At 42.4% G+C, this 72,089-nt stretch overlaps 1 protein-coding gene across 1 annotated transcript; it reads left to right on the forward strand.

Moving 5' to 3' along the window:
* The first annotated feature begins 1,510 nt into the window (after positions 1-1,510).
* On the forward strand, positions 1,511-7,375 carry LOC112223150 (terminal nucleotidyltransferase 5A). The gene is made up of 2 exons (XM_024386157.2): positions 1,511-2,702; positions 3,320-7,375. The coding sequence occupies exons 1-2, from the start codon at positions 2,277-2,279 to the stop codon at positions 4,097-4,099; spliced, it is 1,206 nt and encodes a 401-aa protein (XP_024241925.1). The 5' UTR covers positions 1,511-2,276; the 3' UTR covers positions 4,100-7,375.
* The last annotated feature ends 64,714 nt before the right edge of the window (positions 7,376-72,089 follow it).

Consider the following 72,089-nt stretch of genomic DNA (forward strand, 5'->3'; position numbering starts at 1 on the left):
AATAAAACACTATAGTAAATACTGCAGTGACATCTGCAAAAACACTACAGTAAATCCTACAGTATACTACAGTCCACAAAAACACTTCATTAAATACTATAGTATATACTACAGCTTTATTTTACTACAGTATTGATACTATACTTAACTGTAAATACTCAGTAAATACTACAGTATTCACAGTAGTGTTTTTGCGGACGCAAAACACTACAGCGAATAAATACTAAAGTAAAATCCACAAAACACTACAGTGAATACTATAGTATTTATACCATAGTATACTATAGTATTTTGTCATGTGGGCTGGGATCAGATACAGCTTAACCAGGCACTAAATCAGGTCACGACTTGTACTGTTTGATAGAAACAACCCTAGGGTTGGAGGTTAGGAAAGAGAGTGTTCTTTGGAGGTGAGAGTTTGGGGGCCTGGTTTAGGAAATGGCATTAGGGAAACCATAATTAGGTATGTGCTGGTCCTGTGTGGTTCTAGGAACGCCAAGGTCATGGGTTCAAATCATGCAGGGATCACATACTAAAAATGTATGCACTCACTGTATTAAAAGTTGCCTTGGAGAAAACATTTGCTGTAAGTGGCATATTTACATGACATTTCCTCAACACAGCAAGTAAATGTCAATATAGGAAAACTGGAACTCTCTAAAATAGACAAACTGTAGGAAGTGTCATATTCTATGTTATGACTCACAAAAAAGTACTCAATTGTCATACTTGGGGAAAAGTAAAGATACCTTAATAGAAAATGACTCAAGAGTGAGTCACCCCGTAAAATACTACTACTTAAGTATCAAAAGTAGAAATGATTTAAATTGTTTAAAAAAAAATGTTTTTAAGGATAGCCAGGCACACACTCCAACACTCAGATATAATTTAAAAACAAAGCATTTGTGTTTAGTGAGTCCGCCTGATCAGAGGCAGTAGGGATGACAAGGGATGTTCGCTTGATAATTGTGTGAACTGGACCATTGTCCTGTCAAAATGTAACTAGTACTTTTGGGTGTCAGGGAAAAAGTACATTATTTTCTTTTGGAATGTAGTGAAGTAAAAGTTGGCAAAAATATAAATTGTAAAGTACAGATACCCCAAAAAACTACTTAAGTAGTACTTTAAATAATTTCTACTTTAGTACTTTACACCACTGCTGACAATATGTTGTTGCTGGATATTTTTCAAATTACTCATAGATTTGGTTAGGATTGTAATCTAACTTTTTCCCCTTTCCCATAGAGGGCGGTATGGCAATGTCAACTCAAAGGTAGGCTTTTGCTCCACAATTGTTGTATGGTCAATAAAATCCTGCAAGTCAAAATAACATTTCTTTATAATGAAAGCCTTACATCTCCTATAAATTACGACTTAATCTCAAAGGAGGGCACATTAGGTTATTATACTTTCAATGAACTGTGCCTGCATTTCATTAGAGAATATACAAAACGGTCATGTCCCTCTTTCCGTTTTTTAAGGGAAACGGAAGTTAGGTTAAATTCTGTATACCTGATAACTGGGGTTGTACATAGCATGTGACATTCCTAAAACTGTACCTGCCTTTCAGGGAGAAGCGACGCCCACAAGCCAAGCACAATGGATAGGTAACGGTTAACTTTGGAAACCAAAGTAGCCAAACTAAACCACCATACTTTTCACGTGACAAGTTACTTGGAAGGCTTTCAGAATTTATTGGAGGCGAAAAGGGAATCAAATATTTAGAAGTTGCGCGTCACAATCGACAGGATTCCACAGAGGGCTGATCACTGCAGAACTTGCCAAGTGCGTATTCATGCAAATAAAAAAAAATCATAGGCGTGCCTTTGGCGATGGAGTCACAGCCCGAACTCAGAACTCCTAGTATACCAACAAGCTCCAAAGACGGTGATGCGCACAGCTCGGATGCACTGAGTGACAACCGACGAGGAAACGTTTCACGGTCTATAAAGAAAGGAAAAGGCAGAAGTGACGACTATCTTTGAGAGAAGATCTTATTTACTGTCCTCCCTCATCTTACGACAAAAGACACGCGAGTCAACGGGAGTTAGCAGCTGGTCATTTCTTTACTGCGCACTGAGTAGCCTATTTCGCCCTGATTTTATTTATGTTACAGTATAATATAGAGGTACTGCACTCTGACTGAAGATACCGATGTGGTTGAAGTTGACATTGCTCCTCTATAGCCTACTGTCACTGCGCGTAAAATCCACATTTGGATACGGACCTGTCTCTAAAGAAACTTCATAGTCAATTGCCGTTTAATTTTCTCCACAATGTCTGAAGAACATAGTTGCACTGGTGCTAGTCCTATAACTGAGGTTGAAAACAGCAATATCAGCGTTCTCGGCTGGGAACAAGTGCAGCGCCTTGATGCTATCCTGACAGAGACCATTCCCATCCACGGCCGTGGAAACTTCCCCACTTTGGAGATGAAACCCCGACAAATAGTGAAGGTGGTGCGTAGTCGAATGGAGGAGAGGAATATCCACGTCCGGGACGTGCGGTTAAACGGGTCTGCTGCAAGCCACGTTCTTCATGAGGATAGCGGACTGGGCTACAAGGACCTTGACCTAATCTTTTGCGCTGATATGAAAGGGGAAAGTGATTTTCAGATTGTGAAGGATATCGTTTTGGACTGTCTCCTGGACTTCTTACCTGACGGGGTGAATAAGCAGAAAATATCACCATTGACTTTAAAGGTAGGCTACATTTTCCAGTCAACAGTTATTGAAATAAATCAAATGGCTATTTAGAAATACATTTCATTTATAAATATAGCTAATTGGGCTTTTACTCACCTTTGCCCTATTGCACATCATTGTGCATGTTATTTAAAAGTGCAATAAGACAAGTTTACTGATAGTATAATGTTGATTTTATCCAGTTAAGAGGATTGCAGTAAGCCCATTTAAAGCACATCCTGTTTCCTCGGCCACATACGTTCCATAGATAGGGCAGCCAATGTTTGCCCCTAGGCTACAGAAACATGCAAAGAAAATATGTGCCAATGTAATTACATTTATACATCTTTATGTGGCGCTATAGAAGATGAACTGTTCCTGATTTAGTGCTTGTATCGGTTGAATTGGATTTAGATCAGGAGTAGGCTACAGTATTTATATCCATGACAGTTATTTGTTTAAGATCATAGTGGCGCAAAAGCATTTATACAGTATGTATACAGTATTTTAAAAATCCACTCACAGTTATTCATTTTAACTGACAAAGGGCCTTTTATAAAGTATACATACAGTATTTCTATCCACTGGCAACTGGAGCTAAATATGAATTTCCCCTGTGTGTTTCTGTCGGACAGGAAGCCTATGTGCAGAAGATGGTGAAGGTGTGCAATGATTCAGACCGCTGGAGCCTCATCTCCCTCTCCAACAACAGAGGAAAGAACGTGGAGCTCAAGTTTGTCGACTCTCTGAGGCGGCAGTTTGAATTCAGCGTGGACTCCTTCCAGATCAAGCTGGACTCCTTGCTGCTGTTCTATGACTGCTCTGAGAACCCCATGGCCGAGACCTTCCATCCCACCATCGTGGGCGAGAGTGTGTTTGGGGACTTTGATGCTGCCCTCGACCACCTACGCCAGAAGGTGATCTGCACGCGCAACCCAGAGGAGATTCGGGGCGGCGGTCTGCTCAAATACTGTCACCTGCTGGTAAGGGGCTTCCAAGCCGACTCCGAGACGGAGATGAAGTCCCTGCAGCGTTACATGTGCTCGCGCTTCTTCATCGACTTCTCAGATATCAGCGAGCAGCAGCGCAAGCTGGAGTCCTACCTGCAAAACCACTTTGTGGGCCTGGAGGACCGCAAGTACGACTACTTGATGACCCTGCATGGGGTGGTCAACGAGAGTACGGTGTGCCTGATGGGACATGAGAGGCGGCAGACCCTGGGGCTGATCGCCATGCTGGCGGTGCGCGTGCTGGCCGAGCAGAACGTCATCCCAAATGTGGCTAACGTCACCTGCTACTACCAGCCTGCCGCCTACGTGGCAGACGGTAACTTCAGTAACTACTACATAGCCCAGGTACAGCCCATGTTCCACTGCCAGCAGCATGCCTACTCCTCCTGGCTACCCTGCAACTGAGACAGCACAGGGAAAGGAAGGAAGGAAGGAGTGAGAGAGGGGGAGGGAGACTCACTGTAAAGTGTTTTTCAGATAAATGAATGAGAGAAAAAAGGCATCCCCATGACTCGCCAAACTGTATTGAATTTAATTGAGTCAATTTCTGTTAGAGAGTGACGGTGGGGGGGGGGGAGAAAATAACAGTTCAGGTCTCAGCTCCTGTGAGGTCCATCTTAAACCAATGGCAGGACAGTTTACTGTGAAAATGCCACCCTGTCCGACACCTAACCCAAGCTTGGGAAGTATGGGATGGGGTTTTGCCCAATACAACGCAAACAATGATGGGCAAGAATGAAAGCAGCAGCAATACTTTCATTGACACTCACCTGGATTGACTGACTCTGTTGCAAACTGAAAAGGCCGTTAAATTGAGCGATAGACGGACAATAATGTGTGGCTGCATCTGTGACCTGTGGTGTCCAGCTGCCTCCATGGCTGTGAGGAGGATGCAGGTCCCTTTGCTCTCTGGGGGGTGTGGCTTGCACCCTGACGCGTGCTGGGCAATGCCCCAGCAACACAGGGGTTACTAGAGCACCATAAAACTCCATTTCTGGTGTGACATCGTCACAAGCTTTGAGTGACAAAAACTACACCTTAACTAGTAATGATTGATATGAACATGATGTGTTTACAAACCAAAGATTTTTTCATTTATTGTTTTCAATACCTACCCAAGTTTGGTGGGGAAGAAAAACAACATATAATGCTATCTATATTTGTATATGTGAACACGTGTTTTAAGTGCCTAATGCCTATCAGTAGTATAGGTAGAGGAATAATGAGCAGCAGGCCATATCATTTTGTGAATAAATCCAGTTTGATTTTCGTCAGGCACACAAGACAATAGCACCCCAGTGGCTTGTGAATGTAACCGTGAAATCCTGGTACAGTCCGTGTTGATGTCATATCTTTTGGAAGAAAACAACATATCCCCTTGCAGTCATAGAGTATTAGTCGATGGGGGAGAGAGGGGGCTTTTGCTGTACTTTGTACAAAAGTAGTTTGACAGATTGATGCATGACCTCGCGTTAACGTTTGCGGATATTTGAAATATTCCAGCTCCAATTAACAATAGCAGAACCTCCTCATAGGTGTGTTGAAGCCACAGAGGCTAGAGCACTATTTTCCGTTGCTCCCCCGTAGTCATTTTCAGACAAACAAACTCCACAGGAATATTAGTTTGTGCCATAGTGCATGTACAGAGATGGTTTAATATTGTTTTGTCGTTGTTCATGTTGACTGTTTCAGTTTCATATGGATTACTGTATATTCAGTTTCACACGGTTTAAACTTTACTGTATTTTGTATAGGGGTGCTTATCTTTTAACTCGCCTTTTGTAGCACGTTCACAGCAGGCTGAGGGATTGACAAAACCTTTGTCGGAAAGAAATAGGTTGAAAAAATAAACACAGGAGGTAAAAGATGCAGAACGGATCGAAAAGGCAGAGAGCGAGTCGGTGTGTGTGTGTTCCTGTGCTGCCTTCTAGGATGATACTTGCTGAGACACCCTAGCAGGGAATTACACAGCTGCCGAAGAGGTTGAACTAAGCTGGGCTGTGTATGTCGTGTGTGCACTCGCTTTGGGTCGGCTGCATACCTACCAGACAATGTTGTGCCAAATGTTTATCTGCCGCTTGCCCAATGTTGAATGAGTGTTCTGCCTTTTGTCGATGGAGCGCGAGGTTGAGGATGTGTTGTTTTTATATTGAAGGACAGATATTGAGCTGTAAGGGGGGACTTGTGAAGGAGTGCAAGTGAAGGACAGAGGAAAGCGTGAGAGGCAGGGAGCTGGGCTGGGGAGATAGGTGCAGATGGTGAAGGGGTTTGTCTTGCTTTCACCCAAGACAGACATGCACAGTGGTAATACCTCTCTCTCTCTCTCTCTCTCTCTCTCTCTCTCTCTCTCTCCCATCTTTAAGAGGACCTAAGCAGAGTGAATAGGCAGGAGAGAGAGGGGGGTCCTGGTACACACAACACAACTTTAGGGAGGTAGCCTGTTATTATCATTACCTCTGTGTGTCAGGGCCTCTTCTCTGTGGGACTAAACAGATATCCACGCATGCCTTATGAGCTTTGATTACATTCCCTGGGTTGGTGCACTGCCAATGTATTACTGTAAATGACCTGTTAATTGAGGCTAGGTTAGGCGGTGGCTACATGATCTAGCTGCTATGCCGTAAGTTCCAAGCCCATGGGGAAATACTGTCTCATGCTAATTCAGTTTCTCTAATGCCATTTCTAAACATAACATCTGAAACATGTTGATAGGAACTGATAGGAATTGATTTTTTGACATAAAGATGAAAATGATTGATGATTCATCACCAGTATTGTGGGTCTTGGGGTGAGAGACAGTGTTATTAAAAATAGCAACGTCGGTGTGCACTATACAAATCTAAAGTGTGTATCTTTAGAGAAGAACGAACAGTGTTTTCACTGTGGGTGGGATTCCTGGCTTCCCACTAGTGTACAAATGGGTCATGTCACAACTCTTTAGGACATCTTAAGGAAACTACTGTCTTTGTCACCACTGATGAGATCCTGCTCTTGTCTGCTCTCCTCTCCCCTCACTCCCATAATGTGTAAGCTGTAATGCAGCTCCCAGAGGGAGAAAGTGAATGGACTAATGGAGTTCTACAGGGCGGATGCACTCCATAGGGGATGTGAATCGGCTTAGGTGACCACTGTGTGACTGTAACCTGGGTGGTCAAGAGAACAGAGAGAAATGTACTCTACTCAAATCATTCTGTAGACTCCTTTATCTCTATTTGGCTATTTCACACGTTCTGGTCAAGCATTTTTTTTTCTTTTTGACTACATTTGGATGATATTGTCTGGATCGTGCAGGTGGTGTGTGTGCTCATCTCTTCTCACTCTGTGAAATTGGCTCAGAACAGCTCAGCCAACACCAGTCTACCATGTAGTTAGCAAGCAACACACAGGCTACTATGAGTTACTGCATTGTCTTGTATGCATTGTTTCAACTTTTCACCTCCTATTCATGCAGTCTTTTTCAATCAAACCTACAAAAAAAGAAAAAGCCTGCCTTATGTATTTTTTTATGATTGTTATTTTTATAACTGTATCAGACACTACCATGTTGCAGCGCTTTGGAATCTGTAATCAGGTTGCAAAATATCATTTCTCAGCTTACATTTTTTTTGCAGATCTTGTAAATGTGTCTGTTTCGAAGGTAAAGAATGTTTTCATCATTAAAAAAAAAACCTGAAACCCATATTTTCATCTCAGTTTCTTGTTTGTAACGATGTTTGTAGAAGAATCTATGACTGAATTGTGTTGACGATGACACTCAACTGTCTGCTCTGATTGTTCCTGTCTAGCGTTAGGCTATATCCCCAAACCACCATCAACGCTCAATGTCCAGACTTGGCCTCAATGGTCAAGGCAACTGACTTCAGGCTTCTTTTTCATGAGAGGGCATCTCTTTTAACGGATACTGGTGATTCAGCAGCGTTTAGAAGACTGGGTTCCCTGCTTACAGAGGACAATCCTGGCCAGATCCTGGCAGACCAGACCCAAAGGGCACCGGCCAGAGAACTGCTCCACCGCTGCCAGAAATAGCTGGTGGTGAGTGTGAGGGATTTGCGTCCACCCAAAAAGAGACTTTAACGCTTTTGTGTTGTGAATATCTTTGCCTGCTCATCAAATTCTCTTTCGGAATTACCCATCCACACCACTGTAAATGTTGACTGACTGATCAGGCAAGGGCAGGGTAGCAGTGAATGGACCAGTTCCATGGATTGAAATGGAGCTCTAAAGCAACGTAGCTCTAGTATGGGTCATATGAGTCACATGTCTCATTGTCTCACAAAGAAAGAACGTGGGAGAGAGAAAGATGAGTAAGGAAGTAAGCTATATTTAGGAGCCATGATAAGGATATTATCCCTTTCACTTAAACTTAAATGGATGACTGCTCTATGCTTGCAGACACACTTCACTTTTCCAAACCCATCAGAAGACGAGATACGAGAACATCTGGACAATCTGATCACATGTGCCTTCAGCTTCATCAATATCTCCTCAGTGCAGCCAGCTTCAAACACCAGAAAACATTAGAGATGCCTACACAGCAAATTCTCCAGTGTTGAATCAACACTGAGCATGTTTATTTTTTAATTAAAATGTTTTTGTAACCTTTATTTAACATGCTCAGACTTGCCTAGTTAAGTGTAACACTGTTTCAGGTCCACACTTCCACTGTTAAATTAACACTTTCCTTAGTGTAAAGCCTTATTTGCATATTTCCCAGTGTGCCTTGCCTTTCGAGAGTTTGTAGAGTTTCCACCCATGACTGTATTTTGTAGCGACAGAGACATGGTTGTTGCATTAATTCATTTTCAGCCTTGTGGCCTTCACCAAGTGAGATAAGTGAATATGTTATAATTAAAATTACTTTAAGACAATACACACTTCATAAGGCCTTCTTTTGAGGGCCTAGTTTTACCCTTATACACTGGCCTGAAACATATGTTTTACAGGTCACATTGGCCCTGCAAGTCACACTATGCTGGCTTGCAAAGTGATATGTAATTCCAATTGGAATCCAGCCTGAGTGGGGATATTCAACATTTGTCATTTGTATTTACCCGCAAGCTTTATTCAGAATGACTGCCAGGGTTGGGAAGACTGAGATCTGAGACGACCTAAAGAATCTAAACTAGAACAACATTACAGTTACGGGGGCAATACGTCCAAGTAACAGATTGGATGAGTTTAGAAAAATGTGTGATATTTATATTTAAGTAGCATAAGAATAATTCATTTATCAGTCAATGTACATGCAAAAACATAGAAACAAACAATAATAAAAAATTTAAAAAACTGCGACAGAGCATGGTGGGAAATATAACAGCACCGGCTGTGTTTTTTGTTGTTGTTCATCTCTGGTTATTACACCAACACTGGGGTTCTTTTTCACCACTGAGTGTTAATTTAACTATTTACAGAGGTCATGTCATTTCTGAATCAACACTAGAAATGTTACATTGAAAAATCAACACTACTTAATTAACACTGGCCAATTTTCTGTGTACTTAATGGCCTGTCTCTGGTTGAAAGGGATGAGAATAGACGAAACAAAATATGATATATAGCAGACCGTATGCTTGGGGGAGATCCAAGGTCCACCGCCGTGCGACTCCAAAAGACAGCAGTAGTGAAAACATTGGCAATAGTTAAGAGGTTCATATCATTTTTCAGTTAATTGATTACATGTTGTGGGAGGGAAAGGGGGAGGTTGTTGGAGGACTGAAAAACTGATCTATCTTCTATTCTTAAATTCCCTGATGCAGAGCTCCTCTGAATTCGTTAATGGCTTTTCCACCTGGGAATAGGAAAGTGGCCGGCTACTTCATGGGATTTTCTCTCTCTCTCGCCCTCTTTGCTCACCCTCTCCGGCTTGCTCTCTCATTTTTCCAGATGAAGGTTTTTATTGAATAAGCCAAGAAATGTTGGATCAATACTCGGCGTGGCCGACCCACCATGCAGAGATGGGAGCCAATGTTGTCCTTTACGACGTGGTCTAGTCATTTCAATAAGGCAACCATTTCCTCTCTTGGAAAAGTGTGAAACGGACGACACGGCCATGATTCCTCACATTGAGAGGTGCTTGTGAACAAATTCCAGGTTGGTGAGTTATAAAACATTTAGCGAGCATTAATCAGCTATGGTGAATACAGCCGTGCAGATAGAGAGATGTCAGAGTCACCGAAGGGTCACAGACTACTGTTTTTATTGTCTATGGGGACAGCTATGTGGTCAAATGTATCAAGCATTTCAGAATAGGAGTTATGTTCTAGTTATCTTAATTCGCTGTCATTTTAAAGGCAAAACTAATCCTAAATCAGCACTCCTACTCTTAGACGCTTGATATTCAGGCCATGATCTACTCCTGTTTTTAGAGTCTATGGCAATTTCTCTGATGTGGGAAATATACAACGTCATTCTCTAACATATTCATATAGTCTATCTATACTCACAAGTCATCTCATCATTTGACATTCATTTTTCAAATTACATTTTTTCTCGATTGCTAAAACACAAAAACTGGTTCCTGTAGCACAAAAACCCATACCCTTACGTCATTCCCAAAAACACACACATTTCCCATAACACTATTCACCTGTTTCCACACATTTCAATATTAAAATATCTTTCTGCAAAACATTACACAAAAGTGGCCAAATAAATAATTCATTGCACTATATATTCGTTCAGCAAACAAATGCTCTCAATATAATTAACTCAAGTCATCACAACCTAAACTCAGAGGACACATTTCTCCAGGTGCAAACAGTTATGCATTAGGGGGCGCTATTAACATTTTTGGATGAAAAACGTTCCCGTTTTAAACAAGATATTTTGTCACGAAAAGATGATCGACTATGCATATAATTGACAGCTTTGGAAAGAAAACACTGACGTTTCCAAAACTGCAAAGATATTGTCTGTGAGTGCCACAGAACTGATGTTACAGGCGAAACCCAGATAAAAATCCAACCAGGAAGTGCCGCATTTTTTAAAACCGCCTCATGACCAATGACTCCTTATATGGCTGTGAATGAGCTACGAATGAGCTTACATTTTCCACGTATTCCCCAAGTTGTCTACAGCATTGTGACGTCTTTTTATTCATTTCCATTGAAGAATAGCCGTAAGGGACCATATATAGCAAGTGGTCACATGGTGTCTCCCGCAGAAAATCTTGCGTAAAATACTGAGGTAGCCATTTTTCCAATCGCTTCTTATGAGAAACCAATTGCCTCGACGGATATATTATTGAATATATTTGTTAAAAATACCTTGAGGATGGATCCTAAACAACGTTTGCCGTGTTTCTGTCGATATTATGGAGTTAATTTTGAAAAAAAGTTTGGTGTTGTAGTGGTAGCATTTGATTTCTCAGCCAAGCATGATGAACAAACAGGAGCTATTTCGCCTACAAAAATAATATTTTTGGAAAAAAGGAACATTTGCTATCTAACTGGGAGTCTCCTGAGTGAAAGCATCCGAAGTTCTTCAAAGGTAAATTATTTAATTTGGTTGCTTTTCTTATTTTTGTGAAAATGTTGCCTGCTGCCAGCAGAGCCTAGCATAGCATTATGCCATGATAAACTTACACAAATGCTTGTCTAGCGTTGGCTGTAACGCATATTTTGAAAATCTGAGATGACAGTGTTGTTAACAAAAGGCGAAGCTAGTGTTTGAATATATTTATTTCATTTCATTAGCGATTTTCATGAATAGGAAAAGTTACTAGGGGTATTTATGTCCGCTGCGTTATGCTAATTCGTTTGAGGCTATGATTACGCTCCCGGATACGGGATTGCTCATCGCAAGAGGTTTTAAGCCTCAAAATTGTCAACACACCAATCAGAATTGCAGGATCAATAAATAGGGCCTAGAGGCATGTCCATGTGCTTTGGAACAATGGATCCTAACCAATGCTGAAGTTGCTAGACAATAGAGAGGACGAGGACAACAACAACAAAGAGAAGTAATCTCAGATTAAATCTGTGCCACCCTAGTCCATCGTGCTCATACATGGGAGGACTATGAGAGAAGCTGGACAGCTAGTGCAACCCAACCTAAGCCGTTACACGGTTGCATCCATTGTCTGTACTTTCAGAAGGAAAAACGGGTAATATGCCTTGTTGTTACTGTGATACATGTAATGTTGTGGTGCATATAGACTGAATCTCCATTTTGTTCTCAGTGTAGTTTTTACAACAGTGATGGATGACCATAGGTCAGTAGTGGTCAATTTCATTTTTGCAGAACTGAGAGGCGGACATCTATTGGAGGAAGACGGAGACTTCTCACAGCTGAGCAGGAGACTGCCCTGGTGTATATGATAATTGCCAATAATGCCATCCGTTTGAGGGAAATAGTTGAAAACCAGGTAGTCTTCCAAGGAATTGACAGCATCAGCATTTCCACCGTTGACCGGATCGTTCAGAAGAACCACATCAGGACAAAGCAGCTGTACCGTGTGCCTTTTGAAAGGAATTCAAACAGAGTTAAGGAGCAACGATTTCTTATACGTCTTATACTGTACAGACTTTTTACAGTATGTAGAGTATGGCCCATCTCTCCAGCATATCAATACAGTGCAGTATAGTAATGTGTTACAGTAACTGCAGTACACAATCTTTCATTCCAGTACAGTAGTACACTACAGTACTGTACTTGTAGTACAGTAAAATGTGTGTTTTTAAAAAACTTCTGTAGAGAATCTTTGAGCTGGATGCCATGGCTGACCCACAGAAATACATCTTCATCGACGAGGCAGGGTTCAACCTAACAAAAAGGCACAAAAGGGGGCGCAACATCATTGGTCACCATGCATTCATACAAGTTCCTGGCCAGAGAGGAAGCAACGTTACCCTATGTGCAGCCATCAGCAATTGTGGCGTTCTCCACCACCATGTCAAAGTGGGTCCATACAACACGGCACAACTACTTCAATTTCTAGATCAGCTGCACAGTAACATTCTTCAACAGGAAGGGGAGCCAGGGCAACCAGAGCAAGCCCAATATGTTGTCATTTGCGATAGCGTGAGTTTCTACCGGGCTGCTCTGGTTCATGCCTAGTTCATTGATTACCCCAGGTTCACCATTCTTTTTTTGCCAGCATATTCGCGAATTCTGAATCCGATTGAGGAATTTTTATCAGCATGGCGGTGGACAGTGTATGACCGTGATCCCTACGCACAGCAAAACCTCCTGGAGGCAATGGTGGACGTCTGTGGTGATGTGTATGTGGAGTCTATTCAGGGTTTTCTAAGGCACAAGAGGGCATTTTTCCCATGCTGCCTGGCAATAGCAAACATAATGTGTGACGTTGATATAAGATATTACGGCCTGACCCAGACCTGAGATGATGAGAACGCTGATGCTGATGCTGAGTAACCTGTACAATTGCTGCATTTTGAAATGAAGCTTTCAAATTGGGTATTTTTTTGTGCATAGACTCTTCCTTACATGTTTTGTCAGTGTGACATTTCAAAGGTCACGTTTTTGACCTAAACAGCATATACAGTAGTATTCCCTTATCCGCTAATGCAAGAGGTATTTATTACAGTAGTTTTGAATTTCTCTCACCAGGGTGTTCCTGAAATGGTTATCTGGATAGTCAGTGCTTTTAAAAAGTTCCAAATTATTTCTCTGAAAACCCATTCTAAACATTTTGCTAGCAGCGTTTTGAATGAATCCCTCGTGTGTAGCAAACAGTCATGTAGTCTGTGTTTTTGACAGCTTGAGTGCGAGTTGTCTGAGGGCAAAGTTTGAATTGGGACCCAGAAGTTAGATGTTTGTACTGTTGGGTGTGAGTTTTTAAAATTGTGTGTGAAGGTTTTGGTTTTGTGTCTAAGCAATTGAGAAAAACTGTATAACCAAGTACAGTAACAATTCCCCCCAGTCCAGACCACCACAAACTGTCTATTCTGTTCTGCTCAATTCTGTTTAACCATTCACCTTATTCTATTTAACCATTGGCCTTCTACATTTGAATCAGGTGATTTAGGAACTTAACGCGGCTCTGTATTTCAAAAGTGCCATGCCACTATAAACATCCTAATGATGGAAACATGCTGGCTATAACAGTAAACCTCCTCAACAGTGCCATTACTGTCATTGACATAACCAATATGCCATGTCGTCTCCATCATCCCATTGAGAATAGACCATGACAATGCAGTCTGAGTGACACAGAGTTTTTCCAAAATAACACACAGGATGAGGACAGAGTGAATCCTCCCAGCTGAAAGATATGAATTGATGAAAAGTATAACAGTCAGGCAGGCACCCAGGCTTTTGTTGAGGGAGGTGTGTCGACGATCAATGACAAAAGGTAACAGGAGAGCGTACAGCCTTAATTGTGTTACTGTGTGCTTTTCTGAGAACAGGCACTCCACTCAGTGCCAGTACACCTCTCATTTCATACATGCCTCTAGTCTAGTGTGTTGAGTATAGTGTGTTATCTTTTATTATAGATGATAGAAAAACAGAAAGAGAGAGACACAAAGAGAGAGGGGTCAGAGGAGCAGGAGTATCAAAGGGAAGACGAGTGGAGAGACAGAGGGGGAATAAAGAGAGTCAGAGCAACTGAGAGGAGACAGTGAAGTGAAACAGGGAGAGCAGGAGAATCTGTGAGAGGGCGGAATGGCAGGGGGAGAGAGATTCAGAGAGAATGACAGGGAAGAGGGAGAGTTGGAGACACTGAAGGAGAGGGAGTCAGAGAGACTGAGAGGGAAGAGTTGGAGACACTGAAGGAGAGGGAGTCAGAGAGACTGAGAGGGAAGAGTTGGAGACACTGAAGGAGAGGGAGTCAGAGAGACTGAGAGGGAGAGTTGGAGACACTGAAGGAGAGGGAGTCAGAGAGACTGAGAGGGAGAGCAGTGCAGAGTAGTGACATGCAGTCAGGGTAGGTAGTACTTACCCTGTGATAATCTAATACAAAAAAAAATGTTACGAAAAACCAGAATTTTTTTATGATATAAAAAATTATATAAAATTTTGTTATCTGATGTCATTTCTCAATGATTCTGGTGGTTTTTATGAAATGTTTTTTTGTTTGTTGCTAAAACTGCACTAGGGTGTTCATTCCTTCCTTTTCATCAATTCAAATCGTTGATGCAGATGGCCATTCCGGACTCCAGTCACTGTTAATGGACAAGGCCATCATAGGCGTCGCTGCTTTGCCGAGCTTCATTCATTGCATTGATGATTTCATATTTTGCTCATGCGTATTGCCTAAACATTGTGTCTGTAAACATTGTGTGTGAAAACCTGGGGTAATATAATACATTTTATTGTCACAAAGACCAGATAGGTGCAGTGAAATGTGTTGTTTTACAGGGTGAACACCCATGGAGAAAATTAGGGTTATGTGACTTGCTCAAGGGGACATTGGCAGATTTTTCAACTTGTTGGCTTGGGTATTCAAACCAATGACCTTTTGATTACTGGCCAAAAGCTCTAATCACTAGGCTACCTGCCGCCCTAAGCTGTGCACATTTGGGCGTGTCTACATTATTTGGTGTTCGCATCCCTTGAACTGAACGTAGCTGTCAAAAACAACCATTGTAGGGTTCGAAGAATGGAACGTCAACTATAATGGGTTAAGACCAGACAGAAGCAGTATATAGGAGCTCTATAAGACGTGACTTTATTCATGACATGCAATCACCATCTCCCTCACTGCTAGCTGTCGGGCAGGCAAACTGAGTATTGGACTGTCCACTTGTCTGAAACATCATTACCAATTAATAGATGTTACCTGGACCTGCTTTTTGGACATAATGGGGATGGGGCTTCTCCCACCACTCAAAGCGTGACTGGGCCTTGGTTTTTACAAGATGGATGCGACTAACTACAACAATTCTATATGGGGGCGCACCAGTGCGGGGGATTCTGCTCTGTGACCGGGTGGATGCCCTAATTGATGGACGAGCCTACCTGTGTTCTGTGTGGGGGGATAACTGTTCTTCCAGCTAATGTTTGTGTCCGTGTGACTTTTTGTGTCCGTGTGAAAATGGAACCAATGGAGGCCGTTGGCGATGCGCCTCCCACACGACTGTGGACATGGTGTTCTGCTGTGACTTCTAAAACGTTGTGACTGAGAGATTCACCTTGAAGGACAGACAAATGGATTTCATCTACAGGCCTAAATGCATTTTCTTTTGCAATTTGCAGGTTAGGCTACTGTTGTATGAACACGAGAACAAACCAAATGTGTGTGTGTGTGTGTGTGTATGCGCGTGCTGTGCGCAGTGTTATAGGAATAATTGTAAATCCATTGTGAAAGGCTATGGAGTTTGCGTTGCAAACTATTTGGATGAAATATGTCCATATTATTGATATTTTAGTGCCACATATCAGTTGTAACTGTGGATGCCACATCAGTCTATGGCTGAGCAGTGTGTCATTTTGTCAGATAATGTCAAATATGCCGCAATCAGAGTGTGTCTTGGCTACATTGGTATTTACATTTGGTGAAAATTGTTTGTCAATTTTGGTTAATAGCCTATGTCACTCTGGTTGTTGGAGCTATCTGTTGTATGGTGAACTTCATCAAGTTATATTTGTGAGTAAATCTGGTTTTGATAATAGCCCGTGCCAACCCAGCCACCGCCTGCACCGCACCTCACTGGCGCAGAGAGAGACAGAGAGAGAGAGGGGTGGTGAGATTGAGAGGGGGAGAGCAGGAGAAACTGTGAGTGGAGGGGATGGCACGGATGAGAGAGTCAGAAAGAATGAGAGGGAGGGGGGTAGAGAGTAAGGGTAGGTGATCCTCTTGTCTGGGGGATTAGACTCCTTGAGGTTAGTCAGACCCTGTAGCCTACAGCACGGATAATCATATCACACTCTCAGCACCTGAGGTAGAAATAGGGGGAGAGAGAATGTTCTGAAAAGGAAAAATAACCATGCTGACAGGGAGAAAGATGTATACAAGGATAGATGAAGAGAGAGAGAAAGGGATGAGGGAAACATGCACACACATTGGCATGACACACCGTGTGCAGTGTTGATTTGGGCGTAGCACTGTTTACTATGGGTGTGTGGCATGGAGAGACTTGTCAATACTAGTTAACCCATACATCAACAAAAAATAAATGCTACTGTTTATCCAAGTGTTACCTAGCGAACACAAACACACTGATACGTATTTAAACATATTGAAACTGGAACACAACACCCATGCATAGGTGGTAAACTTGTCAGCCAGTAGGGCTCGGCTCTGCCCTTACCTTTTAAACACACTCGTAAATGTAATGTTATGACTGTAACTACTGTTTCCTGCAGGAGTGAAAAGAGGTACAACATAGTATGGGGGAGTCTCACTCTCGCGACTTTGGTTGAAGGACCTAAAATGACACCTGACAGGGCTAATGAAATCCACGCCTCACTGGAAGCCCCTCCTTCCACAAGTGATAAGCTAGAAGCTTGGATTCATTCCTATTATTTAACACCTCTCTTTAATGAGCCCAGGAATGGGCGGTACGAGGCCAAACAGGCGGTGTACCTCATTTGTCTCCTTCAGGGAACAGTAGTTATAGACAACTTTGGTACAACATACTATGGGGAAACAGAATCCCACCTCAAGCTGCCCCCAAAAGATACTAAATGAAACGGCCCATGGCAGACCTGACCCCAAATGCCTCAGTCCTTGCATTGTGCACACGACGTGCTGCCTAGTAACTTTCCCCCGTCCCAGCCATAAACACACTGTGGGCTACACTGGGAGCAGTGACATCCAAGCAATAAAACCTCACAAAAGTGTATGGTGATGCCCAACTCGCCGCAGCACAAATATCTCATACAGTCAACCCTTTAAACAACACGCAAGATGCTGCCAGACCCCTGGTGGAATGTGTGCGTACACCACTAAGTAACCCTTGCCCTTTGCCGCTATACGCCAGGGCCTGGTTTCCAAAAAGCATCTGAAGGCTAAGTTCATCGTTATAACCATAGGAGCCTTAAGATTTAAGATGCTTTTGTGAAACCGGGCCCGGGGAGATCCAGTGGGACAAAAAGCCGGGCACATAGCTGGTTATCCCCCGTAAAGCACAGGGTATGTAACCTCTGTTACTCTTCAAAAGCAAAAGGGAGGATAATAGGGAAATAGCTCAAAAGCTAAGGACCTGTAGGTCTCAACGTAACCTTAGAGTCGCCTGGGGGTGAACTAAGTTCAGGAAGGGTGTATGGATAATTTGTGGAACTCCCCAACATGTTCAGCTGAGGCGAAAGCGATGAACAGGGAGTAGAACGGCACCGGAGGGGATAGCCGACGTTTTATGTGCTCCTAACCAACTGTGCTATTTTGTTAGTTTTTTTGCGTTGTTTGTAACTTATTTTTAAACTTATTTTATACATAATGTTGCTGCTACCATCTCAGATGACCGAAAATAACTTCTGGTCATCAGAACAGCGATTAGCCACCTTGAACTGGAAGAAGGATTTTTCTTTAACGAGTCCAACGCAAAAGATATACTGCTTTCTCCTGAATGGGCTTAAATCACCATCATTTGCATGAATAAAAGATGGCGATAAAGGGTGCGGAGGTCAGGCTGCCTTCTGACTTTACTCACTTTAGGCGAGTGAGTAAACTCCCACCTCCATCCATCCTATTGGCCAACTTGCAATCATTGGAAAATAAAAATGGATTACCTACGGTCAAGATTATACTACCAACGGGCGTAAAAAATTGTAATATCTTATGTTTCACCGAGTCGTGGCTGAACGACGACATGGATAATATACAGCTGGTGGGATTTTCCATGCACCGACAGGACAGAGAAGCTATACTACCGTTCAAAAGTTTCGGGTCACTTAGAAATGTCCTTGTTTTTGAAAGAAAAGCAAATTTTTTTGTCCATTAAAATTACATAAAATTTATCAGAAATACAGTGTAGACATTGTTAATGTTGTGAATGACCAGAATAGGAAGAGGAGTGGGAGGCCCCGGTGCACAACTGAGCTAGAGGACAAGTACATTAGAGTGTCTAGTTTGAGAAACAGACGCCTCACAAGTCCTCAACTGGCAGCTTGATTAAATAGTACCCACAGAACACCCGTCTCAACATCAACAGTGAAGAGGCAACTCCGGAATGCTGGCCTTCTAGGCAGAGTTGCAAAGAAAAAGCCATATCTCAGACTGGACTATAAATCCAATAAAAATAAAAAATTAAGATGGGCAAAAAAACAGACACTGGACATAGGAAGATTGGGAAAAAGTGTTATGGACAGACAAATCTAAGTTTGAGGTGATCACAAAGAAGAACATCTTTGAGACGCAGAAAAAATGAAACGATGCTGGAGGAGGGTTTGACGCCATCTGTCAAGATGAAGGCAATGTGATGGTCTGGGGGTGCTTTGGTGGTGGTAAAGTGGGAGATTTGTGCAGAGTAAAAGGGATCTTGAAGAAGGAAGGCTATTGCTCCATTTTGCAACGCCATGCCATACCCTGTGGATGGCGCTTAATTGGAGCCAATTTCCTCCTACAACAGGACAATGACCCAAAGCACAGCTCCAAACTAGGCAAGAACTATTTTGGGAAGAAGCAGTCAGCTGGTATTCTGTCTATAATGGAGTGGCAAGCACAGTTACCGGATCTCAACCCTATTGAGCTGGTGTGGGAGCAGCTTGACCGTGTGGTACGTAAGAAGTGCCCATCAAGCCATTCCAACTTGCGGGAGGTGCTTCAGGAAGCATGGAGTGAAATCTCTTCAGATTACTTCAACAAATTGACATCTAGAACGCCAAAGGTCTGCAAGGCTGTAATTGCCGCGAATGGAGGATTCAAAAGCAAAGTTTGAATGACACTTATTATTATTATTATTTCAATAAAAAGTCATTATTTATAACCTTGTCAAAGTCTTGACTATATTTCCTATTCATTTTTCAACTCATTTCATGTAGGTTTTTATGGAAAACAAGAACATTTCTAAGTGACCCCAAACTTTTGAACAGTAGTGTATGTCTGGTAAAATGAGAGGCAGGGGTGTGTGTCTATTTGTCAATAACAGCTGGCGCGTGCTGCCTAATATTAAAGAAGTCTCGAGGTATTGCTCGCCTGAGGTAGGGTACCTTATGATAAGCTGTAGACTACACTATCTACCAAGAGAGTTCTCATCTACATTATTTGTAGCCATCTATTTACCACCACAAACCGATGCTGACACTAAGACACACTCAACCAGCTGTATAAGGCCATAAGCAAACAAGAAAATGCTCATCCAAAAGCGGCATTCCTAGTGGCCGGGGACTTCAATGCAGGCAAACTTAAATCTGTTTTACCTAATTTCTACCAGCATGTCACATTTTTTATTTGACCTTTAACCACTAGGCTACCTGCCATCCCTACCTGCCACCCACATGTGTAACCAGAGGAAAATAAACTCTAGACCACATTTACTCCACACACAGACATGCATACAAAGCTCTCCCCCGCCCTCCATTTGGCAAATCTGACCATAATTCTATAATCCTTATTCATGCTTACAATCAAAAACTAAAGTAGGAAGTACCAGTAACTCGCTCAATACAGAAATGGTCAGATGACGCGGATGCTACTCTACAGGACTGTTTTGCTAACACAGACTGGAATATGTTCTGGAATTCATCAAAGGGCATTGAGGAGTATGCCACCTCAGTCATCGGCAGCATCAGTAATTGCATCGACGACATCATCCCGACAGTGACCGTATGTACATATCCCAACCAGAAGCCATGGATTACAGGCAACATCTGCGTTGAGCTAAAGGCTAAAGCTGTCACTTTCAAGGAGCGGAACTCTAATCCGGAAACTTATACGAAATCCCGCTATGCCCTCAGATGAACCATCACACAAGCAAAGCATCAATACAGGATTAAGATTTAATCCTACTACACCGGCTCTGACGCTTGTCGGATGTGGCAGAGCTTGAAAACTATTACGACTACAAAGGGAAACCCAGCCATGAGCTGCCCAGTGACGCGAGCCTACCAGACGAGCTTAATGTCTTTATGCTCGCTTCAAGGCAAGCAACACTGAAGCATGCATGAGAGCACCAGTGGTTCTGGACGACTGTGTGATAATGCTCTCGGTAGCCAATGTGAGCTAGACCTTTAAACAGGTCAACATTCACAAGCCGCGGGAATAGACCAGGACGTGTACTCAAAGCATGCGCGGACCAACTGGCAAGTGTCTTCATTGACATTTTCAACCTCTCCTTGACTGAATCTGTAATAACTACATGTTTCAAGCAGACCAACATAGTCCCTGTGTCCAAGGAAGCGAAGGTAACCCACCTAAACGATTACCGCCCGTAGCACTCATGTCGGTAGCCATGAAGTGCTTTGAAAGGCTGGTCATGGCTCACATCAACAGCATCCTCCTGGATACCCTAGACCCACTCCAATTCGCATACCACCCCAACAGATCCACAGATGACACAATCTCAATCGCACTCCACACTGCCCTTTCCCACCTGGACAAAGGGAACACCTATGTGAGAATGCTGTTCATTGACTTCAGCTTAGCGTTCAACACCATAGTACCAACAAAGCTCATCACTAAGCTAAGGACCCTGGGATTAAACACCTCCCTCTGCAACTGGATCCCGGACTTCCTGACGGGCCACCCCCAGGGGGTAAGGGTAGGCAACAACACTTCTGCTACGCTGATCCTCAACACTGGGGACCCTCAGGGGTGTGTGCTTAGTCCCCTCCTGTACTCCTGGTTCACCCACGACTGCGTGGCTAAACACAACCCCAACACCATCATTAAGTTTGCTGACGACACAACAGTGGGAGGCCTGATCACCGACAATGATGAGACAGCCTCTAGGGATGTCAGAGACCTGGCAGTGTGGTGCCAGGACAACAACCTATCCCTCAATGTGAGCAAGACAAAAGAGCTGATCTTGGACTACGGGAAAAGGCGGGCCAAATAGGCCCCCATTGACATCGACAGGGCTGTAGTGGAGCGGGTCGAGAGTTTCAAGTTCCTTGGTGTCCACATCACCAACAAACTATTATGGTCCAAACACACCAAGACAGTCGTGAAAAGGGCACGACAACACCTTTTTTCCTCAAGAGACTGAAAAGATTTTGCATGGGTCCCCAGATCCTCAAAAAGTTCTATAACTGCACCATCGAGAGCATCCTGACCAGTTTCATCACCACCTGGTACGGTATTGCTCGCCATCTGACCGTAAGGTGCTACAGAGGGTAGCGCATACAGCCCAGTACATCACTGGGGCCAAGCTTCCGGCCATCCAGGACCTATATACTAGGCGGTGCCAGAGGAAATCCACAAAAATGGTCAAATACTCCATCACCCAAGTCATAGACTGTTTTCTTTGCTACCGCATGGCAAGTGGACAGCTTAACTCTTCTTGAACTGCACTGTTGGTTAAGGGCTTGTAAGTAAGCATTTCACGGTAAGGTCTACACGTTGTATTCGGCGCAGGTAACAAATACATTTGGATTTGATTTGTAGGAGAGGATCTTCAGTTCCACTGACTACAGAGGCTCAAAGGGGCTGCACACAGTGTCTCCTAATCGAGCTCCAAGAACCCATTTGGGTGCAATAGGTTTAGAGACCGGTCTGAGACAACGTACACGTTTCAGGAACCGTACAACCGGGGGGTGGCTTCCCCGGTGTGGCTTCGTCATTTCCCACATGACACACTGAGATAGCGGCCACATACACTTTTAAGGTGGAGAATGCCTGCCTCTGCTCAAAAAGCTCATGTACGTACATACAGATGTCCCTCACAGAACACTGAAAAGGAACTAGGCCTTTTTCTTGATACCAGAACTCAAACGCTTGCCACTTATATGCATACAGCCCTCTCATGGAGGGCGCACTTGTGGACTAAATGGTAGCAATAACATTCGGATGTAAACCTCTAGCCATCAGATTGGCCCTCTCAGGGGCCAGGCACATAGGAACCAAATCTCTGGCCTTGCGTGCTAAACCTGCCTGTTCACCTGGAATGGCAGGTCCCTGTGCAACTAGAGTTGCCATGGGTCCCCGCCTAAAAGGTGAATGATCTCTGTAAATCAAGGCTTCCTAGGAGCCTCCCGGCAGACCCTCTCCAACGTGGGCAGAATCACAACCACTGGTGGAAACGCAGAAAGGAGGGTCCGAGGCCACTGGTGCGCCAGATCGTCTATTCCCAATGGGGCACTCAGGTCTCTCAATGACAAAAATAGATAACACTCCATGTTTTCTCGAGCTGCGTAAAGATCTACGTTGGCGCTGCTGAAACTCTCTCATATCTGGACAACCACCTAGGGGTGTAGTCTCCACTCCTGAGGAAGAGCCCCCCCCCCCCTGGATAGTGCATCCGCACCCTTGAGGCAACCAGGAATATACCTTGCCCATAGTGATAGCAAATGTGCTCTGCTCCTCAGCAACAGGGTTCGAGCCAAGGTGAGGAGAGGGCGGGACCGTTCCCCCCGACCCGGCCTGTTAATGAACGGCACCATTGTTATGATGTCAGATCTGACTAGAACATGCCAGCCCGACAAACGTTGGAAGAGGTGCCTGAGCGCCAACAACACCATTAGAAGTTCCAGGTAATTGATATGCTGGAAAAACTGTGACACTGTTCATACTCCCTGATACTCCACTGGGCCAGTGCATGAAGGCATATTGGGAACACTGATATGGTGAGATTAATCCAAGCGAGTGGCTAGCACCCAGCTCTGGAACAGCCGCATCAATAATAGTCCCAGAGGAATGATCACTGTCATAGAAGCCATCATCCCCAGGAATTGGGCGAAGCAGAGCTGGAACAGGACACCCTTTCTGGGGAAAGAAAAGTGCAAAATATGCATGAGACTAACTCAAGATCAAGGATTGGAACGCACTAGACAGTGTTTTTTCTGGTTTACAATAAAACCTAGAGACTGAACATGGGACACTATCCTGGATGTGTGTAACACCACTTGATCCCTTTACCTTGCTACTATCAGCCAATCCATCATCTAGATAGGCCAACACCCTCAGCACCTGACCCCTCATGGGTGCCAGAGACGCCTCCACCACCTTTGAAAAGACGTTTGGTGAGAGGAACAAGACGAACGGGGAAACCTAATGGAACCTCGGGTACATGGGCACATGAAAGTACGCATTCCTTTAGGTTGTTGGTGGTGAACCAATGACTGGAATGCATGGACCATAACAGCTGCTGATTTGTTTTGCATTTTAAACATGCAAACTCTGAGATGCTTGTTCAGGGCACGCTGTTCTGGAATGGGGCATAAACCCCCTTCCCTTTTCAGAACCAGGAAATACAGACTGTGCCAGTCGTCCGGGGCTTCCCATAGACAAACCACTCGTATTGCCTGTTTCTGCCTCATACTGGTGCTGAGCCAAGGTGAACAGGGGAACAGTCGACTTGACGTTTCAAAAATGTGGGGGGCGTACAACGAATTGTAGCCTCTTGTGATAGAAAAATTACATATTTACCTGATTTATTTTATATTAATTGTTAGCCATTAATATTTAATTAATAGTAAGATATTTCTGTCCTACTAATGCTGTGTTTTTATGGTTTCCACTCTAGTTCCCTGTAGTTAATCTGGGCGTATGGTCACTAGAGATGGCTTGAGCTGACAAATGAGTTAAAGACAGCATTACACAGACAATAACGTGTTTTACTAGAGATAGCTTAGGAGTAGAACAATCTACCTCGTTGTCTCAAAATCATCCTTGCATTTGGGAAACTAAGCCAGGGAGGGGTTAAGACAACAACCCCGTGCAGATAACAACCGGTTGAACCCAGAGTGGTTTATGATGCCCCTTGGTCTGCATGGGAGGGGTGGAACCATCCATGATTAAGCATTCTTAGTGTTAGCTATATAATGAACTCTGCATTTCTGGAAAGGTTCTCCGTCAAGACTGTTGGGTTGACCAGTCTCATTATTTCAATAATTAAATCAATATTGAATAAAGATGATTGTTTGAAGAAATGACAGTCTCTATCACTTGATTAGAATATTCCACACTCTTCCTGCTCTTTTTGGCCCCGAACCAAGCCTCCATGGCCTCCAGGGCCAGTGCATGTGCCCCACCCCCTCCATCTGCTCCAGATCCATGAAAGGGGAACACCCATGCAGCATCAGTTTAACTTGACAAAATCCTGAAACAGGGGCAGGTGGTGCTTGACTGTGGCTGCCACAGGGATCAGATACTTCTTACCGAATTTGGATTACTTTTGCCACGGGGGCGGCATGGACACTTCACCTCGAAACATGTATTTCTATGAATGACCTCAAGGTACTGGCATCTGGGAAAGGAAAGTCCCCATCGGTAACTCCAAGCTTCCTCAAGAATGCTGCACATCTTTCCATGGAGTTTGCATGCAGCATGTGGCAGTGCACACATGGTTTTAACGAGGGCTGCCTGGGCGTGCTCCAAGTCGAGACAAACTACACATAAATCATGAGTATCTTTTAGAGAAATAATATTACCGCATGACTGGGGTCAGGATGACGACCCCGAACCCAGCTTAGCCATCATTGTTTGTCGCTTGCTTAGCCATCTTACTTATTGTCCTGAGAACAAATACCAATTTAAGCACACAACATCCAGGGGGTGAGCACAATCTACCACTAAGGGACAGATTAGTTTGTGCAAATATGTCCCCTGTTCCATAAAGAGCTGAATAATTGAAGGAACTAATCCGAGCCTCACGCTTATCACCTGTGGAAGGCAGGGCTTCCAGCGGGACGCAGATTTCGACCGAAGTAGCAAGAGTGCGACTCCCCGATAGTATGTTCTACCGAAGTTGACTGACTGAAAGGGAACTCTCAAAGTATAGGTTGTTCCCTAGACAGGAAACATCAGTTATCAGAAAGTGTGTGTGTGAGACACTGAGTGTGTGTGTTGACGTTGGACTTGTCTTATTCACTTATTGTGTTATTGTATTCTTATTCTTGAAATCTATATCTGGATGTTCAGTGAAGTATGGCAGCCAACGTGTTGTCAGCCTCATTCTCTAGGAAGCTACGAGAGGCTATGGTTACTGCTGTGGATATTGGCTTAGGCTCAAAAGGGAATGTTGTAGACTAATGCGGCCAGGGTCAGTGGCCCAAAGTCCACAGGTAAGTCTTCTGTTAGGAGCTTGTCTCCACGTGAGTGTGTGTACAGTACGTGTACATTTGTGTGTGTGCGTCCATAAATGTGTCCATGTTCGTATCCTCTTGACCCAACCGCACCTTTACTTTGTCCAACTACAGTACTAGCAATGATTGGCAGCGCAGGGCCTGTGCAGCGATAATTAACTTGTACCCATGATAATTGCACTCATTGAAAAGACAGGAATGAAAAGGGAATGGCTGGCTCACTCTCGCCTTCAGTCCTGATTGGGTCTTGAGCAGTGGTGTAAAGTACTTAAAGTAAAAATACTTTAAAGTTCTACTGAAGTTGTTTTTTGGGGGTATCTGTACTTTACCTTAGTATTTATGTTTTTGACAACTTTTAATGTTACTTCACTACATTCCTAAAGAAAATGATGTACTTTCCCTGCATACATTTTCCCTGACACCCAAAAGTACTCAAGAGAACATCCCTGGTTATCCCTACTGTCTCCGATCTGGTGGACTCACTAAACACACGTTTTGTATGAGTGTTGGAGTGTGCCCCTGGCTATCAGTAAATAAAAATAACATGAAAATTGTACTGTCTGGTTTGCTTAATATAAGGAATTTGAAATTAGTATATTTTAGCATTTACTTTTGATATTTAAGTATATTTAAAAACCAAATACTTTTAGACTTTTACTCAAGTAATATTTTACTAGGTGACTTTCCCTTTTACTTGAGGCATTTTCTATTAAGATATCTGTGCTTTTACTCAAATATGACAAATGGGTACATTTAAGAATATTATGTTGTTGTCAGGAAACTGATTGACATTTTGGTTTGTTTTCCAAGTAGTCTCGGGAACAATGCCTGCAGACTTCAAGAAGCTCTTATTATTTGTGTGTTCTCTAGTTTTGGCTGCATTAATACTATTGACCAAATATAATGATAATAAAATATGTGGATATCTTTTGTTCAAAATTTCAACCCAAACTGAAATGAATCTCACATGTTCAAAGTGTTCAACGTGTTCTAGCTTATCCATTCAGATTGTCATATTGATAATACCATAAGGACAGCAACTTTCAATGTTAAAATGTTCAACGTTCAATGTTAGCATGACTATTACTGTCCCTGATACGGTTATTGAATAACAGATACAAATCTTCCATTGACTTTACAGAACACTAGAATAGTCAAAGAGCCTGTGTGCGGTAGATGGAATCCATCCCACCCAGGTACTGGAGTGGGTTTCTGTGACCTCATTCTAATAAGATGTACTTTATTGACTTAGCTTTACAGTTCTTGATGCCTATCGTTTTGCCAACGCATCATGCTTATAAACTAATACCAGGCTGAATAAGATTGCTTCTCTCAAGAGGCACTGAGTATTACAGTAACCTACCCACCCAACAAGCTCTGTTTCACATCAGAATTAGAAATTCATCCATGTTTCTCAAACGTCAAATTTCAAATTGTTTAAGGTTAAGTTTAGGCATTAACTCTGAAATCTTAAGGTTAGGCATGAACTCCGAATGGTTAAGGTTTCAGATAAGTTTAAAACTAAAATATAAAAACAACTTTCTATCGCTGGATTCAAACATGCAACCAGAGGCAGAAGTTTCAAAGTGATTAAGGTTAAGATTAGGTGTTAACTCCGATGTTTAAGGTTAGGGTTAAGTTTATGCATTAAGTCTGACATCTTAAGGTTAGGCATTCAATCCAAATGGTTAAGGTAAAGGTTAAGGTTTGGGATAGGCTTAAAACAAAAATGTAATTATAATGCTGGATTCAAACATGGAACCTTTGGTCAGATGTTTACAGCTATCCACCATCAACTTTTTCCACATGTTGAGTTACAGCCTGAAGTTAAAATGTCACTGGACTACACACAATACCCCATAATGTCAAAATGTTTCTTATAAGGGCACAGGGCGAGACCCAGATGCAGACACAGGAGGCAGATGGTTCAGGTCTCTGATATTTATTATAATCCAAGGGGCAGGCAAGAGAATGGTCACGGACAGGCAAAGGGTCATAACAAGGTCCAGGAAGTACAGGGTGGCAGGCAGGCGGGTTCAGAGTCAAGGCAGCAAGGGTCAAAACTGGGAGGACTAGCAAAAACAAAGAAAAGGCTAAAACAAGCACAAGGAAATAACACAATGGTTGACTTAACAAGATGAACTGGCAACAGACAAACAGGGAACACAGGAATAAGTACCCAGGGACTGATGAGGAAAACAGGTGACACCTGGAGGTGGATGGAGAAAATCACAAAGACAGGTGAAACAGATCAGGGTGTGACAGTTTCTAATGAATTAAAAATTAAAAGCTGAAATTTCTAGAGTCAATATTCAACCCCTGGGGCCTCCCGGGTGGTTAAGGGCGCTGTACTGCAGCGCCAGCTGTGCCACCAAAGACCCTGGGTTCGCGCCCAGGCTCTGTCGTAACCGGCCGCGACCGGGAGGTCTGTGGGGCGACGCACAAACCCCTTTGTTATGGTGAGCCTAAATGAGTTCAGGAGTAAAAATGTGCTTAACAAATCACATAATAAGTTGTCTGGACTCACTCTGTGTGCAATAATAGTGTTTAACATGATTTGTTAATTACCATTTGGATGGTGTATCAATACCATCCAAAGTCACTAAAAAGATACAGGCGTCCTTCCTAACTCAGTTGCCGGAGAGAAAAGAAACTGCTCAGGGATTTCACCATTAGGCCAATGGTGACTTTAAAACAGTTACAGAGTTTAATGGCTGTCATAGGAGAAAACTTAGGATGGATCAACAACATTACTGAGTACCAGTGTCCATATAGTGGAGGTTGAATCATGTTATTGGTATATTTGTAACCGTTAAGGACTGGGGAGTTTTTCAAGATAAAAAAGAAATGGAATGGAGCTAAACACAGGGAAAACCTAGAGGAAAACCTGGTTCAGTTTGCTTTCCAACAGAAACTGGGAGACAAATTCACTTTTCATCAGGACAACAGCCAGGCCAAAACAACACTGGAGTTGCTTACCAAGAAGACAGTGACTGTTCCTGAGTGGCCGAGTTACAGTTTTGACTTAAATCTCCTTGAAAATCAATGGCAAGACCTGAAAATGGTTATTTAGCAATGATCAACAACCACTTTGATAGAGCTAGAATAATTTTGACAAAAATAATGGGCAAATGTACAAATAAATAATGTTGCACAATCCAGGTGTGAAAAGCTCTTAAGCGTCTTATCCAGAAAGACTCACAGCTATAATCGCTGCCAAATGTGCTTCTGCAAAGTACTGACTCAGGGGTGTGAATACTTATGTAAATGAGATATTTCTGTATTTCATTTTCAATACATTTTTAAACATTTCTAAAATATGTTTTCACTTTGTCATTATGGGGTATTGTGTGTAGATGGGTGAGAAAAAATGTTATACATTTTGAATTCAGGCTGTTTAATAAGTCAAGGAGTAAGAATAATTTCTGAAGACACCCGTATGTTCCATTGGACATACAATTTTAAACGCTTCTGTTGAACTAAACAAATTGCCTCAGCAAAGCATTTTTCACACTAACCACAACGTAATTCACTTGTCCTACGATAAACATGGCTCTGTTTCTTATCGTGATAATAGTGTTGGAGATTTCAAGCTGTCTAGAATGGAGACCATTATCAAATCTCTTATTAACTGATCTCGAAATACCTCTATTTATATGGCAGCAATAAACTATTTGACAGGACTGAATCCCATCCAAGCAATTGGAAGTGAGTTTTAGCCTAGCCCATATAACACACATAACCTTTCTGGATAAACAGAAATCTTCTTTTCTCTGGGACAAATTAAAACATTTTGGGCTGGCTCATCAGCTGTTGGATGAGGAAGAGTGGATGGCTGGGGTAATGGGACCCAGATGGTACTGCTGATATAAAAGGCAGGTAAGTTTAGATTACACTAGGCCATTAAAACAAGCAGCAGCAGCTACCCTTTTCAACAGGAGCAGCCAAACGTACACTCGACCAGACCCACTCATAAAATTAATGGAGAAAAGGTATCCTATCCTCCTCTCTGGAGGCCAAGCTTCAAGCAAACTCTATCATTTCCTTAAACAGAAATTTGATTACAGTGGAATTAAATGTGATGAGAGCCAAACCACACGAGAGAGGCCTGGAGTCCTCACCAGCAGAGATGGGTTTTCCATATGAAACCACAATAGAGCCATACCGGTCGAGAATTGATTTGATAACTGTTATTTCCTAAATCTGAATTTGAAATGTGTGCATGCAGGCAGGAACACACGCACACACACAAATACAACCACAAACGGTCTTTATGGTATCTCTACACCTCAGAGACCCTTATGTGCTGTGAGGCGGGTGAGTGGATGAGGAGAGGAGCCCCAGACTGCTGCTGGTAACAGTCATGTGTGAGCCACATTGAGAGGGCCTTGTGCAGTTCACACTGACTGGACTATAGTGTGGGGCAGGTTCACAGGAGTCATTCTGCGGAAGTGCTCTGTTTACTCTGCAAAGCCACCCCGGCTGCCAGGGTGATACTCACAGATCTCTCAGAGCTCTGTTTAGGAGAAAAAAATAAAATTGATTTTGGTGTCTGGAATTTTCCCAGAAGAGAATCCTGTCAGCACTAAACACCTAGCTGTGTATGCAACAATGGAGGTACAGTATATGACACAATACGCACAGGAAACGTAGGACATTGTTAGGATATAAAGTGTGTGTGTGTGTGTGTGTGTGTGTGTGTGTGTGTGTGTGTGTGTGTGTGTGTGTGTGTGTGTGTGTGTGTGTGTGTGTGTGTGTGTGTGTGTGTGTGTGTGTGTGTGTGTGTGTGTGTGTGTGTGTGTGTGTGTGTGTGTGTGTGTGTGTGTGTGTGTGTGTGTGTACACAGTACGTGTCTGTGTGAGTTCTATGCTATTTCTGGGCAGCTTCCTGGTCCACACACAGCATCCTCAGAGGAACACTTGTCTGGTTGCAGGACAGTAATTCATTGTCTCACAGCTGTTTTATTTTCTCCTGGCCTCCTGGGGTGTAATTCCACACACAGCACAAGCTCAAATAAAAAACACAAACTTTAGGGCAGGACGAGCCCAGTGCTGACACATCCGGCCGGCAGCGCAGAACACACAGCTTACCACTGGTCTAAACTCATCTCTAGTTAGAGTCCACTGAGTGCATTATGATTTTTATGATTTTTATTATTATTATAAAATAATTATTTGATTATTTATTTATTTTATTATGATTTGAGTAAGTGTTTTACACTATTTTAGATCATATGCATTAAATACTTGCTACCACACACTGTGACATACTAATTCTGCATTTTCTTGTGGACATTTAGTCATAGACATGACAAAGACCATTGTCATTCACACACATACATATGCACACACACGGTCACATGCACGCATGCACGTCCCCCCCCCACCACACACACACACAGTTTTTCACACACTCCCCGGGCCACACATACTGGCGAAGCTGTGAGCACCAGCCAGGTCTCTTGATGACTCAGCGCATTATTCATTTTATAACCGTTTTCCTTTTCATTTCCTGAGAAGATGACCCAAACCCCCAGACTGAGCCTTGTAAATGGACCAGCGTGGTTTAGGGGTTTGGACTTTGGACAGGGAGCATCTAAGGCATTTGGTGGCAGGATGTTTCGTAACCGGTCTAGCTCCCCAAAGAGGCCAGGAGGGTGATCGTCCCCAGATGGTTTAACTCATAGAAATAGAACTAGCTGCCAGTCCACCGGAGTGGCACAGCGGTCTAAGGCACTACATCTCAGTGCAAGAGGCGTCACTACAGTCCCTGGTTCGAATCCAGACTATCACATCTGGGTGTGATTGGGAGTCCCATAGGGTGGCACACAATTGGCCCAGCATAGTCCGGGTTTTGGCTGGGGTAGGCCGTCATTGTAAATAAGAATTTGTTCTTAACTGACTTGCCTAGTTAAATAAAGGTTAAATCAAAAAAAATCACAGACCCATTAACTTGAATGGGAATGACCATTCTAGTGTTTCTATTTCTGTGATGAAGCTAAGGAAGACTTGCATGGGAATTCTGAAGCATAACATGACTTTTGTCATCCTCTTGTATTCTATTGTATAGCACTGAGTTATCCAGCTATATAGCAGTGATCCTCATTTACACCTATTCACTGTCTTGGTCAGTTATTGAGCCCTGTTCTATGTCTGACTCACACACCCATCAAGGTAATGTACTGTATGTTTACAGTCTCAATGAGATCATTCTTTGTTTCTAAGAAAACATTACTGTATGTAGGTTAAGTAGGTTATGTTGCTATGTGAATGTTCAAGTGTATATAAGTCTGTAAGTATGCGTTTAGGCCAAGTAAATGGAGTTAGGCTAGCCTGTCAGCCACAGTAATGTATATTTAAAACAGCTCGGAAGAAGAAATTTGAGGAAATACAAGTGGCAGCAAGATTTCACTTTGGCAGGCGCTTCGTTTTGAAAGGTTTTTATTGGCACACAGTAGTAATTGTGGACATACCTATCTTCTCCAGTGCTCATTAAAGTTAAAATTACACCAGTTAAAAGCTTATAAACCCCTCTATCGGAGCATAACAGTGAAAGCGTGACTCTCTTCGCGTTCATTTCAGCCACCGTGTCCATGTCTCTCTGCTTTAGATTCAGAACCGCAGAGCCACAGCTATACTTAGCTGGGCTCAGATGATAGTAATTATCAGGTTATCATCATCATACCTGGTTCTGTGCAGGTGGAATCCCCACAGCACAGCCCCCCCCACCACACACACACCTGTGGACCGAGCTGTAAGTACAACTGTGCAGTTGACAGATGCCTCCATAGACATGAATGAGTAGCTCTTTCTGAAATGATAACCAACTTGAAGCAAGGATTGCAATTAAGCCAACTTTCCTCCCTGTTTTGTAATGCATTTTGCACACCTCGGCATACCATCACGTTTGGAAGGCACATGAGTCCCGCGCAACACAGTTACAATAGTACCTTTGCCATTTTTCCCTAATAAACAATTGAAATCCAGTGTTTTATACTGAATATACAATATACAGTTAACTGAGAAAAAAGAGGAAACAATTGAGTAAATGAGGGATACAAAGTATTTTGAAAGCAGGTGTTTCCACACAGGTTTGGAATTAACATCCATTTCATGCTAAGGGTCATGTATAAAAATGGTTGTTTTAGGCCCCAGTTGCCCATTATTATGGCTACCATGCCTAGAACAAGAGACTCAGTGACTTGAAAGAGGGGTGATTGTTGGGGTGTGTTTTGCAGGAGCTTCAGTGACAGAGACTGTTCAACTTGTTGATGTTTCACAATATGCTATTGTCACCACGTCAAACCCAATGAAACCATTATGGGAGATTCTGGAGTGGCGACTGAGACAGCCTTTTCCACCACCATCAACAAAACACTAAATGATGACATTTCTCGTGGAAGAATGGCGTCGCATCCCTCCAAATAGAGTTCTAGAATCTATGCCAAGGAGCATTGAAACTGTTCTGGGGGCTAGTGGTGGCCCAACGCCCTATGAAAACACTATGCTGGTGTTTCCTTTATTTTGTCAGTTACCTGTATATTTACATGAATTATTTTAGACTTACGATGACTTTGAGTTACTCTATTTCATGTGTTAGGACACAGCAGTGTTGGCCTATGCCTGTAAAAACGTCAGAGAGAGAGAGAGAGAGAGAGAGAAAGAGAGAAAGCTGAGGGAGCTGGGAGAGAGATAGAGACGGAGAGAGAGACAGAGAGAGGGGGGAAGAAGGTAGAGCGAACCAACATCGTCAAAATCACATCCAGCAGGCTGTGGTTGTCATGCCAAGAGCTAAACAGGCGTTTCATCGGCTTCTGGGCTCAGATTTACATTCTGGTGCTTTGACTATCAGGACAATAAATCAGTGTGTGTGTGTGTGTGGGGGGGGGGTTAGTTAGCCTGGCTGGCTAAGAAGGGAGACAGGAGGCAGACAGACAGGACAGCAGACCCAGGGCCCATCCATATCTCACACCAGAACTGGTAAACACTCACCACAGCTTTGGCTGCACCACTACCAGTAGATAACCATCCTGGTGTGAGAACAGGCATCGGCAGGATGACTCACACCATACTGATAACACCCCAAGCCCTCAGAAACATCCATCTAACTCAAGAGGTTTGCTGAGTTGCAACTCTTTTGGATTGTATATCTGTGAGTGTATAGACAGCTCTGGCTCCTTTATGATATGTTGCCTATAATTGTCCACACTTAGCACAGCCACAAAGGCTTTGTTCACGGTTTTCTGGCAGTGGAGCTTCCTCAGCTGAAACAATCAAGACCTCACCTCCACTCCACGCCACACAGTGTCAATATAGTGTCAATATTCTGCCATACTAACCGACAGTGTTCTGAAAGCAAACTGAAAAGTTATCTGAATCTCTCTCTCTCTCTCTCGGAGCTTGTGGAAAGCTATCCGAAACATGTGACCAAAGTTAAACATTTTAAAGGCAATGAAACCAAATTCTAATTGAGTGTATGTAAACTTCTGACCCACTGGGAATGTGAGGAAAGAAATAAAAGCTGAAATAAATCATTCTCTCTCCTATTATTCTGACATTTCACATTCTTAAAATAAAGTGGACCACCACTTAAAGTGGACCACCACCTAACTGACCTAAGACAGGGCATTTTAACTATGATTAAATGTCAGGAATTGTGAAAAACTGAGTTTAAATGTATTTGGCTAACGTGTATGTAAACGTCCGACTTCAACTGTAGATCGACAAGGAATCAGTGGTCACTTAAATAATGGAACAGTGAACATTTGAAATTGGATGAAGAACTGATGAGGAGCACAGCTTGGAATTGACACAGAGGCAGGGAAATGAAATGGAGCACCAACAAGTGACTTTTTCAAATTCTCCTACAGAGTCACAAGGATGTAAGCCGTTTCGGTGTCTTTACAGTATCAGAAAGAGCAGATTCTGCAGTTTTCAAATACGCTATCCCTGTCGAACAACTCTTAAAGATGGCCCCTCAAACCATATTTCAAAAAATTACTTTTTGGCAATGACCTTGATTACAAACACTCCCAGCATGTATGCAAAGCTGCACAGTAATATATTTAACCTCTCTGTGCTAGGTGGGACGCTAGAGTGGTTGAGAGAATGCCAAGAGTGTGCAAAGCTGTCATCAAGGCATAGGGTGGCTACTTTGAAGAATCTTAAATATGAAATATATTTATTGATTTATTGAACACTTTTTTTGGTTACTACATGATTCCATATGTGTTATTTCATAGTTTTGATATCTTCACTATTATTCTACAATGTAGAAAATAATAAGAACTAAGGAAACCCCTTGAATGAGTATGCGTGTCCAAACGTTTGACTGGTACTGTATATATACTGTATATATGGTTAATTGTTCATATCTATCTTTTGTTATTAAGCTATATACAACAACAGTTGTTGATGTGTACGGCTGCAGCTCAGATACATTTTTGTACATTTTAATGTTGCAGTTGTAGGACCTACAGTAGTAGGACATTTATTCTGTCTGACGCTTTAGCGTTTGAACGAGCAGGAGTGAAAGAAATCTGCGGGTTTTCAGTGAATGTATGTAAATCACAAGGCTTATTTGAATTTCCTGTGGCGCAGCAACATTCTCAGCGACAACAGAGTGATCAAATTAAGATACCTCACTTATGTTGTACAGAACGACCCATCTAATGATTTATAGCCTAAGCTATCCTTTGCTCTCAGAAGTAAAAAAAACATTGGAAACATAAGAGAGAACATGAGAACAGAAAAGAATCTCTACATATCCAAGATTCAAGAAATGATGAGCTGTGACAAGGATCAGTTGTCACATAAAAACAAAATATGATGACATGACAGAAAAATAGGCCTGGGAAAAGGAAAATGATAATGGGAACGCTATAAACTACAAACTATCTGATTGATCTTTAAATCCATGATTGAGATTAGCAAACCATTATTATAACTCTTTGTACATTTGCCAGAGAGACTTTGGGGTTATGGAGTGTGATCACAATCTGACAATCTGAAAGGGAACCCCCTTCCCATTTTTACTACTTTTATTACCCCCATCACACATTTATACACCTACCTGCTGGTAGCGACTAGCACAAGTATCACTTCCACATGATTATTACCCTGAATTGTGCTAATGTGTTCACGCTTTAGTCACTCACTAACAACCACACAGAGAGACAGAGAGAGAGACAGAGAGACAGAGAGACAGAGAGAGAGGTCTGAGAGAGAGAGGTCTGAGAGAGAGCAAGAGTGAGAGTGGGGAGGAAAGGAAAGAGAGGAGCAGGCTAAGGATTGTGGGATAAGACACAGCTATTGAGTGGTCATCCAATGAGGTTAGACAAATAGGTCTACTACTGCTGTAGACAGACAGGCAGACAGACAGACAGACAGACAGCTCTGATATGGACCAGAGGGAGGGATGACTCAGGAGAGGATGTCAAACATTCAAGGTCAAGGCCTTGGAACCAGACTCTGACAATCTCAATCCCCTGGAGGGACAACACAAACACATACACACACACACAGTCAATCAAATGTATTTATAAAGTCCTTTTTACATCAGCAGATGTCACAAAGTGCTTATACAGAAACCCAGTCTAAAACCCCAAACATCAAGAAATGCAGATGTAGAAGCACAGTGGCTAGGAAAAACCCTAGAAAGGCAGGAACCTAGGAAGAAACTTAGAGAGGAACCAGGCTCTGAGGGGTGACCAGTCCTCTTCTAGCTGTGCAGAGATTATAAGAGTACATGGCCATTAAGGTCAGATCGTTATTCAAGATGTTAAAATGTTTATAGATGACCAGCAGTGGTTTTAGAAGGTGTCACAGGTCAGCAACTCAGGAGTAAATGTCAGTTGGCTTTTCAAAGCTGAGCGTTCAGAGGTTGAGACAACAATTGCGGTAGATGGGAAATAAGAGAGGGATGGTGAGAGAGAGTGTCAAAAACATCAAGTTCGGGACAAGGTAGCACGTCCGGTGAACAGATCAGGGTTCCATAGCCGCAGGCAGAACAGTTGAAACTGGAGCAGCAGCACGACAAGGTGGACTGGGGACGGGGACAGCCAGTAGTCATCAGGCCAGGTAGTCCTGAGGCATGGTCCTAGGGCTCAGGTTATCCTGGAAGGGAGAGAGAGATGGGAGAATTAGAGGGATGATACTTAACTTCTTGCGATTACCAAACCCGTATCCGGGAGCGTAATCATAGCCTCAAGCGCATTACCATAACGCAATGTTTCCTATTCATGAAAATCGCTAATGAAATGAAATAAATATATTCAAACACAAGCTTAGCCTTTTGTTAACAACACTGTCATCTCAGATTTTCAAAATATGCTTTTCAACCAAAGCTACACAAGCATTTGTGTAAGAGTATTGATAACCTAGCATAGCATTAAGCCTAGCATTCAGCAGGCAACATTTTCACAAAAACAAGAAAAGCATTCAAATAAAATAATTTACCTTTGAAGAACTTCGGATGTTTTCACTGACGAGACTCTCAGTTAGATAGCAAATGTTCATTTTTTCCAAAAATATTATTTATGTAGGCGAAATAGCTCCGTTTTGTTCATCACGTTTGGCTTAGAAAAAGACCAGAAAAGTCACTACAACGCCAAACTTTTTTCCAAATTAGCTACATAATATCGACAGAAACATGGCAAACGTTGTTTAGAATCAATCCTCAAGGTGTTTTTCACATATCTATTCGATAATATATCAGTCGTGACAGTTGGTTTCTCATCAGAAGCGAACGGAAAAATACTGCAGCTGGAGATTACGCAATAATTGCAACGGAGGACACCAAGCGACCACCTGGTAGATGTAGTCTCTTATGGTCAATCTTCCAATGATATGCCTACAAATACGTCACAATGCTGTCGACACCTTGGGGAAGCGACAGAAAGCCTAAGCTCATTCGTGGCCCATTCACAGCCATATAAGGAGTCATTGGCATGAGGCGGTTTTAAAAAATGCGGCACTTCCTGATTGGATTTTTATCTGGGTTTCGCCTGTAAAATCAGTTCTGTGGCACTCACAGACAATATCTTTGCAGTTTTGGAACGTCAGAGTGTTTTCTTTCCAAAGCTGTCAATTATATGCATAGTCGAGCATCTTTTCGTGACAAAATATCTTGTTTAAAACGGGAACGTTTTTCATCCAAAAATTAAAATAGCGCCCCCTATATCGATCACACAGGACACCAGAAAAGACAGGATAATTTCACCATATAGGACAGACTGACCCTAGCACCCTGGCACAGACTATTGCAGCACAATACCCCCAGACAGGGCCAACCAGGCAGGATATAACCCCACACACTTTGCCAAAACACAGCCCCCACACCACTAGAGGGATATCAGACTACCAACTTACTACCCTGAGACAAGGCTGAGTATAGCCCATGAAGATCTCCTCCAACACACGACTCCGAGGGGGTGCAAACCTGGACAGGAAGATCATGTCAGTGACTCATCCCACTCAAGTCGGGTATAGAGAAAAAAGGCTTTCTTGTGGCAGCATCGAAGAGCTCTAGTAAGCCAGTGACTCAGCCCCCATAATAGGGTCAGAGGCAGAAAATCCCAGTGGAGAGAGGGGAGCTGTCCAGGCAGTATCACGGCTCAGACTAAGACCCAGATGCAGACACAGGAGGCACAGAAGTCTCAGAGTTTAATATAGTTCAAGGGGCAGGCAAAAGGTAAGTCAAGGCAGGCAAAGGGTCGTAACCCAAATTAGAGTCAGGCAGGTACAGGGCGGCGGGCAGGATCAAGGTCAGGACAGGCAGAAAGGTCAGAACTGGGAAGACTAAGAAAAACAAAAACTAGAGCACAGGAAACATGGGAACATGCTGGTAGGACTTGATGGGACAAGACGAACTGGCAACAGATACACAGAAAATGCAGGTATAAATACACAGGGGAAAATTAGGTGTTGTGACATTGGTACCATTAATGCGAAGACGATTATTTTATCAAGTCAATTAACTATGTTTAATTATTACGATGATTAAATTACTCATGTAACAATTAACTCATTTAGCAATCTCCGGGCACCACCGAAAAATTAACTCCAAAGATAAAAAATATATCGTCATACCAGTTATCCATTAATTATCATTATTCCCCTGTCAGTCTCATTCTGAACGTCGTGGACTTCAAATCTGCACAAACCCTAGTCTCCATGATGAAACAGCGATACACAAATTGGCTTAATTATTTATTTACTAACTTACTAAATAATCACACATAACTACATTAACACACACACAGGATAGATTATACATTGATTACTCACATGATGCAATGAAAATTCCCTAGTGGGCTAACCCGATATGATGGCTTGTTCCACAATGAAAAGGGGGGAGAAGAGACAAAGGAATTCAACTATCGTACATACAGTTGAATAATACGCTCATCGTAAATATGTATATTTAGCACCCTAACATCCGCTCATTTGGATTTAGAAATGGAACACATATTTACGCTTGTATGTCTTTGACGTCTCGCTCCGTTGAAAACACCCGATCAGTCTGTGGAGTCAGTCGACAGAAAGTCTCTGGTTGTGTAGGTCTGTGGTTGTCCACCAGAGGTCACCATGTACTTTGTAGTTGTTGTAGGTTGGTCTCGGATCTTCCAGAGGTGTACCACTCGGTGTTCAGTGGTCCTTATTCTTCTTGTTTAGAATAGATACCCTAGAGATACCTATAGTGGTGAGAGGAAATTGTTCTTCGTCTCTCGTCTTCGGTCAAGTTTCCTAGACTAACAGTGCATGAATAGCTGCAGACTGAATGGTCCTGTGTAGTCTTGTTCTTGTTCTTCTTCTAGAGAGAGATTCAGAGGGTCTCCACGTTTTCTGGTCTGGTAGAGATTTTCTTCTTCTCTGTTGAAAGTTTCAGAGTTTCTAAACATTTCGTACCTTTCAGCTCACGCTGTCGGTCAAACTGGTCTAATGTAGAGTCCAACCATTTTACTGTCCGTATACTGGTTTGTAGAGATTCCAACCATTTCAATGAGTGGATGGTCCTCACGTTCTCTTGTCTAAATTTTGTTAGTGGCCCCTTTATACCCTCGCCTTGGAGGGCGGCTCCATCACGTTGCCACAAGGTCTGTGCTCACGTGGGTGTGGTTACTGACTGGGTAAAACTTTACATGAAAAACAATTCTCTCATGTAGAGGCTAAAATCACATTTCATCTTCTCACAAATAGTTTCAAATTTAATCATATAAGTTCCACAACATTTAGATGTAAATCTGATAACTGGGATGTACAGTATACATTTGTATAGTTACTGTTATTTGGTTATACCGTCCTTAATGATATCACAAAACAACAACTGATCTGACATAATTGTTCAATTCCCACATTCCTTGTGTTGGGGATATTGTCTCAATGTCGAACCTTTTGATGTTACATTACTACAAAGTCTCACTCTGTGGTAAGAAAGGGATTTTTAACTTCCATTTCCGCAGAGTGGGAAAGAGAGTTCCTGCAAAGTATTTACAACCCGGTTGTTAAGTCATAAAACTCTGGCACAAAGACAGGTGAAACTGTTCAGTGTGTGACAGGCGGAGACAGCAAGGGCGGACGTCACTCCAGTGCCTTGCCATTCACCTTCTCACCCCTGGGCCAGACTACACTCAATTATAGGACCTACTGAAGACTTAAAGGCTTAAAGGTTGAGACTTAAAGGTTGAGATCAAATTTGCGTCTCTCACATGGATAGTCAGACCATTCCATAAAAATGTAGCTCTATAGGAGAAAGCTCTTCCTCCAGCGGTTTGCTTAGAAATTCTAGGGACAATAAGGAGGCCTGCATCATGTGACCGTATGGTATGTGTCGGTATGTATGGCAGGACAGAGAGCTAGGTAGGAGCAAGTCCATATAATGCTTTGTAGCTTAGCAGGAAACCTTGAAATCAGCCCTAGCCTTAACAGGAAGCCGGTGTAGAGATGCTAGCACTAAAGTAATATGATAAACATTTTTGGTGCTAGTCAAGACTCTAGCAGACGTACTTAGCATTAACTGAAGTTTATTTTGTGCTTTATCCAGGTAGCCGCAGAGTACAACATCGCAGTAGTCTAATCTAGAAGTGACAAAAGCATGGATTAGCTTTTTGGCATAATTTTTGGACAAAACGTTTCTGATATTTGCAATGTTACGAAGATGGAAAAAAGCTTCCTTGAAATATTATTGATATGTTTGTAAAAAGAGAGATCAGGGTCCAGAGTGACATGAGGTCCTTCACAGTTTTATATGAGATGACTGTACAACCATCAAGATTAATTATCAGATCTCATTGTTTCTTGGTACCTAGAACTAGCATCGCTGTTTTGTCCGAGTTTAAAAGTAAAACATTTTCCGCCATCCACTTCCTTATGTCTGAAACACAGGCTTCCAGGGTAGGCAATTTTGGGGCTTCTCCATGTTTCATCGAAATGTACAGCTGTGTGTCGCAGTGAAAGTTAACATTGTATTTCAGAATGACATCACCAAGAGGTAGAATATATAGTGAAAACAATAGTGGTCCTAAAACGGAACCCCGCGCCGTGGGAATCCAATTTGATTTCAGATTTCTGGGATCTTGGGCAACGGATGTTCCGTTCTCCCGTTTTATTTCAGCTTTCTGCGATCAGTGGTCATGAAGAATCAGGCAGTATATTTTTTGTGATAAAAAAAATCTGTGTGTGGTTCACCATATGCTGACGTCTGTTTACAATGTGTTACGCTTATGATATCCAGCCAATTTCGACTGATTGGACATCGTTGTCTCATTCAATTTAAGGAAATTAAATTGCCAAACAAACCTTTTCAGGTTGATCATTTGGATAAGGTCCGAATTGATTTGTTTCAACCAATGAGACATTTTTTACTTTTACACATTAACCTAGATACAGCGATGCTTTCAGGTTAATTAAAGTTTAATTCCCAGATAGCCTATACAGGGATGATTAATTATTAACATTGATTAATCAATTAAATGAGCTTTTGCAAGCTCATTGGAGCCAACTTCAATATTACTGAATCAGTATTGAAGGTTCATTAACGTCTATAAATAGATTAAAATAATTTTGCAGCTTCCAACGTTTCAAAACCCAAACTTTGAAAAAAAGGGGAACATTTTTCCAACTTGATAACATGCATGCAGTTTTGATGAACGTTACTCAAAGCAATAATGTTCTAATCCAAATGTTGCAGACCAAAGACGATCTTTGGGATAGGGGGCGGTATTTTGACGTCCGGAGTAAAAGTGTTCCAAAGTCAACTGCCTGATACTCAGGCCCAGAAGCTAGGATATGCATACAATTGGTAAGTTTGGATAGAAAACACTCTAAAGATTCTAAAACTCTTAAAATAATGTCTGTGAGTATAACAGAACTGAAATGGCAGGTGAAACCCCAAGGATAAACCATCCCCCAAAAATTGTTTTTCATCCTACCACTGATTTCAATGGCTGGCACTTTTATAATTGGGCGAAATCGTCCCCGATTGCAGTTCCTAGGGCTTCCACTAGATGTCAGTCTTTAGAAAGAGTTTCAGGCTGTTTAAAAAAAAAAATTAGCCAGAAATTGTAGTTTTTCTAGGTGGCTCCCATTTTGGCTGTAGTGTTTCCAAGCGTGTGGATGAGAAACCGTTCTTTGGTATTTTCTCCGATAAAGACAATAACGATTCTCCGTCTTAAATTTGATAATTTATTTGTGTGTTAGGGTACCTAAGGTTTGATTATAAACGTTGATTGACTTATTTGGATAAGTTTATTGGTAACTTTTGGGATTCATTTTGTATGCATTTTGAAGGAGGGAAACCGAGTGGATTATTGACTGAAGCGCGCCAGCTAAACTGAGTTATGGATATAAAGAAGGACTTGATCGAACAAAATTACCATTTGTAATGTAACTGCGACCTTTTGGAGTGCCAACAGAAGAAGATCTTCAAAGGTAAGGCATATATTATATCGCTATTTCTGACTTCCCTGGTTGAAAATGATCTGTTATGCATTTGTGCGCAGGGCGCTGTCCTCAGATAATCGCATGGTTGCTTTCGCAATTTAATTTGAATTTGGTGCTCTGTAATTTCACCGGAAGTTGTCGAAATGGGAGCGAAACGCTAGCGTCCCACTGATCCGCAAGAAGTTAATGAACCCAATGACCAAGTTGGATGACAAATCAGCAGAACTCATTGAAGTCGCAGAACAAATGAATGATGAGAGAACTCAGGTGATGAAGATGGAAATATTGATTTCTAAGCAAGTGGAGGAAATCTTATCACTGAATCTCTCACTCCGTACTCAAGACCCCTACCTGCAAACCATGACTGATAAGTATGATTAAGTTCCGGCGCCGACAGAGATGGCCGCCTCGCTTCGCGTTCCTAGGAAACTATGCAGTTTTTTGTTTTTTTACGTGTTATTTCTTACATTAGTACCCCAGGTCATCTTAGGTTTCATTACATACAGTCGAGAAGAACTACTGAATATAAGATCAGCGTCAACTCACCATCAGTACGACCAAGAATATGTTTTCGCGACGCGGATCCTGTGTTCTGCCTTACAAACAGGACAACGGAGTGGATTCCATGCAGTGACCCAAAAAAACGACTCCGAAAAAGAGGGAAACGAGGCGGTCTTCTGGTCAGACTCCGGAGACGGGCACACCGTGCACCACTCCCTAGGATTCGTCTTGCTAATGTCCAGTCTCTTGACAACAAGGTTGATGAAATCCGAGCAAGGGTAGCATTCCAGAGGGACATCAGAGACTGTAACGTTCTTTGCTTCACGGAAACATGGCTCACTGGAGAGACGCTATCCGAGGCGGTGCAGCCAACGGGTTTCTCCACGCATTGCGCCGACAGAAACAAACATCTTTCTGGTAAGAAGAGGGGCGGGGGCGTATGCCTTATGGCTAACGTGACATGGTGTGATGAAAGAAACATACAGGAACTCAAATCCTTCTGTTCACCTGATTTAGAATTCCTCACAATCAAATGTAGACCGCATTATCTACCAAGAGAATTCTCTTCGATTATAATCACAGCCATATATATCCCCCCCCAAGCAGACACATCGATGGCTCTGAACGAACTTTATTTAACTCTCTGCAAACTGGAATCCATTTATCCGGAGGCTGCATTCATTGTAGCTGGGGATTTTAACAAGGCTAATCTGAAAACAAGACTCCCTAAATTTTATTAGCATATCGATTGCGCAACCAGGGGTGGAAAGACCTTGGATCATTGTTACTCTAACTTCTGCGACGCATATAAGGCCCTGCCCCGCCCCCTTTCGGAAAAGCTGACCACGACTCCATTTTGTTGATCCCTGCCTACAGACAGAAACTAAAACAAGAGGCTCCCACGCTGAGGTCTGTCCAACGCTGGTCCGACCAAGCTGACTCCACACTCCTAGACTGCTTCCATCACGTGGACTGGAGATGTTTCGTATTGCGTCAGATAACAATATTGACGAATACGCTGATTCGGTGTGCGAGTTCATTAGAACGTGCGTTGAAGATGTCGTTCCCATAGCAACGATTAAAACATTCCCTAACCAGAAACCGTGGATTGATGGCAGCATTCGCGTGAAACTGAAAGCGCGAACCACTGCTTTTAATCAGGGCAAGGTGTCTGGTAACATGACCGAATACAAACAGTGCAGCTATTCCCTCCGCAAGGCTATCAAACAAGCTAAGCGTCAGTACAGAGACAAAGTAGAATCTCAATTCAATGGCTCAGACACAAGAGGCATGTGGCAGGGTCTACAGTCAATCACGGACTACAGGAAGAAATCCAGCCCAGTCACGGACCAGGATGTCTTGCTCCCAGGCAGACTAAATAACTTTTTTGCCCGCTTTGAGGACAATACAGTGCCACTGACACAGCCTGCAACGAAAACATGCGGTCTCTCCTTCACTGCAGCCGAGGTGAGTAAGACATTTAAACGTGTTAACCCTCGCAAGGCTGCAGGCCCAGACGGCATCCCCAGCCGCGCCCTCAGAGCATGCGCAGACCAGCTGGCCGGTGTGTTTACGGACATATTCAATCAATCCCTATACCAGTCTGCTGTTCCCACATGCTTCAAGAGGGCCACCATTGTTCCTGTTCCCAAGAAAGCTAAGGTAACTGAGCTAAACGCCTACCGCCCCGTAGCACTCACTTCCATCATCATGAAGTGCTTTGAGAGACTAGTCAAGGACCATATCACCTCCACCCTACCTGACACCCTAGACCCACTCCAATTTGCTTACCGCCCAAATAGGTCCACAGACGATGCAATCTCAACCACACTGCACACTGCCCTAACCCATCTGGACAAGAGGAATACCTATGTGAGAATGCTGTTCATCGACTACAGCTCGGCATTCAACACCATAGTACCCTCCAAGCTCGTCATCAAGCTCGAGACCCTGGGTCTCGAGCCCGCCCTGTGCAACTGGGTACTGGACTTCCTGACGGGCCACCCCCAGGTGGTGAGGGTAGGCAACAACATCTCCTCCCCGCTGATCCTCAACACTGGGGCCCCACAAGGGTGCGTTCTGAGCCCTCTCCTGTACTCCCTGTTCACCCACGACTGCGTGGCCACGCACGCCTCCAACTCAATCATCAAGTTTGCGGACGACACAACAGTGGTAGGCTTGATTACCAATAACGACGAGACGGCCTACAGGGAGGAGGTGAGGGCCCTCGGAGTGTGGTGTCAGGAAAATAACCTCACACTCAACGTCAACAAAACTAAGGAGATGATTGTGGACTTCAGGAAACAGCAGAGGGAACACCCCCTATCCTCATCGATGGAACAGTAGTGGAGAGGGTAGCAAGTTTTAAGTTCCTCGGCATACACATCACAGGCAAACTGAATTGGTCCACTCACACAGACAGCATCGTGAAGAAGGCGCAGCAGCGCCTCTTCAACCTCAGGAGGCTGAAGAAATTCGGCTTGTCACCAAAAGCACACAAACTTCTACAGATGCACAATCGAGAGCATCCTGGCGGGCTGTATCAACGCCTGGTACGGCAATTGCTCCGCCCTCAACCGTAAGGCTCTCCAGAGGGTAGTGAGGTCTGCACAACGCATCACCGGGGCAAACTACCTGCCCTCCAGGACACCTACACCACCCGATGTTACAGGAAGGCCATAAAGATCATCAAGGACATCAACCACCCGAGCCACTGCCTGTTCACCCCGCTATCATCCAGAAGGCGAGGTCAGTACAGGTGCATCAAAGCTGGGACCGAGAGACTGAAAAGCAGCTTCTATCTCAAGGCCATCAGACTGTTAAACAGCCACCACTAACATTGAGTGGCTGCTGCCAACACACTGACACTGACTCAACTCCAGCCACTTTAATAATGGGAATTGATGGGAAATTATGTAAATATATCACTAGCCACTTTAAACAATGCTACCTTATATAATGTTACTTACCCCACATTATTCATCTCATATGCATACGTATATACTGTACTCTATATCATCGACTGCATCCTTATGTAATACATGTATCACTAGCCACTTTAACTATGCCACTTTGTTTACATACTCATCTCATATGTATATACTGTACTCGATACCATCTACTGTATCTTGCCTAAGCTGCTCTGTACCATCACTCATTCATATATCCTTATGTACATACTCTTTATCCCCTTACAGTGTGTATAAGACAGTAGTTTTGGAATTGTTAGTTAGATTACTTGTTGGTTATTACTGCATTGTCGGAACTAGAAGCACAAGCATTTCGCTACACTCGCATTAACATCTGCTAACCATGTGTATGTGACAAATACAATTCGATTTGATTTGATTTGATGAGGACGAACGGAGCAAGTGCAACACTCACGTGTCTGAAATAAGTATTCTAAGCGCCCAAGTGGACTGTGCTATACAGCAGAATACCACCCTTAAGTTCCATCTGGAGGAATTCCAGAACAGTCACGTGCTACAGCGTGACTACCTAATCGAGCACCCTAGCTCGCATTCGGAGCTCGGTACACAAAGTAGTGAAGACGACAGACGTTTTCAGAGTTTGCCTCTCTCAGGTGTCTGTAACGGATTTCCTCCTCTTCGTCTGAGGAGGAGTAAGGATCGGACCAAAGCGAGCGTGGTAAGTGTTCATGATGTAATCTTTAATGAAAGAACTGAACACTGAAATACAAAACAATAAAGTGAACGAATGAAAACCGAAACAGTACCGTGTGGACCAAACACTCACACGGAAAACAAACACCCACAAACCAAAAGTGAAGCCCAGGCTACCTAAGTATGATTCTCAATCAGAGACAACTAACGACACCTGCCTCTGATTGAGAACCATACTAGGCCGAACACAGAAACCAAACATAGAAAAACAAACATAGACTGCCCACCCCAACTCACGCCCGGACCATATAAACAAAGACAAATCAAAGGAACTAAGGTCAGAACCTTGACAGTGTCCCTCAGTCTTGGCCATTCGGCACAGAGTAATATGGCACCTCCTCGCCAACAAATCGAGTAGACACGTGACAAGGTTCATTCGTCTACAACAGCAATATGTGCAAAACGACTACGCTAAACTTGCCACGGCTTTGAAATAAAAAATCTGTGGTTCTGCGACTCGCAAACACGACAGCTCGCTGGCTAACACTGTCAAACAAGCTCGGAATGAACACCCACAAGCTCACTATCATAGGCTTTATTCAGCTTACTTACTGAAACAGGAATGGAAGAGCTATTGCCATTCAAACAAATGTTTCTGTCAAACATGTATCCCATCTTCATTACTCCCTACTTCCCACATTGGTTTACCAATCTCAGAACTCAGAGAGCCTGCATCAAAGTGCACAGCGAGGAGTGCCCTGACATCTCGGTTTGGAAGTTTGACCAGGAGCACTCACTCCAGTTAGAGGATGCATTATCAGATGTTGGAGCTTTGAGAGATGACGCACAACAATGGTTTCTACCACGAAACCACAAAACCACGATACCAATACCCACCGCAGTCGAAATAACTGTAACGTACGTCGCCAGCGAAGTGACTACCGTTACAGCCAACCTGATCGCTACGTTCCTGCACCCAACCCACACAAAGTGTCAGAGCACAAGAGTAACAAGGGCAACAAAGGGTTCAACGATGATCAAAACATAGGCCGATGCCCTCTAGACGTTCTACTAAGTCAAGTACTAAAGAAAGAAACATTTGAGAAAATGGAAAAAATGAAGTCACTATGACTAGACGTGGAATTGTCGGACAACAGGTCCGCCAGAATAAACACCCTTAGCAAGGACGTAAACAATCAAATTACTCGAGACCCTATCCAGGGCCCGCTCAATCAAGAAACTAGCCCACAGGCTCTGTCTATAGACTCTGATACAAATGTTGAGAAGCAAATTGTCAAAAACATTGAAACAACTCCACTCAAACCATGAGTAGTTGATCTGTCTTCACCATGAACACAAATGACACATCACGTAGTTGCAAACAACCACTCCACCTTGTGGGGAATATGACCACAAAACGCAACTCAAACAGCCCATTCCTGGAAATAGTCCTGGAGGATTGCTTAACCTGTGATGCGCTAATTGATTTGGGCTCGAAAATGTTGCTCATCTCTCAAATGTTGTTCAATGTCCTAAAAATGGCTATGAAGCCAGCTAAACGTAGGTTAAAAATGTAACTATGCAAATCTACACTTCGAGGTTTAACTCAGACCACCTCGCATCTCACATTGAGACTCATGCTGAAACTACACTTCCAGGAAGAATCGCTTGTTCACCCTGTGTATGTTACCAGCCTCAAACGTGAACCCCTGCTACAGCAGACTTGATGGATTGTTTATTCCAACTAATGCATTGGAAAACCAACCACGTATGGTCACAGGTCACAGTGCAGTCTCCACTGACCACACTGTCTTCTCCTAACGCTAGCTGCAACGCAATCATCCACAAAGGGTATCTGTCAACTGCACCCCTCAGGAAAAAGACATTCCGAAACCTCTTGTTGCAGAATCTAGCCCAACGAGATATTACGATATCTCATCACATTCAATCAGCAAACCATTCTTTTCATGATTTCAAGCAAGCAGTCTCTGTGAATGAGCAAATTCCCTCCTCATTGGAGTCATGCAATACTGTAGCTGAGATGAACTTCTCTTGTCCTTCGGACACTTCCACAAGCACTGTGGGCGTCTCAGGAATAAAAGCATCAACGTGCAGAGTGTACTCTGCTTCCAATTAAACTTTTTCCTCTATGTGTGGGACTGAAACCCCTTACAATGACACTAACGGCGTCAGTCCCGCAACTGACCCAATGACACCCACTGGTGAAACACTGCCCGATATCGCAGACAGATACCCTTGTCTCAGTTTGCAGGTACTAGAACGGTTTCCACACGCAGACACTGTGGTGACTGACAGGCCTCGACAACCATTGAGCATTTTGAAGCAGAAACACCAGGAGATTTGGTTGAAAGATTACAGCCAATCTACTAACAATGCAGCTGCTGACAACTCGTACAAAGCGTCTGACCTTTTCGTTTGTGCCTCGGATACCAACACCAACCACTGGTGCGGGGGGTCCCGAGACATAAAGGGGGGTTGCTAGCCCAGACCCATGATGAGTGTCGTCAAGCCCGATGGAGGGGGTTGAGACTACATGCAACACTGTATGATGCCACCCGAGCAGGAAACAAATGTTCCCCATGAGAACAGAGAGGAGTGGACAAGCCCTAGACGGGGATAACCTTAGAATACAGAGATATCACTGCGGTGTACCACACTGGTCGTAAAAGAAGTCCAGTTGACTTTCTACCTCCAAAAACAAATGGTAACAATAATCATTCCTTGCCGTGTGTAGTCTCAACTACAATGCAACTAGTAAAACGCTCTAATAATGTGTTCCGGTAGGATAACATTTCAGAATTAATTGGTAGGCTAGCTGGTCCCCTTGGATACCACTACCAATGCCAGCACAGTCAGTCCAGCCACAATCACTAAGAAGGTTAGAGACCTCACAATTCGAATTGCTATTGATAACAGCGACAACCCTGAATAATCAACCATTGAGACCAAAAGACGAGACCGGTCCACACGTTGAAATGGGTAGAAACTCTGAAGCTCTCAACCTCTACACAGAACTCACAAGACCGTATCATATCAGTCTGCAGCTGGAATGTAAAGTAGTGTAGAACATTTGACTAAAGACCAACAACTTTTCCAACAATTGTTTACAGACAGATTATTTCACTTATAATTCACTGTATCACAATTCCAGTGGGTCAGAAGTTTACATACACTAAGTTGACTGTGCCTTTAAACAGCTTGGAAAATTCCAGAAAATGATGTCATGGCTTTAGAAGCTTCTGATAGGCTAATTGACATCATTTGAGTCAATTAGAGGTGTACCTGTGGATGTATTTCAAGGCCAACCTTCAAACAAACTCAGTGCCTCTTTGCTTGACATCATGGGAAAATCTAAAGAAATCAGCCAAGACCTCAATTGTAGACCTCCACAAGTCTGGTTCATCCTTGGGAGCTATTTCCAAACGCCTGAAGGTACCACGTTCATCTGTACAACAAACAATAATATGCAAGTATAAACACCATGGGACCACGCAGCCATCATACCGCTCAGGAAGGAGACACGTTCTGTCTCCTAGAGATGAACGTACTTTGATGCGAAAAAGTGCAAATCAATCCCAGAACAACAGCAAAGGACCTTGTGAAGATGCTGGGGGAAATAGGTGCAAAAGTATCTATATCCACAGTAAAACAAGTCCTATATCGACATAGCCTGAAAGGCCACTCAGCAAGGAAGACACAAAATAAAGTATATTTGGGTACAAAAATAAAATCCAAATTAAAACAATAGCAGGGCATAAACCGTCATTATTATTCCTCCTCATACACCGATAACAATACATTAGTCACTGAACACCACTGTTCCAAAACCGCCATAAAAAAGCCAGTCTACGGTTTGCAACTGCACATGGGGACAAAGATCAGACTTTTTTGGAGAAATGTCCTATGGTCTGATGAAACAAAAATAGAACTGTTTGGCCATAATGACAATCGTTATGTTTGGAGGGAAAAATGGGAAGCTTGCAAGCTGAAGAACACCATCCCAACCGTGAAGCACGGGGGTGGCAGCATCATGTTGTGGGGGTGCTTTGCTGCAGGAGGGACTGGTACACTTCACAAAATAGATGGCATCATGAGGACAGAAAATGATGTGGTTATATTGAAGCAACATCTCAAGACATCAGTTGGGTCATCAGGATGTTAAAGCTTGCTCGCAAATGGGTCTTCCAAATGGACAATGACCACAAGCATACTTCCAAAGTTATGGCAAAGTGACTTAAGGACAAAAAAGTCAAGGTATTGGAGTGGCCATCACAAAGCACTGACCTCAATCCCATAGAAAATATGTGGGGAGAACTGAAAAAGTGTGTGCGAGCAAGGAGGCCTAATAACCTGACTCAGTTACACCAGCTCTGTCAGGAGGAATGGGCCAAAATTCACCCAACTTATTGTGGGAAGCTTGTGGAAGGCTACCCGAAATGTTTGACCCAAGTTAAACAATTTAAAGGCCATGCTACCAAATTCTATCTGAAATAAATCATTCTCTCTACTATTATTCTGACATTTCACATTCTTAAAATAAAGTGGTGATCCTAACTGACCTAAAACAGGGAATTTTTACTTGGATTAAATGTCAGGAATTGTGAAATACTGAGTTTATTAAATGTATTTGGCTAATGTAAACTTCCGACTTCAACTCTATATATATTTTCCAAGAGTTTAATTCAGGAGATGGTAACTCGTTAAACAACTTCTTCCGTGGTGACCCAAATTAATTAATTTAATTGTTAATTGTTTATTGTTATATGGTCAATTATAATTGAGTAACAATTATACATAGTTAGTTGATTCGATAAATCACAGTCATCCCATTAATGATAGTCATGTCACGATAGTGGTTAACATATTTTGGTACTCCAACATCCTGGGGTAAGGTGGAGGGAGTCTGGAAGGGCATCTATGAATCTTTGGGTTGGTTAAGAATTTATAGCACGGCTTTTGATAATCCTTGGTTTGGGTCTGAGCAGATTAATTGTTGTGATTTCAAACATAATAAAATGGTGGTCTGATAGTCTAGGATTATGAGGAAAAACATTTAGATCCACAATAATTATTCCCCTGGACAAACCTAGATCCAGGGTATGACTGTGGCAATGCGTAGGCCCAGAGTCATGTTGGGCAAAACACACTGAGTCGATGATGTTTCCGAAAGCCTGTTGGAGTGGATCTGTGGACTTTCCCATTTGAATATTGAAGTCACCAAAAGTTTGAATATTATTGCCATGACTACAAGGTCCGATAGGAATTCAGGGAACTCAGTGTGGAACGCTGTATATACTGTATAAAAAGTGATTGAGTAGGCTGCATAGATTTAATGAATAGAAGCTCAAAAGGCCTCTCCTCCGCCTTTACGGGATGCGTGGGGGATATGGTCACTAGTGTAACCAGGAGGAGAGGCCTCATTTAACGCAGTAAATTCATCAGGCCAATCACATCAAAGTTATGATCAGTGATTAGTTAATGATTATGACTGCCTTGGAAGTGAGGGATCTAACATTAAATAGTCCTATTGAGATGTGAGATATTATCACAATCTCTTTAAATAATTCCAGTGAGGTTGCTAAAGCGAACACTGCCATGTTTAGTTTTGCCCAACCTAGATTGAGGAACAGACACGGTCTCAATTGTGAAAGCTGAGCTGACTACACTAACTGTACTAGTGGCAGACTCCACTAAACTGGCAGGCTGGCTAACTGCCTGCTGCCTTGCCTGCATTCTCTGTCATTGTGGAGCTAGAGTTAAGAGCCCTGTCTATGTTGAGGCACACACACACACCTAGCATAGAGCATCCATTAAACACACAATACTCACCAAACACAGAACACAGAACAACTCCTAAGATCTTCAACAATACACTGCTTTGTGCTTGCCTTGCATACATCACGTGTCTGTGTGAATATATGACTCTGTACGCTTGCATGGGCCTGCCCTGCAACCCTCCAGAAGTGCTCATGTGTCACTGTAATTTAACCCTGTTAGAGTTAGAGCTATAGGTTGAGCCATCCTGAAACAAATACAGGGATAGCAGTGTCAATTGGTTGAGGAAGGGCACAGTTAGAGGTTAAAAAGACCATACTTAAACACTCCAGCAACAATCCCTGAGGTGATGAAGCCCAGCTGTCTCCCTGTTTAAATGGAGATTGAAGAGAGAAAGAAGGAAGGAGGAGGAGAGGATACTTTTTTTCCACAAAACCATAAATGAGGAAGCTATGTGGCGTGTAGAGACATGAGGAGCAGTGAAGCCACGTGAAACAAACTATTTATGAATGGAACAGTTAGATGTATCATGCAGATGAGGTTGTTCACTTTATTTCCATCAAAACATGTCTCTTTCACTTAGCTTCATGATACATGAAGTATGTATGGTGTGTTGTATTGCTACATTATTACAAATGACATTAAGGAGCTTTTATACTCTAGTACAGGTATTCCCAAACTGCGGTATGCACAATGCTGTTGGTGGTACACCAAATAAAAATGTGATTCACATTTTTTTTTAAATTATATATATTTTTTAGTTCTTCACATTTTCAAATAGTACATTTATATTTTCCAATGGGGCAACACATTTGGGTGAGTTTTTTCTCTCGCCTGAGTAGCCTTGTTTCACTGCCGAAAAATGTAATTAAACCATCTAGCGAAACAGCAACACAATGTCAAATTCAGGTAGCCTAGTCAAATAATTAACATCCAATCACATTAACCTTCACTCTTGCGCGGAAATTTAGAATACAAAACATGACAATTTGAAAAATAAGCCATGGGAGTTTTTTGAGCGAGAATAAAGATGACTTTCGAATAGTAAGACGTGTAAAAGCAACAGATACCATTAATTAAAAGTCGATAGAAGAGTCTTATATGGTGAGCTACCGAGTAACTTGGACAGGCAAGCCCCATACTATTGTGGAATAGTTAATTCTTCCTGCTGCCGTGGATATGGCTGGGACAATGCTGGGGGAAAAGGCCCAAAAAACTATACAGACAATTCCTTAATCAAACAACACTGTTTCACAATGCATCAGTGATATGGCAGGAGATGTTTTGAAACAATTACTGCTTCGCATACAAGCCAGTGAATTATATGCGTTACAGCTGGATGAGTCAACAGACGTGGTGGGCCTGGCACAGCTCCTGGTATATGTCCGTTACATTTATGGGGGGGGGGTCAATTAAGGAAGACATCCTCTTCTGCAAACCAGGACAATATGATAAGATATTTTTAAAGTACTGGACAGCTTTGTGATATCAAATGGACTTTGGTGGTCAAGATGTGTTGGTATCTGTATTGATGGCGCAAAAGCCACGACAGGGAGACATAGTGGAGTGGTAACGCTCATGCAAGCAGTTCTCCCGACGTCACTTGGGTACACTGCAGCATCCACTGAGAGGCTCTTGCTGCCAAGGGAATGCTTGACAGCTTGAAAGACGTTTTGGACACAACAATGAAAATTGTTAACTTTGTTAAAGCAAGGCCCCTGTATTTTCTGCATTATGCAATGATATGGGCAGTGACCATGTAACGCTTTTACAACATACAGATGTGCGCTGGTTATTGGGGGGACAAGTATTGACACGTTGTTTTGAATTGAGAGACGAGCTTAAAGTTTTCTTTACTGACCATAATTTTCACTTGTCTGACTGTTTTGCATGATGATGAGTTTCTTACACGACTGGCCTATCTCGGGGGTGTTTATTCTCGCCTGAATGATCTAAATCTAGGATTACAGGGATTCTCTGCCACTATATTCAATGTGGAGGACATAATTGAGGCTATGATTAAGAAATTGGAGCTCTTTTCTGTCTGCATTAACAAGAACAACACACAGCTCTTTCCATAATTTTATGATTTTTTGTGTGCAAATGAACTCAAGCTTAAGGACAATGTCAAATGTGATATAGCGAAGCACCTGAGTGAGCTGGGTGCGCAATTACGCAGGTTCTTTCCCGAAATGGATGTCACAAATAACAGGAATCGTTATCCCTTCCATGCCCTGCCTCCAGTCCACTTACCGATATCTGAACAAGAGAGCCTCATCGAATTTGCAACAAGTGGTTCTGTGAAAATTGAATTTAAATCAGAAGCCACTGCCAGATTTCTGGATAGGTCTGCGCTCATAGTTTCTTACCTTGGCAAATTGCGCCATTAAGACACTGATGCCCATTGCAACCACGTACATATGTGAGAGTGGATTCTCGGCCCTCACTAGCATGAAAACTAAATACAGACATAGACTTGTGGAAAATGATTTCAGACTGAGACTCTCTCCAATACGACCCAAGATTGCAGAGTCATGTGCATCCTTTCAAGCACACCCTTCTCATCAAACTGTGGTGAGTTATTTACCATTTGTGATTAACAATTAAGGTTTTACATGTAAGATGGCTAAATAAAGACCAAAATTATCGATTATTATTATATTATTATTTGCATCCTGGTCCTATAAGAGCTCTTTGTCACTTCCCACGAGCCGGGTTGTGACAACAACTCACACTCATTCTTATATTTAATAAACGTATCATATAGTGTGTGTGTGGCAGGCTTATGACGATGGCAAAAAACAACATTTGAGGGTGCGCTGACCCTGGTGCTAGAGGGTGTACGCAGCTGGAGGTTGAATGTTTGAAGGGATATGGGACTATAAAATGTTTGGTAACCACTGCTCTAGTAGAACCAGTCACACACATTTTCTCACAGATCACAAGTATTGCCCTTTCAGGAATTGAAACAAACTTGAAAGTAAAATAAAATAGTTAAATTAAATAAAACAAACTACTCCTTATGCTGCACTTTTCATTTGATTTGCCACAGCCCCAGAGAAACATTACACAGCCAGAGCAGAAAGACAAATAAAGTGCAATCGGAAAGTATTCAGACCCCTTCACTTTTTCCAAATTTTGTTACGTTACAGACTTATTCTAAAATAGATACAATTAATGTTTTCCCTCATCAATCTACACACAATACCCCATAATGACTAAGTGAAAACCGTTTTTAATTATTATTTAACATTTTTTTTTTTACACATATATATATATATATATAAAAGAAGTAGCTTATTTTCATAAGTATTCAGACCCTTTGCTATGAGACTCAAAATTGAGCTCAGGTGCATCCTGTTTCCATTGATCATCCTTGAGATGTTTCTACAGCATGATTCGTCCACCTGTGGTAAATTCAATTGATTGGGCATGATTTGGAAAGGCACACACCTGCCTATATGAGGTCCACAGTTGACAGTGCATGTCAGAGCAAAACCCAAGCCATGAGGTTGAAGGAATTGTCCATAGAGCTCCGAGACAGGAATGTGTCAAGGCACAGATCTGGGGAAGGGTACCAAAAATGTCTGCAGCATTGAAGGTCCTAAGAACATTGTGGCCTCAGTTCTTAAATGGAATACGTTTGGAAACACCAAGACTCGTCCAAACTGAGCAATTGGGGGAGGAGGGCCTTAGTAAGGTAGGTGAGCAAGAACCGCATGGTCACTCTGACAGAGCTACAGAGTTCCTTTGTGGAGATGGGAGAAACTTCCAGAAGGACAACCATCTCTGCAGAACCCCACCAATCGGGCATTTATGGTAAAATACACATGGCAGCCCGATTGGAGTTTGCCAAAAATCACCTAAAGGACTTTCAGACCATGAAAAACAAGATTCTCTGGCACCGCTCATCACCTGGCCAATACCATCCCTACAGTGAAGCATGGTGGTGGCAGCATCATGCTGCGGGGATGTTTTTCAGCGGCAGTGACTGGGAGACTAGTCGGGATCAAGGGAAAGATGAACGGAGCAGTAAAGAGAGATCCTTGATGAAAACTTGCTCTAGAGTGCTCAGGACCTCAGAATGGGGTGAAAGTTCACCTTCCAACAGGAGAACGACCCGAAGCACACAGCCAAGAAAACACAGGAGTGGCTTCAGGACAAGTCTCTGAATGTCCTTGAGTGGTCCAGCCAGAGCCTGGACTTGAACCCGATCGAACATCTCTGGAGAGACATGAAAATAGCTGTGCAGCAACACTCCCCATCCAACCTGACAGAGCTTGAGAGGATCTGCAGAGAAGAATGGGAGAAACTACCCAAATACAGGTGTGCCAAGCTTGTAGCGTCATACCAAAGAAGACTCGAGGCTGTAATCGTTGCCAAAGGGCTTCAACAAAGTACTGAGTAAAGGGTCTAAATGTCATATGTCCGTTTTTTTTATTTGTAATACATTTGCAAAACATATTTTTTTAAATGTTTTTTACTTTGTCGTTATTGGGTATTGTGTGTAGATTGATGAGGATAATTTTGTTTTTTGAATACATTTTTTTGGATAAAGCTGTAATTTAACAAAATGTGGAAAAAGTCAAAGGGTTCTGTATACTCTCCGAATTTTGTAGGGAATTATTCACTATAGTTATGTAACTACAAATTAAATAGCCTTTAGCTAAGTAACATTAAATAAAGTTGAATAAAATAAAATGAAGGACTTCTTATGCTGCACTTTTCATTCCCCACAGAAACATTACAGAGCCAGAGCAGAGAGCCAAAGAGGTGCATTTTCTAGGAAAGTATTAGTTTTAGTCATGTAACTATAAAAACATTAACGGGAGCCTGTACTGCTAGTGACATACCAAGGCGAGACAAGATCATTTTCAATGTAAAAACACACATGTGATATACACTGTATGCCCTCTTCCAAGGAGAGGAAGAGAGACGCAGCTTCAAAGGTTTTTATAGGAGTGAAATTCCATGGTATTGGGCTAATATTTGGCGAACAGTGGTGAGAGAGTGCAGGCCTAGACGAGATGTCAGAATACTGAAAATAATGGAAGACTTGAGAAAGTATTTGATGATTATGTCCACTATTGACCTGACCTGCCCAACCTCTTCTCTTTTTACTATAATTATCTTGGATCGTGATTAATCACTGTTTAGATAATAAGGCCTATCTGTCATGTAATTTCCATTTCCAGCCATACAGATTGAGAGTGCAGTATAACTGCAGTATGCTGCAAATACTGCATCCAAAAAACCACCATATTTTTTACTGCAATAATTTTGCAGTGTAACTGCAGTTATTCTACAATTACTGCGTCCAAAGTACCACAGTTGACTGCAGTTACTGCACTTTTACTGCTGTTTCAAAACTGAAATCTTTTTTTGGTAAGGGAGCCACTCAGTGGAACTCAATCGTATTGAAGTATTCTTATTTCCTTGAGGTCTTCCCACTCCCTCTCTGAAGCATAGTGAAGAGATGATTCTATGCTCATTGACAGGTCTGAGCCACAGTAGGGAAGAAACACATATAACAATCTAAGGAAGAGGCCCATTAGCAACTATGTCTGCGCTCTATGGATCCAGCATTATTCTTACTAATTACTCTCTCTCGCTCCCTACTGAGTTGTGTCACTATGGAAACAAGGGCTCCCCCATGAACCCAGAAAGTGAGCCAGTCGACAGGAAGATGGAGCGTTTCCCAGGATCCCTCACGTTCCCTTGCCCCTGTGTGTGTGTGTGTATCTGTATGTGTATCTGTGTGGGGGGATATTCTATGACTCCACTTTGAGAATGTGAATCTTAGGTCCCTCAGGAGAGTGAAAGTGTTTGAACTCCAGCACAGGGATGTGGAGAGACACAGTGCATCCTTGCTGAGTGCAGAATGCTGGGGGGGATAAGTGACAGCAGGCCATATACAAACATTCTTTCTTTTGTGTGTGCAAGCACATTTTTTGAGTTCACACATTGTTGGCAGCCTTTGAAATCTTCAACGGTTACATAGTAAATTGTCACAGAGTTGCTAGCATGAAGGAAAGATTCTTCTTCGTTGGTGCGTGTCTTTATTGGGAGAGCACATCAGCATGTTTTTTTTTTTTTTACTATCATGGAAATGCTGATTGAGTGAAAAATAAATAACTAGAGGGAGAAAAGTTTCCCATACTCTAGTGCTGACGATTCTTTTAAAGGGCGGTTATGGTTTGCCATGGTAGTTTCTGGTCAAATGAAAGTTGGTTTTACAAAATCCATACAGGGCACTTCTGCCCAGAGGAAATGCTTAGCTGCTGGATCCAGCTGCTCTAAGTTTATCCACTCTTTTCTCACACGGATAAATAACTTAGCTAAGCAGATGTGCTAAAATACTAGGATCAATTTAGTGAAGAAATAATCAGTAGTTAACTTGTAATTCAACACCTCTAACTTTGTTTTAAGTGAGGTGTCAGTTGACAGAAGGTCAATGGTATGGGACAATGTAGCGATATCAGTGCACACAGAAATTGTATTGGAATTTTATAATTTGTGTTAGGATTTTGAATTTGAACTGAAATCATTAAATTCCAAAATGTAACTTGTATCTTCTGATTTGAAACTGAATTGAAGTAATATTGCATTCAGTTTTCAAATTGAATTCAATATTCAAATTCAATATTTATAGATTTAGTTTCAATATGGTAGATATTGCCTTCATTTTCTGCCTATCAACTTTACAAACTATCATTTCAAGTTTGCATTCAGTTTCAGTTTTCAACTTCCGTTTTCAAATTCTGTTTATAAATTCAGATTCAAAACTGCTCTCAAGAACATCCTAGTACTTCACCAGCCAGGAAAAGTAGAAGAACAATGATAAATCTAACTCCCTTCCAGTAAAACAGGCTACCACCTGACCTGATTAATGGCTGTTGCCTTGACTGTGTTTGCTGGCAGAAGAAGCAAGAGACAGTAGTGATAACTGAACAGTCATATTAACTAAGTCTTCTGAGAAAGGAGTTGTCTTTGACATTATACCTGCTCAAGCACAGTTTTAACAGTCTGTCATACTTTGATCACTTGAGATGCTAATTAGTGGAATGCAGGATAGGGCGGTAACATTAGCTAGCTAGAGTAGGTAAAAAAAAACATATATATTGCGATTACGTTGCTAACTTAGTTGATTGTCAACTGCAATGCAAACTCTTGGGTTAACTAAAAACAGAGAAACTAACACATTGGTTGATGTTAAATTGTATTTAATCAGCAACCAAATCAAATCAAATCAAATTTATTTATATAGCCCTTCATAGATCAGCTGATATCTCAAAGTGCTGTACAGAAACCCAGCCTAAAACCCCAAACAGCAAGCAATGCAGGTGTAGAAGCACGGTGGCTAGGAAAAACTCCCTAGAAAGGCCAAAACCTAGGAAGAAACCTAGAGAGGAACCAGGCTATGTGGGGTGGCCAGTCCTCTTCTGGCTGTGCCGGGTGGAGATTATAACAGAACATGGCCAAGATGTTCAAATGTTCATAAATGACCAGCATGGTCATATAATAATATGGCAGAACAGTTGAAACTGGAGCAGCAGCACGGTCAGGTGGACTGGGGACAGCAAGGAGTCATCATGTTAGCAGACCTCCAACTTCTTGACCTGCCTGTTGTAGGCTAATCCTATGATGCAAAATGTGTGCTTTATATCTGGATCTGTCTAACCAAGCCATGGGGTAAACTGTTGCTAGCATAGCTAGCTACCTTCATAAGAAGCCTGTTTTAAGATGTTTTGGTTGTGGTATGGCGGAGATCTTTGTGGGCTATACTCAGCCTTGTCTCAGGATGGTAAGTTGGTGGTTGAAGATATCCCTCTAGTGGTGTGGGGGCTGTGCTTTGGCAAAGTGGGTGGGGTTATATCCTTCCTGTTTGGCCCTGTCAGGGGGTGTCCTCGGATGGGGCCACAGTGTCTCCTGACCCCTCCTGTCTCAGCCTCCAGTATTTATGCTGCAGTAGTTAATGTGTCGGGGGGCTAGGGTCAGTTTGTTATATCTGGAGTACCTCTCCTGTCCTATTCGGTGTCCTGTGTGAATCTAAGTGTGCGTTCTCTAATTCTCTCTTTCTCTCTCTCTCTCTCGGAGGACCTGAGCCCTAGGACCATGCTCCAGGACTACCTGACATGATGACTCCTTGCTGTCCCCAGTCCACCTGGCCGTGCTGCTGCTCCAGTTTCAACTGTTCTGCCTTAATATTATTCGACCATGCTGGTCATTTATGAACATTTGAACATCTTGGCCATGTTCTGTTATAATCTCCACCCGGCACAGCCAGAAGAGGACTGGCCACCCCACATATGCTCTCTCTAATTCTCTCTCACGAGGGATGTCAGAGCAGAACGGACTAAGGTACAGTAGAATAGTATAGAAAACAGTATATACATATGAGATGAGCAATGCCAGATATGTAAACATTAAGTGACCAAGATACCGCAGAATAGTATAGAATACAGTATATACATATGAGATGAGTAATGCCAGCTATGTAAACATTATTAAAGTGACTAGTGTTCCATTCCTTAAAGTGGCCAGTGATTTCTAAACAGATAGAAGCTGTTTTTCAATCTCTCGGTCCCAGCTTTGATGCATCTGTACTGACCTCGCCTTCTGGATGATAGAGGGGTGAACAGGCAGTGGCTCAGGTGGTTGATATCCTTGATGATCAGGTGTTCTGGCGGGCGGGTAGTTTGCCCCCGGTAATGCATTGGGCAGACCGCACCACCTTCTGGAAGGCCTTGAGGTTGCGGGCAGTGCAGTTGCCATACCATGTGGTAATACAGCCCGACAGGATGCTTTCAATTGTGCATCTGTAAAAGTTTGTAAGGGTTTTAGGTGGCAAGCCACATTTCATTAGCCTCCTGAGGTTGAAGGGGCTCTGTTGCGCCTTCTTCACCACACTGTCTGTGTGGGTGGTTCATTTCAGTTTTCAGTGATGTGTATGCCAAGGAACTTGAAGCTTTCCACCTTCACTGTGGTCCCGTCGATGTAGATAGGGGGGTGCACCCTCTGTTGTTTCCTGAAGTCCACGATCATCTCCTTTGTTTTGTTGACTTTGAGTGAGAGGTTGTTTTCCAGGCACCACTCTCACAACCCTTCACCTTTTCCCTTAGGCTGTTCTGTCAATGTTGATAATCAAACCCACTACGGTTACAGATGACATAACAGTAGTAGGCTTGATAACCAAAGATAACAAACCAGCCTACAGGGAGGAGGTGAGGACTCTGTGAGTGTGGTGCCTGGAAAACAACCTCCTACTCAGAGTTGGAGGTGTGCTTGGCCACGCAGTCATGGGTGAACAGTGAGTACAGGAGGGGGCTGAGCATGCACCCTTGTGGGGCCCCAGTGTTGAGGATCAGCAGAGTGGAGGTGATGTTTCCTACTGGGGGTGGCCCGTCAGGATGTCCAGGATCCAGTTGCACAAGGTGGGGTTTAGACCCAGGGCCTCGAGCTTAATGATGACTTTGGAGGGTAATATGGTGTTGAATGCTGAGCTACAGTGCTTTGCAAAACTATTCATCCCCCTTCACATTTTTTCTATTTTGTTGCATTACAACCAGTAATTTAAATTGATTTTTATTTGGATTTCATGTAATGGACATACACAAAATAGTCCAAATTGGTGAAGTGAAATTAAAAAAACTACTTGTTTCAACAAACAAACAAAAACGGAAAAGTGGTGTGTGCATAGGTATTCACCCCCATTGCTAGGAAGCCCCTAACTAAGATCTGGTGCAACAAATTACCTTCAGAAGTCACATAATTAGTTCAATAAAGTCCACATGTGTGCAATCTAAGTGTCACATGAGCTGTCACATGATCTCAGTATATATACACCTGTTTTGAAATGCCCAACCACTGAGCAAGGGGCACCACCATGAAGACAAAGGAGCGCTCCAAACAGGTCAGGGACAAAGTTGTGGAGAAGTACAGATCAGGGTTTGGTTATAATAAAATATCTGGAACTTTGAACATCCAACGGAGCACCATTGAATCCATAAACATTTAAAGAATATGGCACCACAACAAACCTGCCAAGAGAGGGCCGTCCACCAAAACTCACAGACCATGCAAGGAGGGCATTAATCAGAGGCAACAAAGAGACCAAAGATAACCCTGAAGGAGCTGTGAAGCTCCACAGCGGAGATTGGAGTATCTGTCCATGGGACCACTTTAAGCCATACACTCCACAGAGCTGGGCTTTATGGAAGAGTGGCCAGAAAAAAATGCCATTGCTTAAAGAAAAAAGTAAGCAAACACATTTGGTGTTCGGTTAGAGCATTGGACTAGTAACAGGAAGGTTGCAAGATCGAATCCCCCGATCTGACAAGGTAAAAATCTGTCGTTCTGCCCCTGAACAAGGCAGTTAACCCACTGTTCCTAGGCCGTCATTGAAAATAAGAATTTGTTCTTAACTGACTTGCCTAGTTAAATAAAGGTAAAGAGGCATGTGGGAGACTCCCCAAACATATGGAAGAAGGTGCTCGGGTCAGATGAGACTAAAATTGAGCTTTTTGGCAATCAAGGAAAGCGCTATGTCTGGCACAAACCCAACACCACCCATCACCCCTAGAATACCATGTTTTTCATTGGCAGGGACTGGGAAACTAGTCAGAATTAAAGGAATGATGGATGGCGCTAAATACAGGGACATTCTTGAGGGAAAACTGTTTCATTCACAGTCTTCCAGAGATTTTTCCAGAAATCTCTTGGGAGATAATATGGCCGGCATTTAATTGTGAGGTATTCTAGGTCGGGTGAACAAAATTACTTGAGTTCCTGTATGTTCCTAGAATTACACCATAAGTCATTAATCATGAAACAGACCCCTCCGCCCTTCTGCTTCCCAGAGAGATATTTACTCCTGTCTACGAGATGTACTGAGAATCCTGCTTGGTTTACCGACTTCGACAGAGTATCCTGAGAGAGCCAAGTTTCCGCGAAACAAAGTATGTTACAGGCCCCGATGTCTCTCTGGAAAGAAATCCTTGCTCTAAGCTCGTCAACTTTGTTATCAAAAGACTGAACATTTGCAAGTAATATACTCGGAAGCCGTGGGTGGTGTGCGTGCCTCCTAAGTTGAACCAGCAGGCTGCCTCGAGTGCCTCTCCTCTTCCGTCGATGTTTTGGGTCGGCCTCTGGAATAAGTTCAATTGCTCTGGGGAGAGTGAACAAAGGATCTGCTCCAGGGAAGTTGTATTCCTGGTCATAATGCTGGTAGTTCTGGTGAGTTACCGCCGCTCTAATATCCAATCATTCTTCCCAGCTGTATGTAATGACCAAAACATTTCCTGAGCTAATAATGTGAAAAATAGTACATAAAAAATTAAATACTGCAAAGTTTCCTAAGAGCTAGTCACAATGCTGCCATCTCTAACTCTGTAGTTACTACACCCTAACTGCATTTGAGTAGGTAGTGGCTCCATATCAAAAAAACAAAAGAAGAGACAGACTTTTTCTTCATTCACCACACGGTTCATCCAACGTGCCTCAATCAAACCAGGAACATTTTTAATCTCTTCAACATCGACTTCCCATGAGACGCCAGATATAACCCCTTTGAGGGGTGCCCTGTTCCTAAGAGACATACACAACACTTCAAACTTATCAAATCGGGTGAGACGCAACACGTTTTCTGATCCGCAGAAGCACAAAAAATCAAAACAAGCCCGCCTCTCTAGATTCTCACAGCTGTCACTCTACCCAGCACTCTCTCCATCAGATATCTCAAATGGATTCCTCAAGATTGGTAATTCGATCAGCTGCTCCTCATTAACAAACCGTACTCCTACCAGATACGAAGTGACATCACTGTACACTACTTTGCTCCGTTTTCCATTCTTTTGGACAATATTCTAATTCTCTTTGTTTCTACCGCCATTAGATTCAGAATCCACTTCATCATCTGCTACCGCCATATTTTTTTCAACACCGTTTTTCTTCTCAACTAATTCGCATCCCAACTCATTTCAGTCCCGGAACCATTTCCCTGTTTGACTGCTCGGTTTTATCCTCATAACAAAACAGTGGCTCATGCGCTTTTAACCACTCTGCCCGTCAATGGCCATATTGTGCTTGATCAGGTGTAATATCAAATACGACTGATTTCTTAGAAGAGTAAGTTAATATGACTACTCAGTTATCACTGCTGTCTCTTGCTTCTTCTGCAAAACAAAGACAGTCGAGGCAACAGCCCTTAATGCGATCAGGTGGTAGCCTGTTTAACTTTGCAATTGGCTGTAAGGGAGTTAGATTTATCATTTCTCTTCTACTTTTACTGTCTGGCAAAGTACCAGGATGTTTTGAGAGCAGTTTTGAATCTGAATTTAGAAAATTAATTTGAAAACTGAATCTGAATGCAAATTTTAAATGATTGTTCGCAAACTTGATAGACAGAAAATTAATGCAATATATACCATTTTATGAATTTGAAATGCAATTAATTCTGTTTCAAAACATGAAATACAAGTTCAATTTAGGAATTTAATCATTCAATTTGTGCATTAACAATTCCAAAATGTTTAATTAAAATGTAATATCCTGACCCAAATTCTAAATGATAAAATTCAAAATCCAAAAAGTCAAATTTATAAAATTATAATACAATTTCTGTTGGGACTGAAATTGCTCCATATGAGACTGCTGGTTCAGAGGTCAATGGATGGGGTGGTGATTACTGAAGGGTCAAGATTGAAAGAGGTAACTGACCCTGTGTCAAAGTGATGTAATAGATACAAAAAATAGTTATCTCACTGGGAACCGATGTCAATTCATCATTTTTTCCACGTTGATTCAACGTAATTTCATTGAAATGACATGGAAACAACGTTGATTCAATCAGTGTGTGCCTAGTGTGATCTTTCAAGACACAGAGCTGTTTAGAAGACAACTTCAGAGAGATGACCTCTATTTTTTTTACTGAATTCGATAGATGAACCCAAGCACAATATTTTTTTACCCTGAGGAATACTAATTAATTACTCATGCATCATGTTTGCAACTAGGCACTAAATTAATACTGCAAAAACTGTGACAAAGCAAATCACTTTTTGTGCTGAATACAAAGCAGCCTAGTTGTTAAGAGCACTGGACCAGTTACCGAAAGGTCACTGGTTAGAATCCCCAAGATGATTAGGTGAAACAAATCTGATGTGCCTCGAGCAAGACACTTTACCCAAATTGCTCCTGTACGTTGCTTTGGATAAGGAGTGTCTGCTAAACGACTAAAATGTAAATGACTAAGTACCACTCTCCATGTTTTCAAGCATAGTGGTGGCTGTACCATGTTATGGGTATGCTTGTAATCGTTAAGGACTGGGGAGCTTTTCAGGATAAAAAATAAACGGAATGGTGGTTAGTACAAGCAAAATCCAAGAGAAGGCTGGTTGTCTGCTTTCCACCAGACACTGGGAGATGAATTTATCTTTCACCAGGACAATAACATAAAGCACCTGGTCAAATCTACACTGAAGTTGCTTACCAGGAGGATAGTGAATATTCATGAGCGGCCGAGTTACAGTTTTGACTTATGACAAGACATGTAAATGGTTGTCTAGAAATTATGTTGCACAAGATTGCACAATCTCGGTGTGCAAAGCTCTTAGAGACTTACCCAGAAAGACTCCCAGCTGTAATCACTGCCAAAGGGGATGTATTGACTCAGGATTGTGAATACTTACGTATATTAGGATATATAGGATATTTCTGTATTTCATTTTTAATTCATTTCCACAATTTTCATAAAACATGTTTTCACATTATAGAGTATTGTATGTAGATGGGTGAGGTGAAAAATCTATTTAATACATTTTTAATTCAGGCTGTAAGACAACAGAATGTGGAATAAGTCAAGGGGTATGAATACTTTCTGAAGGCACTGTACATACCAGCAAACATATCCATATCTATCATACATATCAGCATGCAAATTAGCATATATGCAGTGAGGTCCAAAAGTATTTGGCCAATGACACATCCCATGCTGTCTTGGCTCTGCACTCCAACACCTCAGACCTAAAATGATACAATGACCATGAGGTTAAAGTGCAGACTGCCAGTGTGTATGTGCAAGCTTGCATGTGTGCGTGCATGTGTGAGTGTGTGCATATGTGTCTGCATGTGTTTGTGTGTTTGCATAGCCCCTAGGTGATATTTACAGTTGAAGTCAGAAGTTTACATACACTTAGGTTGAAGTCTTTAAAACTCTTTTTCCAACCACTCCACAAATGTCTTGTTAGCAAACTATAGTTTTGGCAAGTCGGTTGGGACATCTACTTTGTGCATGACACAAGTCATTTTTCCAACAATTGTTTACAGACAGATTATTTAATTTACAACTCACTGTATCACAATTCCAGTGAGCTTGGAAAATTCCCGAAAATGATGTCATGGCTTTAGAAGCTTCTGATAGGCTAATTGACATCATTTGAGTCAATTGGAGGTGTACCTGTGAATGTATTTCAAGGACCAACTTCAAACTCAGTGCCTCTTTGCTTGACATCATGGGAAAATCAAAAGAAATCAGCCAAGACCGCAGAATAAAGGATGTAGACCTCCACAAGTCCATCCTTGGGAGCTATGTCCAAACGCCTGAAGGTACCACGTTCATCTGTACAAACAATAGTACGCAAGTATAAACACCATGGGACCACGAAGCCGTCATATCGCTCAGGATGGAGATGCGTTCTGTCTCCTAGAGATGAATGTACTTTGGTGCGAAAAGTGCAAATAAATCCCAGAACAACAGCAAGGGACCTTGTGAAGATGCTGGAGGAATCAGGTACAAAATAATCTATATCCACAGTAAAAATGAGTCCTATATCAACATAGCCTGAAAGGAAGGAAGAAGCCACTGCTCCAAAACCCGCCATAAAAAAGCCAGACTATGGTTTGCAACTGCACATGGGGACAAAGATCATACTTTTTGGAGAAATGTCCTCTGGTCTGGTGAAACGAAAATAGAACTGTTTGGCCATAATGACCATCGTTATGTTTGGAGGAAAAAGGGGGAGGCTTGCAAGCAAAAGAACACCATCCCAACTGTGAAGCACGGGGGTGGCAGCAGCATGTTGTGGGGGTGCTTTGCTGCAGAAGGGACTGGTGCAATTCACAAAATATATGGCATCATGAGGTAGGAAAATTATGTGGATATATTGAAGCAACATCTCAGGACATCAGTCAGGATGTTAAAGCTTGGTCACAAATGGGTTTTCCAAATGGACAATGACCCCAAGCATACTTCCAAAGTTGTGGCAAAGTGGCTTAAGGACAACAAAGTCAAGGTATTGGAGTAGCCATCACAAAGCCCCCATAGAAAATCTATGTGGGCAAAACTGAAAAAGTGTGTGCGAGCAAGGAGGCCTACAAACCTGACTCAGTTACACCAGCTCTGACAGGAGGAATGGGCCAAAATTCACCCAACTTATTGTGGGGAGCTTGTGGAAGGCTACCCAAAATGCTTGACCCATATTAAACTATTTGATGGCAAAGCTACCAAATACTAATTGAGTGTATGTAAACTTCTGACCCACTGGGAATGTAATGAAAGAAATAAAAGCTGAAATAAATCATTCTCTCTACTATTGTTCTGACATTTCACATTCTTAAAATAAAGTGGTGATCCTAACTAACTAACCTAATACAGTGAATTTTTACCTGGATTAAATGTCAGGAATTGTGATAAACTGAGTTTAAATGTATTTGGCTAAGGTGTATGTAAATCTCCAGCTTCAACTGTATCTATATCGTCCCATGTTTATTTACTTGCCATGTTGCAATGGTCCTATGGCGTTATTGTCAGTTTTTCGTATGTGAAAATGTAAAAGCTATTATGGCTGTTGAAATGCGACAAACCTGCTAAATGACCTTAGCTCAACGAGTAAACATATCAGTTGAAATTAATGGTAGCATATTGTTTTTACATACTTGCTAATCATTTTCAGATTCTGTCAAAAAAATCTGTAAGTAGATCTGAGCGCCATTTCACAAACATGCCGAATGGTTGACTCTATTTTGAGGTTTGTTAGGCTAGTTGTAAGACAATCCATTTGGCAAAAACAATGTTTGAAGCACAAAGAGCACAATTGGATCCAGGGACAATTACTGTAGGCTATTGGTAAAGAGAGTTCAAAGTCCTGGTTTTCACTGCCCAAATATCTTGTTTATTACCATTGGCCAAGACTTCCCAAAGATACATCAGAACCAGATGATAGGCGGCCATGTTGTCACCAGTCCCAGCATGCATCTGTGTGGCATCACATCACTGATTTTGATGACAGCTGCTATGTTGAGGTACATTTTGAATTTGAACTATGTGCATTGCCCACTGCTTAACCTTACGTAGTGTTTCTCAACCATTATTGTATCAGAGACTGCTAGCTATGGTCCTTTCTCCTTTGAGGACTGTTTACATTAAATCTAGCACTTGAGAATTGACTAAATCAGTGTCAGCTAACCATGTCATAGACCGATTAGAATCCTTTTAGGGATCAGAGGTTGAGAAACACTACTGCACATTTGGCCTTGAACATGATTCATAACAAACTCATAAAATGTTTTGGGAGAGTTACTCAATACTGCCAAGACTACCAACTCTTTTGGAATGATACCCTAGATTCTGAAAAAGAAGAGAAACACAATTCAATCACTTCATTCCACCGTTGTCACCTCGATTAGTGTAGGTCAGCTGCTGAGTGCAGTGAAAATCTCCAGTCCCTGCCTGGTTGGTGGTACTGATGAGAGATGGCAGGTAGTACTAGGTGGATTCCACCAGCTTTGTACAACTTTTAGGGCAGCATATGTATATACATGGTTCATGTCTAAATTGCTCAGTCAATTTGGTTGGGAATCATTGATGGATAGCATTATTCAAATGTTATCTCTCATTTTCAATGAAATTTAAGTCAGGTCGGAGACTGGACCACTCAGGAACACAAACCACTTCTTGGATGTGTCTTTGGCCTTAAATTGTGTGTAATTGTCCTGCTGACAAATAAAACTCTATCCCAGGTTTATGTCTTCAGGAATTGTGGCAGGTTCTCCTCTAAAATTTTTGCTGGGATTTGCTCCTTTTATATTTAATTTGATCCTGGCACTGTTGTCACCTTGTTCAGTGAAGGTCAGCTGCTGAGTGCAGTGAAAAGGCTCAAGCCCCTGTCTGTTTGATGGTACTGATGAGAGATGGCAGCTAGCCTAGCATACTGTAGTAACAAGGCACAATTATTTTAGTGGGTTTTACAATGTGAAAAGAATTGTCAATAAACAAAAAAAACATCTTCAAATCAAACTGGTGTAGATGTTACCGTGAAATGCTTGCTTTTGAGACCTTCCCAATGATGCAGTGTTAAAAATAGTCAAATAGTAACATGAAGAAAAATATAAAATACAAAAGAATGGAGCTACAGAGTACCAGTATCAGGACAAAGTTCCAAGTACAAGGTATTTGAGGTAGATACAGTATGTACATGAAGGCAGGGTCAAATGACAAGGCATCAGGATAGATAATAATACGATTCAAATATAGTACAGAGTAGCAGCAGCAAATGATGAGTGCAAAAGTGTGTCTGTGTGTCTGATTGTGCATGTGTGTGTGTGTGTGTGTTATAAAATGTGTGAAATGCTTGTTAATGTATGTGATGTCAACAGCGTTATATTTTCTGGTTGACCTCAATATTGACTGGCTTTCATCAAGCCTAAAATAGTGTATAAGCGATCATACAAGGTCTTTTGTAATGTTTCCTATGTTGAAGATGTGAAAATTATTTGTTCGTCTGATGTGTGTAATAAGGAACACTTGAAGCAGTTACGAAATAGCTTTTTCAGGTTACTGACAGGCATGAGCACATAAAAAAACTGACTGTTTAAACTGCCAAATCCACATGGATAGATGATTAATTGAAACACTGTATGGCTGATAGAGATGAGGCTAAGGGAATGGCAAATAAGTCTGGCAACGCAGCAGATTGGCAAACATGAGATATCACATAACTAATGGACGGATCGACATTTGCAGAATGGTTACCTGGAGGATAATGGGGGAGGATCATGCTTTTTCAATTTCACTCAAGAGGAGGGTTTAGTATTTTTTTTAAAATCTGCAACAGTCCAGTGGAGGGTCATGTAATTTGGAATTGATGAAATTTCTATGTTTCTCAGTGTTTTAGAATGAGTTGCTTATTAGGCTGTATATCGATGTGTGCCTGACGCCGCTACTGATTCTCCTGGCCACACAATATCAGGTGCGCCTATAGGATATTTAGTGTGGTCTCAATCAAATGGTCCATAGCCTATAAGCTATAGGCTAAGAAGTGTATGCTTGGAGAAGAACAGAGCAAAGTCATATTTCTAAGATAGCTGCTGGGATGGTGTAAAATGTTTATTACAGCAACAGGCAAACGACAGGTCAAGGCAGACAGGGGTCGATAATCCAGAGTAGTGGGGCAAAAGTACAGGACGGCAGGCAGGCTCAGGGTGGGCAGAGATCAGTAATCCAGAGTAGGGGCAAAGGTACAGGATGGCAGGCAGGCTCAGATCAGGCAGAGATCAGTAATCCAGAGTAGAGGCAAAGGTACAGGACGGCAGGCTCCAAATCAGGGCGTGACAGGCCTACCTGTTTGACAGACAAAATTAGGCTATAGGCTACTTTAGCCATAGATTTGTCGGGTCAATTCCTCCACCCACCATGCACTCTAGCCTTCCTCTGTGTCAGTGAAGGGCTGTTAAGTTAAAACCAAGACTCGTAATTAGAGGGTATAAGAGGGTAAAGAAAATGACAAAAAACACAGGCTGATTATATAAAGTGCTTTATGCTAGAACAAGCTGTAAAACATCTGGGAAAGATGTGACTCCGATGCATATGGGGATATCATTGTTTTGTTTCACATTGAGGCTGAGCAACAACCTTCTATAGCCAAGGAGACAAAAAATGTACTTTGTTTGGGAACTAATCTAATTCTGTCACTTTTATTTTTTACCTTTTATTTAACTAGGCAAGTCATATAAGAACAAATTCTTATTTACAATGATGGCCTACCCACCCCAGCCAAACCCTCCCCTGATGATGCTGGGCCAATTGTGCGCCGCCCTATGGGACTCCCAATCACGGCCGGTTGTGACACAGTCTGGGACCGAACCAGGGTCTGTAGTGACACCTCTAGCACTGCAATACAGTGGCATAGACCACTGCGCCACACGGGAGGTTAGTCACTTTCTGTACAATAGAAGATGTTTAAACCCAGACAGCTTTTAGGGGAACACTTGTATCAATTTGGAATCTCGTTGGGTTAAGCCACGGAAGAAGAGTAACCAGAAATCAAAGCTTACATTTTTCTGTGCCAGTAGGCCTACTCTGTCTGAGGTGGAAAGGTAGGCCTAACTTTTGAAAGTACCATGCTCAGATTACTAATCATGTCTCAGATTAAATTATTTACAAACAGGGATGTT

This window comes from Oncorhynchus tshawytscha, linkage group LG23 (assembly GCF_018296145.1).
Source record: "Oncorhynchus tshawytscha isolate Ot180627B linkage group LG23, Otsh_v2.0, whole genome shotgun sequence".
Lineage (NCBI taxonomy): Eukaryota > Metazoa > Chordata > Actinopteri > Salmoniformes > Salmonidae > Oncorhynchus > Oncorhynchus tshawytscha.

What these genes read in the sequence shown, in the direction of transcription:
- LOC112223150 (XM_024386157.2), top strand. Translation starts at nt 2,277, where the DNA reads ATGTCTGAAGAACATAGTTGCACTGGTGCTAGTCCTATAACTGAGGTT. An exon ending in TATCACCATTGACTTTAAAG is followed by an intron (nt 2,703 to 3,319) that starts GTAGGCTACATT and finishes TCTGTCGGACAG; the next exon opens with GAAGCCTATGTGCAGAAGAT.